The 72,089-nt window shown below is 36.0% G+C and overlaps 1 pseudogene; it reads right to left on the bottom strand.

Moving 5' to 3' along the window:
* Positions 1 to 48,284: 48,284 nt before the first annotated feature.
* LOC102116207 (peroxisome assembly protein 12 pseudogene) lies at positions 48,285 to 50,591 on the bottom strand (annotated as a pseudogene).
* Positions 50,592 to 72,089: the final 21,498 nt, after the last annotated feature.

The raw sequence follows: 72,089 nt of genomic DNA, 5'->3' as shown, positions 1-72,089 counted from the left end.
CAGTGAAGAAGGTAGGAGGGAGAGCCATGATATACCTACACCACTCCTGCCCCAACTCCAGGCAGCATAGCAGAGAGAAAGAAACTATGCTTGGGAGAGGGAGAGCAAAATGAATATGGGAATTTCCGTTGAAATTAAGTGCTTCTCTGTCACTGTCATAACACCAGGAAAAATTTTGCTGGTGCCCACAGAGGGAGCAGTTAAACCACCACTGGTCCAGAAGAGAATCCTTTACCCCAGCTGCAGGAACCTGAATCTCAGCTGTCTTCATCACTGACCAACTAAAGAGGCCTAGGGCCACAAATAAATTTGAGTGGCAGGCCACGGAGATTGTAGTCCCTGGGCAAGCCTTTGCACTGTGCTAGTCTCATAGGCTGTGGGCTTCGGATGCAACCTAGTTTGACACCAACCTTGGCAGTGTCTACACTGCCAACACCAGTGCTATGAGAGTGCGGGGATTGCCCTTCCCCAAATCCAGGCAGTGTGATGTGAGGAAAGACTTGTTCTGCCTAGAGGAAGCCAAAGGAAGAGGACTTTGTCTTTCCACTTGGGTACAAGCTCAGTCACAGTAAAACAAAGCACCAGGCAGATCTCTTAAGCCTCCGATTCCAGGCTTTTGCTCCCAGATGGTGTTTTTAGACCCAACTTGGGCCAGAAGATAATCTGCTGCGTTGGTGAGATGGAAACAGTCACGGCGGTATTTACCACCTACTGACTAAAATAGCTTTATGCCTGTAATAAACATCAGTGACAGCCAGGCAGCAGAAGACTGAGGCCTTGGGTGAGCCCAAGTACTGTGCTGGTGAAAGACTGTGAGCTTCAAATGCAACCCAGCATGGTGCCAGCTGTGATGGCCATGGTAATGCCCAAATTACCCCTCCCCTAACTCCAGGTGGCACAGTGTAGGGAGACACTTGTTCTGCTTGAGGGAAAATGAGGGAAGGAAGTAAGAAAATTTACTTGGAAACCCAAATAAGTCCCCTTTATAATTCCCCAGTCCATCAGGGCTGTGTATCTGGAAGTCTAAAAGAGTGGCATCATTCCTGGGCTTAGGCTAGTTGATAGTTGTTCAACTAGGGTTCCCACTACTAAAATTGGTGGCAGTGATAACAAGTTTAAGTATCAAAACTCAAATCCCTTTGAATTATAGGGAAGTCCTCTCAAAAGGGATGAGTACAAATAAGCCCAGAGTGCAAAGACTGAACAAATACCTTATCCATTAATGGCCAGACACTGGAAAACATCCACAACCATTAAGAACATTCCAGAAGACATGACCTCACCAAAAAGACTAAACAAGACATCAGTAACTAATTGTGGGGTGATGAAGATATGTGATCTGTTCAACAAATAATTCAAAATAGTTGTCTTGAGGAAGCTTAACCAATTTTAAAATAGCACAGAGAAAAAAATTGGAATTCTGTCAGAGAAGTTTAACACAGATTGAAATAATGGAAAAAAAGCAGATTCTGAAGTTGAAAAATTCAGTTGTCACACTAAAAAATGTGTCAGAGTCAATCGGAAGAAAATAGTAGTAAGCTCTGCAACACCTATGTAAATATTCCTAGTTAGAGAGGGGGAAAAAGAAAAAAAAATTAATAAAGCATGCTCACAAGATCTAGAAAATAGTTTCCAAAAAGCAAATCTAAGAGTTATTGGCCTCAAACTGGATATAGAGAAAGAGATCAGGATAGGATACAAATTTGTTCAAGAAATAACAGGAAACTTATCAAACCTATAGAAAGATACAAGTATTTAGGTACAAGAAGGTCAATGAACACCAGAACATTCAACCCAAATATAACTACATCAAGGCATATAATAATCCAGCTCTCAAATGTCATGGACAAAAAAAGCATCATAGAAGAAGAAAAATAAAATTACATATAAAGGAGCTCTTACATGTCTGGCCTCAAACTTATCAATATAAACCTTACTGGCTACAAGGGAATGGGATGGCATATTCAAAGTGTTGAAGAAAAAATAAAGTTTTCTTTATTATATCCACTAGATCCTTCAAACATAAAGGAGAAATAAAGATATTACCAAACAAACAAAAGCTGAGGGATTTAATCAACACCAGACCTGATTTACAAGAAATACTAAAGTGAGTTCTTCAGTGTGAAAGAAAAGATAGCTAATGAGCAGCAATAAATATTTAAATGTAAATAACTCATTGATAAAGAAGGTACACAAAAAAATACAGAACACTCAAACACTATAGTTAGGATATTACATCACTGATATTGTTAGTATGAAGACTAAAAGGAAAATCTATTGTTTATTTACTTAGGGGGTTATTAGGTCATAGATTTTTGTATATTCATCTTTAATATATAATGCCACATAGTTTCCCAAAGTGGTTCTAATAATATTCAGTCTTTCCAGTACTGTATGAGAGTTTCAGTTGCTCCTTGTCATAACTTGATATTTTACAATTTTATATTTTGCATTAGTAATGAATAAATTAGTAGAATCTCATTACCCTACTAGTTAATGATGTTGAGCTCCTTTATACACTTTTTAGTCACTCAAAATTATTTTATTAAAACCCCCTATTTTTATGCATATTTAACAAAAACTTAGATTATTTTTATCATTGATTTCTAAGATTATTTTATATATTACATCAGGAATAGATTTTGTTTATCGTGTGATGTAGGATTTTAGATCATAATATGGTTATATATCCTTGGATCAACAAGCCAGCACCTTTCTCAGTTGATTGCTGGCCAAGAAATATGGATAAACCTCCTTCCATGATTCTAGAGAAGATGTGAAAACAAGAGCAGACTAGCTTCTTCAGCTAGCATCTCTCCTCCTTTTTCACATTCTAAAAAAAGAATTGCTGTTTTCTCTTTCATAATGTGTCATATACCCTGGAGTGCTGCTTTTCGTATCATTTATCTATGCTCTGCAACCCTTCTAGTCATTTGTGAGAGAAATCTGATACATCATACAACTCCCCGCCTCTTTCCCAGTTGACAACATCTTCCCTTATATAGTCATTCAGCCTCAAGAATTTCCCATTAAATTAAATATAAATATCAGTTTTATGTTGTGCATCCTCCATAATATACTCGTATATTTTCTAAGAGGAGAGAAAAGAAACAATTATCTTTACTAAAACTATTGAAAACATAAAATTTCAAAAATTACAATGACTTCTCAATAAAGGTGAAGTTTTTATAACAGGTTTATTACTGTATATTTCAGTGAGTTTCCCAATGCCTTATAATTAATACATTAGTTCATTCTTATACTGATATAAAGAACTACCTGACACTGGGTAATTTATGAAGAAGACAGATTTAATTGACTCAGAGTTCTGCAAGCTTAACAGGAAGCATGAGTGAAAGGGCTCAGGAAACTTGCAATCATGGCGGAAGTGAAAGCAGGCACCTTCTTCACATGGGGGCAGGAGAGACAGAGAGTGAAGGGGGAAGTGCCACACACTTTTAACTATCAGATCTCATGACAACTCACTCACTCTCACCAGAACAGAAAGAGGAAAGTCTTCCATGATCCAGTCACCTCCCACCAGGTCCCTCTCCTGACATACGAGAATTACAAGTCCAGTGAGATTTGGGCAAGGCCATACAGCCAAACCATATCAATTACTAACTAATATGCACTTAATAATGTAACAAATATTTATCACTTTTCATGTACAATAGTGTTATTATGTTTGTGTTTCTAAATACGTCATTGGAATTGCATTCTACATAAACGCTGCAGTGTTCAGGTATAAAGCCATCGTGATTTTTAAATCTCAAGGCCAGAATTTTCCTTTCTTCTGGTGAGAGAGGAATACTGGGCTCTGAATTAGTTTTAAGATATTTTATGCAAAGGATATCCCAGTACTTCTTTAATATGGTTAATGAACATCATTTTTTTGTGTGTGTTATACATTGATTCATTTAAATCTATGCCTTGAGCGTTAGCAAAACTTGGAGAAGCAACTTAATGACCTGGATACCGAAATTAATTAATAATGTAGCCACAGATTTTTAATGACTTGGAATATTGAAAAGTAATTCACTAAGTTTTTCATATATTAAAACTTTTAATAATTAAAAAAACCATAGCTAGGGTTAAATACATTCATACCTCATGTTAAAACATGATTTTCCTCATAATAAGATATCAATATTTTATTCCTATTGAATATGATAAGCATTTAAAAATATCTTTTTACAGCACTTTAGGCAATGATTTTTTTAACCGTAAACTTGGAGTAATCTGCTATATGCACATATAATTATGATTCCTTCTCAAAAATTCATAAAATATGAAATTCATTTATATTTTAGAATTTTGTATCACACACTAAACTGTTTAATTCCAATTGAGAGTTGCTTAATGTGTTTTTTATAAATCAAAATTAGTTATTCCTATGAGACAGTAATTATTGGCAGGAAATTCATTCCAAGATCCTGAGTTGATGCCTGAAACCACAAAAAGTAACCAACCCAATTGCTGTCAATCAGAAAATATTTCTGATCATGTCTTATACTCACAAATGTAGTGTCTTTTTCATCCTAACTAAACACATATTTTGTACTAGGGCCACAACTTTACCAGGTTAAGTTGCAAGAGCAAAACTGACACAAATTTCTTTTTCCATCTTTACAATTTCATGGATAAAAGATTGTCTTTACCATAGACATTAGCAACCTTTGAATATGGTGTTTTTCTCTTTTCTCATTAAGTCAATAACTTTCATTTTTTCCACTTAAAGAATGCATGTTACGGCTTCTGCTTAGGATATCAATATTACCAGCATCACTACTCTTGTGCTTTGGGGCCATTATTAAGTTAAATAAAGATTATCTAAACACAAGGACTGCAGTACCAGAAAGGTTAACCTGAGAACCAAGATGGCTACGAAGTGACTAAAGGGGTGGGCAGTGTCTACAGCATGGATCTGCTAAACAGAAGTGTGATTTATGTCCCAGGCAAGACTGAGTCAAATGGTGTGAGATTTCATCATGCTACTCAGAATGGGGCACAATTTAAAATGTATGAATATTTCTGAAATTTTTCATTTAATGTTTTTGCATCATGGTTGGTCTTGGATAACTGAAACCATGGAAAACCAAACAGCTGATATGGGGAGGACTACTGTAGATATGCAGGTGGTGGCGGTAATAAACCAGCTTAAGCCAAAACTTATGTCGGGATCTACATGGTTAAAACAGGAATAAGCCAATTTAGTATCCCTTTTAAAAGGGACCGATTTCTTTTTCCTAAAAGAAAAAGTATAAAGGAAACTTGACATAGTTAATAGAAACATTTTTGTTCTTAGGAAGATGATTAATTTTGACCACATCAACATTTACATCTCCAGTTTATCTCTAAGAACAGCTACTAATATAATCATATCCGTATCCAGTTAAGGGCAGGTTGAGATGAGGAGTGTATTGAAAACTAAATGCACTGAAGTTGTTAGGATATAAATGCTTTTTATTTGAAAAGATACAGCTCACTTTTCACACAATAGGATTTACAACCAAAACTTTCAGTTTACAGAAGTGTTTCTTTTTATCCAGAGATATTTGAAAAGAGGCACACGCAGACCAACACACATCATGAGCAACAAAAATAACATATGCTAGAATTGAGCAAGCAAACAAACAAATAAACAAAAACCCTAGAGTATATGGAGGTCAAGGAACATTTAAATCAAATTAAACCAGCTTTTTCCAATAACTTTCTGTGGTAGAAATACAAGGTTTCTTTGGAATTTAAGGGAAAAGCAATGTCATATTCTGCAACATTAAATGTCAAATCTGAATATGCTAATATATTTAATTCATTGTGTAGAATATCTAATTCTCAATATCTGACTCTGTTCTAGTAAAAGGTCATTCAGAATTGGGCTTTGAAGTTTAGGCATTGAAGATAAAACCTTATCAAAGGTAAATTATAATAAAGGTAGACTTTCCTGAAGATCGAAGGAAACAAAGGAATAAAGAAACACTGGAACCTGATCCCGTGAGTATGAAAGTGGTAAGCAAATGGGTTGGTATTATCTCAATATGTTTAAAATTTGAAGCATGCTCTTGACAAAAACAAGCTATTAATGTTTCTTAACTAAGCAATCCTTACACATTAGCAAAAGATAGAAGCTGTGAATGAAAATTCTAAATGCAGTTTTCTCCTTCCATTATTCCAGTGAACAATGCAAAATAAGACTGTACCACTTTACCTTTTGAAGCCTTCAAATAGTAATACTAGCAGGGATAATTCAGAAAAATGCTTTGTGCTAATGCTAGATTACTTTTCCATTATTCCTACTGGCTATGTTTAAGGAAATCAATAATTACAAATCTTTCAGGAAAAAACTAGAATTGTTTTAAACATACCTCACAAAGCATGATTTAAAAAATCAAACAAGGCCAGGTATAGTGGCTCATGTCTGTAATCCCAGCACTTCAGGAGGCTGAGGCAGGGGAATCACTTGAGCCTAGGAGTGCAAGAGCAGCCTGGGAAACACAGCAAGACCATGACTCTATACATAATAATAATAAAGTAATAATAATAGAAAGACTTCTGCTTTCTCAGCTCTCTTGCACTACCCAAGGCCAGGACTTGAGTGAGGCACTTGCCTCAGGTACAAAATTAAGGGAGATTGGATCAAGAAGCTCATAAAGCAAAATAATAATCAAACAAATCATAAACTTTTTACATTAAGATGATGATAAAGCAATTAAAATCTTGATTTTTCAAAAATAGAGGTAAAATTTAAAATATATACTACATTTTGTTTCACTTTAACTATGTGAAGAATGCTTGTATGAGATGCCTCTGGTTGATATAGATACAAAAAAAGCAGATTTCATTTTGTAAATACAGTGATTGAGTTTGAGAAGATTTTTCTTTAAGATTCAGGATTCATCTTGTTGCCTATCCAAGAAATAGTTGTTACATCAACTTTCTGGAAGTACACTAATGCAGATAATATTTCTGTCCTTACTGGCTAGTCAAATTTAATCAAGGAACATTATTAAAATGTTCTTGAATATATATCATTATATAAAATTGATAAAGAAATCTCAGATTATTCAAAGCACCTAAATAGGATGACTGTAGATACTAGTGACATTGGGGACTTTTATACAAAAATGAGAACATTTTCCCCCGATTAGAATGCATTTTCTTTTCAAGCACACATAAAACATTCAAAAAAGTAGACCATATTCAGAGACAAAATAAAAATCTGAACTAATTTTAAGCACTAGAAATCACAGAAACTGTATTATGGGGCCATAATATAATTAAAGCAGAAATTTTAAAAAAATATGGGGAAGTTCTCAAAACTTTGAAAATTAGTTTACCCACAAAATTGATGTGAAAAATGACTGGGCTTGATGGCTCATGCCTGTAATTCTAGCACTTTTGGAAGCCGAGGTGGGTGGATCACCTGAGCTCAGGAGTTTGAGACTAGCCTGGGCAACATGGCAAAACTCCATCTCTTCTAAAAGTACAAAAAATTAGCCAGGCATGGTGGCAGGTGCATGTAATCCCAGTTACTCGGGAGGCTGAGGCACCAGAATCCCTTGAACCCAGGAGGTGGAGGTTGCGGTGAGCTGAGATCGTGCCGCTGCATTCCAGCCTGGGAGACAGAGCGATACTCTGTCTCAAAAAAAAAAAAAGAAAAAAAAAAAAAGTAGAAAACGAATTCTCAAGAAAATTAAAATATATTTTGAGCTCATAAGACAGTATTTCAAAAATTGTATGATGCAGTTAAAATAGTAGCCCCAAGGAAATTTGCAGTCTATATTACAAATCTAAAGTTAATAATCTGGATTTCTACCTTAATAAAACAGAAACATAAAAATAAAAATAAACCCAAAGAAAGCAGAAGAAAAGAAATAATAAAGATCAGAGTAAAAATCAATGAAAAAAAAATTAAAAAGATGTAGAGAAAAATAAAGAAAATCTAAAGTTAATTCTGTTATTTGAAGAATTAGTAAAACTGATAAATCTCCAGCCAGTCTGGAAAAAACAAACAAACAAACAAACAAAAAAAAAAAAAAAAACAAGAGATAGGAAGTACTCTTTGGTACTCTTTGCCAATATCAAGAAGAAAAGAAGTGATAGCACTCTAGTATTACAGACATTAAAAGAATGATAAGGAAATAATAAAACAACTATGTGCCTATGAATCCAAAAACTTAGATTACATTGACAAATTTCTTGTAAGACATAATCTCACAAAATTGAAAAATTGAATAGCACTACATCTATTAAATAAATTAAATGTTTAGTTTAAAAATTTTGTTTAAAATTCAGTTCAGGAATCAGATGAGTTTACTAGTGAATATGAGAAAATAATACCTATTCCACACAGTTTATCTGATAAAACAGACATGAAAATACTTCCCAAAGTATTTACTGTAATCTCAAAAGCAGACAAAGGCATTACAAGCAATGAAAACCATAAATATTACTGGTGAACTTAGATTTAAAAATTCCCAAAAGTATATTAACAAATTGAACATAACAATATATACAAAGCATAATCAATCAAGACCAAGTGGAATTTGACCTCAGGAATGCTAGATTGTTAACATTAGGAAATAGATTAATGTATTCCACCATAATTGACTGAATACGAAAAATACTGTTGACTATTGCGGTAGTGGAGAAAACTTATTTAAGAAAATTTAATGTTCTTTTATTATAAAAATTCTCAGTAAATTAGAAAGAGAAATGAACTTTTTTTACCTGATAAATGGCCTCTACAAGAAACCACAGGGCTCATATTATATTTAATGGTCAAAGACTGAATGTATTGCCCTGATTGGAATAAAAGCAAAAACATCCCGTTACCACTCCATGATACTTGAACTCCTAGCCAGTACATAGCAAATAGATGGAATGCAGACTAGATACAACTAAATACAATTGTCTCTATTTTTGGATGACACACTTCTATATATAAAAGTACTAAAAAGAAGTTCCACTGAAATGCCATAAGAACGAATAAAAGAGTTTAGCAATGTCATTGGAGACAAAATCAACATACAAATATCAATTGTGCTTTTTTTATAGTGGTAAAAATCACATAACGTTAGCTCCACCCTCTTAGTAAATATTTAATTGTCTAGTACAGTACAATATTGCTAAATGTAAGCATACTGTTGTATAGTAAATCTCCAGAACTTCTTAATCTTTCATTACTAAAACTTTCTAATTATTGTCAAAGAATCTTTAGGGTATCACCTTGCCAGCCAGAAACCTCTGTGGCTGGTGGCGCCCCTGCTTGAGTTTTACTGATGCCCACTGGGCTCATTCCACCCACTCAGCCTGGCAGGCTGGGCTCGGCTCAGGCGACTGGCCCCCATCCCATGACCACCAAGGGCGAGCCAGGAGCCGAGTGGCGCCTGAAAACTCGGTGCAGAGCGGTGAGGGGAGTGTGAATGAGACTGCCAAGGGTCCAGCCACTGCACACAGCCAGGTGCACTGGCTGTTGCCATGGGGCGGGCAGCTCCAGGCACCGCACAGGTGCTGGTTCCCTGCAAAGCTGCACTTGGGACAGGCCTACTGCAAGCAGCTTCTGCCATGAGCACCATTGTCTGGAGGAGAGGAAAGCAGTGGTGCCTGAAAACTTGGGGACACCAGCAAGCGTGGAGCGCCAAGAGGTCGGTGGCAGGGTGTGTTACAACTCTCTTGTTCCTGCCACCCACAGTGTGGTGAATTGGGGCAGGGGTGTATTTCAGCCCGTTCGTGTTAGAGCTTGTTCAGTCCCGCTGCCCTGCTTTGTCCTGTGGCTCCTGGGCTGGTCTGACCACTGCTTTCCATCATGTGGGGTGGCCACCCAACCCTGGTGGAGGGTGGGAGGACTGTAGTGAGTCAGCTTTGGCTCAGGGAATCCTAAGGTCTGGGACCTCAGAAGGTTTGCCACTCTTCACTCCTGCAGTCCAATGAATGAGAGTGTATCACTGCCCACAGATCAGTGAGCCAGCCAGGAAACTGTTACAGCCCTTTTTGCACCTGCTGTTTGGTGAGGCCCGAGCTCTTGTCCGGTGTCTAGGAAGATTGAGGTTACCCAAACAACTGGAGGGTGAGCAAGGTGGAGAAGAGTTTCATTCAGCAGCAAAACAACTCTCAGGGGAGAGGAGATCGGAAGTGGGTAGCTCTACCTGCAGGGGAGTAGTCTCAACATGTGTCTAGGTTTGTCTGAATCTGGGGTTTTTAAGGGCTCAGAATGGAGGAAGTGCATTGGTCCATGGGTTGGCCTCAGAAAAAAGCACCATCTGACTGTCCAAAATATATCAAGGAAGTTCCCACTCTGGGTCATGGACTCCCCCCAGAACTGGCAACCCAGACCCCAGGCTTCAGGCTGTCCCTGAATTGAAGGTCGGGCTTCACCAGGAACCCATCCCCTCCTGCCTGGGAACCTGTCTGCCTCCCGCCACCATCACTATTAAACATCAACTTCTCACTTACTTTTCCCCCAGCACCTAGAAACTAACATTCTACCTGCTGCTTTTATGAGTTTCAGTATTTGTGTACCTCATATAACCGGAATCATGCAGTGTTTGTCCTAATGTGACTGGCCTGTTTCACAAAACACAATGTTTAAAGGTTCATTCGTGTGGTAACATATTACAGGATTTTGTACTTTTTTATGACTGAATAGTATTCCAGTGTTTGCATATAATTTTTTTTATCCATTCTCCTCTCAGTGGGCATTTACATTGTTTCTACTTCTCTAGTATCATGACTAATGCTGCAAAGAATATGAGAGTGCAAATGTCTCTTCAAGATTCTGCTTTCAATTATTTTGGTTGATTACCCAGACATGGAATTGCTTGATCATATCGGAGTTATATTGTTAATTTTTCTACAAATCTCCATAATATTTTCCATATTGGATGCACCATTTTACAGTCTTACTAACAGTACAGAAGTTTTCCAGTATCTTCACAACCTTAATAACACTGGCTATTTTTGTTTTGTTTTAAATATGGACTGCCATGATAGATGTTAGGTAATATCGGTTTGATTTGCAATTTTATGATAATTAGTGATGTTGAACTTATTTCATGTATCTCTTGATCATATATATTTGTCTTTTTTGAAAAAAAGTGTCTAATCAATTCTTTTGCTCATTTTTCAGTTATTTGATGGGGCTATTTTTTTTTCTACTGAGTTGTAGTAAGTCTTTATGTATTTTGGATATTAATCTCTTAACAGATACAAAATTTGCAATTATTTTCTCCAAGTACATAGATGAGTTTTTCAGTTTGTTTATTGTTTCCTTTACTATACAGAAGCTTTTTAGTATAATGCGGTCTCACTTACCTATTTTAGCTTTTGTGATGTGCGCTTTTAGTGTCAAATCTAATAAATCATTGACATGACTAATGTCACAAAGCTTTCCATGTATGTTTCCTTTCAGGAGTTTTACCATTTAAAGTCTGTTGTCTAAGTCTTCAGTCTAGTCTGAGTTGATTTTTGAGCATGAGATAAAGTTTCAATTTTATTATTTTTTGTGTGAGTATCAAGTTTTCGCAATAGTATTTGTTGGAGGTACTCTCCTTTCCTCATTGTGTATTCTTGGAAATTTTGTTGAAATCAGTTGACCATATATATGTGTGAATTTACTTCTGGGCTCTCTATTCTGTTCTGTTAATCTATGTGTCTGTCATTAATGCCAGTAACATACTAGTTTAATTACTGTAGCTTTGTAATACGTTCTCAAACTAGGAAACATAAATCCTCTGGCTTTGTTCTTTTTCAAGATTATTTTGGCTATTCTATGTGTTGTAGTTTCATATAAATGTTGAGATTCTTATCTGTTTCTGTAAAAATTGCCTTTGCATTTTGATGGGAATTGTATTAAATGTGTAGATCACTTTGGGTAGTATGAACATTTAATAATATTAAATCCTCCAATTCATGAACATGAGATATCTTTTTATTTATTTTTATCTTTTTCCATTTCTTTCATTCATGTATAATAATGTTTACTGTCCATGTCTTTTGCCTTCATAAGTTTATTTCTAAATATTTTATTCTTTTGATGCTATTGTAAATGAAATTATCATAATAGTTTTTTTAGCTTTTCTGTTAATATATAGAAATACAAACACAACTGACTTTTGTATGCTGATTTTATATCCTGCAGCTTTATTGAATGAATCTATTTATAGTGTAGCTTTATAATCTTATTGAGTCACTTGTGTACTTCAACTTTTCTTTTTTTTCTTTCTTTCTTTCTTTTTTTTTTGAGACGGAGTCTTGCTCTGTGCCCCAGGCTGGAGTGCAGTGGCACGATCTCGGCTCACTGCAAGCTCCGCCTCCCGGATTCACGCCATTCTCCTGCCTCAGCCTCCCGAGTAGCTGGGACTACAGGCGCCCGCCACCTCGCCCGGCTAATTTTCTTGTATTTTTAGTAGAGACGGGGTTTCACCATGTTAGCCAGGATGGTCTCGATCTCCTGACCTCGTGATCCGCCCGTCTCGGCCTCCCAAAGTGCTGGGATTACAGGCTTGAGCCACCGCGCCTGGCCTTTTCTTTCTTTCTTTCTTTTTTTTTTTTTTTTTTTTTGAGATAGAGTCTCACTCTGTCACCCAGACTGGAGTACAGTAGTGCAATCTTGGCTCAATGCAACATTTTGCCTCCTGGGTTCAAGCGATTCTTGTGCCTCAGCCTCCCAAGTAGCTGGGACTACAGGTGCATGCCACCACACCTGACTAATTTTTGCATTTTTAGTAGAGAGGGGGTTTTACTATGTTGACAAGGCTGGTCTTGAACTCCTGACTTCAAGTCATCCACCTGTGTTGGCCTCTCAAAGTGCTGGGAATATAGTCATGAGGAACCAAACACAGCCTCATTAATTTTCAAAGTTGTTTTGTCATTCTAATCCCATTGAATTTTTAAATAGATTTTAGAATCAATATATCAATCTCTATAAAAGTGCTTGCCTGATTATATTACAGTCATAGCTATTGCACTGAGTCTATAAATCAAATTTAGAAAAATTTTCATCACATCAGTATTAGTTTTTCAGACTGCGAACACAATATATTTCTCAATTTATTTAGTTATTTTTTCTTTTCTTTCTGTCAAGAGTGTTTCTTAGTTTTCAACACAAATATCCTGTAATATATGTTGAATTCATACCTAATTATTTTATTTTTGGTTCTATATTAGGTGATAATTTTTTAAAATTCCAATTCCTCATTGTTAGTATATGAAAACAAAATTGATGTTTGGGACATCAGCAAGATGGCCAAACGGGAAGGTCTAAACACTTCTTCCCATGAAGACACCAATTCCATTTATGAGAAAACAAACAAAAAAAAATTTTGTTTTTTTTGAGATGAAGTCTCATTCTGTTACCCAGGCTGAAGTGCAGTGGTACAATCTCAGCTCACTACAACCTCCACCTCCCAGGTTCAAGCAATTCTCCTGCTTCAGTCTCCCGAGTAGCTGAGATTACAGGTACCCACCATGATGCCCAGCTAAGTTTTGTATTTTTAGTAGAGACAGAGTTTCACCATGCTGGCCAAATAGGTCTCGAACTCTTGACTTCAGGCAATCTGCCCACCTCACCCTCCCAAAGTGGTGGGATTACAGGTGTGAGCCAGTGTGCCCAGCCCCAATAACTATTTAAAAGGCTCCTGCACCCAGGCCAGTGTGCAACAAGCTTCATCAAAGGTAGTAAAGAAACTTTTGCCATCCTCACACCATAGTCCCTTCCCCTAATGCAGCACCACATGTTCAAGAAGGAATTCAGACCTCCTAGTTTCTCCCAGGGAAGTGAAACCAAAGACTAGACTGTACATCCAACATTCTGATTTTAATTGGAAGGGATCCAAGGAACTGGGCTTTGTCTCATCTGACACAGAGTACTGATCAGACCCTGCACACTCTGAGTGCCTGGGGACCACTGAGAATATGAAGAGCTAGATGTTGTGTGCATCCTCCAGTAGACACATAGAACAGAGAATGGAGAATTACACACCACAGATGCTCGCAGAAAGGAAAGAAAAGAGTGGAGCATGTGTTCAATGTTCTGGCTTTTGAGAAACTGCCCATGGGACTAATTTCTATCTAGCCCAACTCACAAAGCTGATGGGAATCAAGCACATTCTAAATGCCTGAGTGCCACTAAAAACAAACACAGAAAAAGTTTTGTGGCATGTGGTTTGTGTAATTTTGTTCTCACACTGCTGTAAATAACTGCCAGAGACTAGGTAATTCATGACGGAAAGGGGTTTAATGGACTCACAGTTCATGGCTGGGGAGGCCTAAGGAAACTTACAATCATGGTGGAAGGGGAAACAAACACATCCTTCTTCACATGATGGCAGGAAGGAGAAGTGCTGAGCAAAGAGGAAAAAGCCCCTTATAAAACCATCTGATCATGTGAGAACTCACTCACTTTCACAAGAATAGTAGCATGGGTGTAAATGCCCTCATGATTCAATTATCTCCCACTGGGTCCCTCCCACAACATGTGGTGATTATGGGAACTACAAGATGAGATTTGAGAGGGGACACAAAGTGAAACCATGTCATTCTGCCCCTGGCCCCTCCCAAATCCCATGTCCACACATTTCAAAACACAATTCTGCTTTCCCAGCAGTCCCCCAAAGTCTTAATTCATTCCAGCATTAACCCAAAAGTCCAAGTCTAAAGTCTTATCTCACATAAGGCAAGTCTCTTCTGCCTATGATCATTTAAAATCAACAGCAAGTTTGTTACTTCCTAGACACAATGGGGTTATGGTCATGTGGTAAGTAAACCTATTCCAAATAGGATAAACTGGCCCAAACTTAGGGGCTACAGGCATTATACAGGTCCAAAATCTAGCGGGGCAGTCAAATCTTAAAGCTCCAAAATGATCTTCTTTGACTCCATGTCTCACATCCAAGTCACACCAATGCAAGAGATGGGCTCCTGTAGCCTTGGGCAGCTTCACCCCTGTAACTTTGCAGAGTACAGCCCCATCTTGGCTGCCTTCAGGGGCTGACATTGAATGTCTGTGGCTTTTCCAGGTGTAAGATGCAAGTGGTTGGTAGATCTACCATTCTGGGGTCTGGAGGATGATGGACCTTTTCTCATGGCTCCACAAGACAGTGCCACAGTAGGGACTCTGGACTCCAACCCCACATTTCCCTTCCACTCTACATTGCCCTAGCAGAGGTTCTCCATGAGGGCTCTGCCCCTGCAGCAAACTTCTGTCAGGACATCTAGGTATTTTCATATGTTTTCTAAAATCTAGGCAGAGGTTGCCAAACCTCAATTCTTGACTTCTGTGCACCCATAGGCTCAATACCACGTGGAAGCTGCCAAGGCTTGGGGTTTGCACCCTCTGAAGGCATGGCCTGACATGTATGTTGTCCCCTTTTAGCCATGGCTGGGATGCATGGTACCAAGTCTTGAGATGGCACAAAGCAGCAAGGCCTGAGCCTGACTCAGGAAACCATTTTTCCTCCTAGGCCTCTGGGTCAATAGTAAGAGTGGATGCCATGAAGGCTTCTGACATGCCTTGGAGAAATTTTCCCCATTGCCTTGATGATTAACATTTGGCTCCTTGTTCCTTATGCAAATTTCTGCAGCCAGTTTGAATTTCTTCACAGAAAATGGCTTTTTCTTTTCTGTCGCATTATCAGGCTACAAATTTTCTGAACTTTTTTGCTCTGCTTCCCTTTTAAACATAAGTTCTAATTCCAAAGAATGTCTTTGTGAATACGTAAAACTGAATGCTTTTAACGGCACCCAAGTCACATCTTGAATGCTTTGCTGCTTAGAAATTTCTTCCACCAGGCCGGGCGCGGTGGCTCAGGCCTGTAATCCCAGCACTTTGGGAGGCCGAGGCGGGCGGATCACAAGGTCAGTAGATCGAGACCACGGTGAAACCCCGTCTCTACTAAAAATACAAAAAAATTAGCCGGGCGCGGTTGTGGGCGCCTGTAGTCCCAGCTACTCGGGAGGCTGAGGCAGGAGAATGGCGTGAACCCAGGAGGCGGAGCTTGCAGTGAGCCGAGATCGCGCCACTGCACTCCAGCCTGGGCGACAGAGCCAGACTCCGTCTCAAAAAAAAAAAAAAAAAAAAAAAAAAAAATTTCTTCCACCATATACCCTAAATTATCTATGTCAAGTATAAAGTTCCACAGATCTCTAAGGCAGGGGCTAAATGGTGCTAATCTCTTTGCTAAAACATAGCAAGGGTACCTTTATTTCAATTCCCAACAAGTTCCTCATCTCCATCTGAGACCACCTCAACCCAGACTTCATTGTCTATATTCCTATTGGCATTTTGGTAAAAGCCATTCAAGAAGTCTCTAGAAAGTTCCAACCTTTCCCATATTTTCCTGTCTTCTTCTGAGCCCTCCAAACTGTTCAAACCTCTGCCTGTTACCCAGTTCCAAAGTCACTTTCAAATTTTTTAGTATCTTCAGAGCAGCTCCCCACTAACTGATACCAATTTATTGTATCAGTCAATTCTCTGCTGCTATAAAGAACTGCCTGTGTCTGGGTAATTTATAAAGGAAATGATTTAATTCACTCACAGTTCCACATGACTTGGGAGGCCTCAGGAAACTTACGCTCATGGCAGAAGGGGAAGCAAACATGTCCTTATTCATGTGAGGGCAGGAAAGAGAAGTGCCAAGCAAAGGGGGAAATGCCCATTATAAAACCGTCGGATCTTGTGAGAAGTAACTCACTATCATGAGAATAGCAGCATGGGGGTAACTGTCCCTATGATTCAATTACCTCCCACTGGATCCTTCCCATGACAAGTAGGAATTATGGGAACGACAATTCAGGCTACGATTTGGGTGGGGACAAAGCCAATCCATATCACTGCTGCTTCAGAGGATCCACATTATAGCAGACCGAAGCCCTCATGATCAAGAAAAGCTGAAATATACAAGCTACTCAATAGGATTATAGAGCTACCGTAATGAAGATAGTGTGGCATTGGCACTAAAGACTTGTTGATTTAAGCAGGAGTGTAAGGAACATAGTACTAAATCCAACCAATATAGACAAGTGGTGTTTGTCAATGGTACTAAAACAATTCAATGGAGGAAAAAAAGTCATTCAAATACATGGTGGTAGACAAATTAACTCCAACTGTTAAATAATTTTTATCCCTATTTAACAAGGGGATGGATGTATTTTTTTAAATTTTTATTTGAATTTATATTCAGGGGGTACATGTGCAGGTTTGTTACAAGAGTACATTGTATGATATTGAAACTAGGGATACCTGAACCCTAGTGCCAAGTAGTGAGCATAGTACTCAACAGGTAGGTTTTCAACACTTGCCCTATCCATTCCCTCTCCTCTCTGTTAGTCCCCAGTGTCTTCAGTTTCCATCTGTATGTCCATGTATACCCAATGTTTTATTGTATCTCATCCATATAGAAATAAAAAATAGATAAGTCTTAAGTGTAAAATAAAAAGAGCAAAACAGCACAACTTAGAAAAAAGTAAAATCTAGAATTATTAAAATTAAAAAAAAATTTTGGTACACACAGACACAAAGATGGGCAAAATAAACACTAAGAATTCCAGAGGGAGAGAGGGAAGACAGAGGCAAAATTTGAAAACTACCTGTCATGTACTGTTTTTACTACTTAGAAACGAGATCATTACAAGCTCAAATCTGCATCATTCAATATACACATGTAACAACCTGCACATGTAGTCGTTGAATCTAAAATATTATAAAATCCAAAATAAAAGAAAAAAATGTGTTTGCTTGGTAAAGATATTTTAAAAAAAAAAAAAAACTCCCAGACTAAGAAAAAATATTTGCAAATCAAAATTTTAAAAAACTCTGAAAATTGCAAAATAAGAAAAAAAAATGAAAAACATTGGTAAAAATTCTGAGCAGACACCTTACCAAAACAGAAATTCAGATGGAAATAAAACACTTGAAATATGCTCAGAAATGCAAACATAAAACCAAATGAGCTAAGGAGTTACCACTCCCTATATCTTAAAATGCATACCAAAAAAATCTAGCAATAGGAGGTATTGATGAGGATGATAAGTAATTGAACATTATTTTGAAGAGTTAGAAACTTTTAATAAAATTCACTTACTGTATGACCCAGAAACCTCACTCCCATGTGTCTACTCAAGGTAGATGAAAACTTATGGTGACACAGAAACCTCTAGGTGAATGTTTCTAGCAGCTTTATTCAGAATTACCAGAAATCATTAATAATATATACTTCAGTTGGTGAATCAATAAATTGTGGTCTCCATACAATGCAGTACTACTCAACAATAAAAAGGGATAAGCTTGATTCACGCAACAACATGAACGAAGCTGAGATTCATTTTGCTAAGTGAAAATGCAAGCCAAAAAGCTATTTATTATATATTTTATTCACACAACACTCTGTAAAAGGCAAAGTTTTAGTGTGGAAAATAGATCAATGTTTAGAAGAATTTAGAGTGGGAGAGCAGTTGTCTCTAAAGATGTAGTACCATGTAGCACGATACCTGTTTTCTATTGCTCCTATGACAAGTTGTCACAAAATTAGTGTCTTAAGAAAGAATAAATTTATTATCTTATTATCTTACTAATTTGTATGTTAGAAGTACAAGAAATTTGTATGTTAGAAGTAGAAGATAATATTATCTTATTATCTTACCATTTTGTATGTTAGAAGTCTGAAACGGATATCATTGTGCTACCTATCCACTGAGAGAAGCTGGATGGAGAGACACCCAGTATCTATAAGCACACCTAATGCCTAGCCACTGGTTTCTAAAATCTTTTTCACTGAAAGAACACAAGGATTCTTGGAAAACTTGTTGATTCCAGCATACTCTAAGATGAGTCTAAAGAATCTGATGTTGCCAGAAATAAGTGATAAATAAAATAATAAACTGTGGAAGCATATTTTAAAAAGTCACAGGCATCCAACTGAAAGAAATTCTAATGGCCAAAGTTGGAATAATTTGGTCACACCATAAGTAAGTGTAGTATTGTGTTATAACCCCCCAAAATAAAATAAGTATTCATAATTTTATAATGATATATGTGAATAGCCAACTAAGTAAGTGAAGGAATATCCCTTTCTAACAAAAGATTTTTAACTAACAAATACAGAGGGAATGAGGGAAATAGAAAATCACCATTAGAAAACTACAGTAATAATTGTTGCCTGCAAGAAAGACTGATGGATGCTAAAATTAGCAGGAAAAAGTTGAACAAAATCACAACATATGTATAGACTCTAGATTTATTTTGCAAATATTTAGCCAATACAAAGAGAAAAATACTGAGCCTACAGTGATGAATTCTGGCAAACATCACTTCAGTGAGTGATCAGTGTTAGTATCACCAGTTTTTATATTATGCACCCCATGATATGCTGTGATTGAAAAGAGCATATCACTTTTGGGGCATTCTTCTCAATAATGTCTAACTTCAATATAACCATAAGAAAATACCAGGCAAATTCAAATACAGCAACCATCTGTAAAATAACTGACTGCTTCTCTTCCAAAGTGTTAATGCAATTAAAAAAAAAAACTAGAAATGATAAAGAACTATCACAGTTACAGAATTCTACACAGAAGTGAAAACTAAATGTAATGTAGGATTCCAAAACAAAGAAAGCACAGTCACGAAAAATCTGGTGAAACCTCCTAAAATTCTGTACTTTCATCCATAGTATTGATCCGTGGTTAATCTAGTTTTGACAAATGTTCTATGATACCATAAGATGTTAGGAAAGATAGTTGTGTGAAGGACATATACAAATTCATTAAACTATTCTTGTGAAACTCGTTTATCTTTTAAAAAAGTAACTACTAAATTAAAGCTGCTAATATTGAGGAATAAAACAAATTCCAAACACTTTAGCTTTATGTTTAAACTTTACTTTTTGAAGAGAGATTAATACTACATTTTATAAAATATAATAGTAAAAATAAGAGTAAAAATATTTTAATTTTTTTAGTAATTATATTGTATTTTTACAGTGTTTTAGGAGGGTAGCTGATCTCTTCAGAAAGAGATAAAAACTGATGAGTTAATGAAACTTACTAATTCTTTTTTGTCTGATTGCTGTCCAGCTTTCTGAAATCTATAAATCTATATAAGCTGATACAATCCTACAGGAAACAGACAGACAGACACTAGTATTAATAACTAATGCTAAAAGGAAAAAGATAAGACCTATAGACAACTGTGAGTATTAGTGATTTTTCTGTCATATCATTTATATAAAATAATGAATTTCCTGACCAAGCTCATAATGTCTTTCAGCTCATCTTATAGAAGCATGACAGCCTTCATAAACACCAGCACTAGACAGCTCACATTAGATTCTCACAATTAACAAAGATTATTGGAAAAATAATATGTGGTGGACATTTTTCCTGTGGTGCTATTAGTTTTCAACTTAATCGTAGTGTTTCTATCTAATCTAAGCGCGACACCCATGAAATAACACAGGTAGCATTAGGATGACGGGGGCCATTAGGTCCTTTCAGTCAGAACAGTTTATTTCTTGCACTTCAGCTTCTTTTGTCACCCTGGCGTTTTCAATTGCAGAAGATTTGTCTGTGAGAGAGGAAAGTTTGAATCTGATCTGGCTCTGCCTTTCTTAATAATGTGCTTGAAAGTGACATAAAACTTTTCAAGTTCGAAGAAATACCCATTAAAAAAAAAACAGCAAAATAGCTTTTCTCTCACAATGAATGCTTTAAACCTCTTCCCTGTGGGGGGAAAAGGCAGCTTTAAAGAAAAAAAATAATAATCCCTGCATTATTGAAAATGCATCAGTCTCCCAGGGCTTCATTGTCAGTTTCCACCATTGTGTATTGAGAGACAGCTCTGTCAGATTTGAGTCTTGTGGTTATCTGGTGGAGTTGATATGGCAATTGAAAATGTCATCCTGATGGGGACTAGACAGATATAATCTCATTTTATTTGAGGGAAATCAAGCTCTGCCATAAAGGAGTTTATCAGCGAGGCTTAATTAAGGCTCAGATAAAGTAGTAGTGTTATAAATATAAAATTGTTGTATTTTTTTTCCAAAAAAATGTATATTTAATTGGTTCACTTTACAGCGAAATGCTTAACTGGAAATTAAATTTGTGGATTTTTTTTTCTTTCCTCTAGTGAAGAATATGTCAAAATAAATCATAAACGACAATGCACTGGAATGGTAGAGATGCATGGCAAACTACCGGAGAACTGTTCTCCATTTTCCTTAGCCTATCCTACCTTCATGTTGTTCCTTATCACATTGATACTGGGCTAGACCGTATAACCAGTTTTGGTCAATAGGATAATAGCGACCATGATGCAAGGTGAAAAGTAAATAATGTTTGTACAATGCAACTTTGCTTCTCTTACTGCTGTTGAAACCCCTTCAACCGCCACTACGTGAAGAAGACCAAACTGTACATATAATAAGAGAAACATATGGTTCATTTTTTATCATTCTGGCTAATGGTCAGCTAAACTCAAAGAGCAAAGGTGCCTAGATGAATAGAGTAATACCAGTGACCCTAGACAAAACCAACAGAAGGGCTGCTGCAACACAAGATGCCTAGGTGAGCTCTCTTAATTATGAGCTAAATAAATGCTTGTTATTTTAAGTCAATAAATATGGCATCATTATGATGTTGTTAAACCTATCACAGTACAAGATACTTTAGAATCACTTGCAAAGTCTTTCTTAGAGTAATGTAATATCCTGAAACATGCAGAAAGAAAAATATAGAGTGAATAGCACATTGCATTGGGACAAGAGTATATAATCAGGCAATTTGTGCCTGGCCAATTCAAAAGGAAAATTTTGAAAGCCCTGGGAATTATGTCCAAGAGAGCAAAGGGGCCATGTTTATTGCCCTGTGTGTTAGTAGATGATCCATGAATTTCATAGATTGTGATGCCGTCTCACATAATGACAGTTAGTTGTATAACTCTGCTAGACCATTTGTATTTTTAGTAGAGATGGGGTTTTGCCATTTTGATCAGGCCGGTCTTGAACTCCTGACCTCAGGTGATGAGGTGATCAGTCTCCAATATTTTTATATGTAACAAAATAAACCGTAATGTTAATATGCAAATCTCATTTGCATCTTGATTAAAACAAACTAGTTGCAAAGAAACTTTTTTTAGTCAATCAGAAAAATATTGAAACTGAGTAGGCAATGGTGATATTAAGTTAAATTTTCTTAAGTGTGATACCAGGATTGAGATATCATTAAAAATTCACTATCTATTAAAGATGTGTAGTACGGCTTTTTTTTAGTGAAATGATTTGTTGTCTTGGATTTCCTTTAAAATACTCTAGACTCCCACCTCCTTTAAAAAGGGGGAAAGAGATGAATAACAGAAGGGCTGTGGGTGATTATCAAGGCAGAATTAAGGATACTCATGGTCATTATGTTATTACCTACTTTTATACGTGCTTTTTAAATGTTTACATTTTAAAAGTTGAAAATTATGATTCTATCATTATTTTTCATAAGTCATGGCATTATCAGCCTGATGAAATTTCTTTTGTGTCCTCACTGGATATGAAAAAGAGACTCCAGCAGTTCTCTGAACAAAGAAGTCCTAGCCTTCTTCAGATACTTTGAAGACTCTAGCCCAAGAGGGAGATGTTACATTTCCTGTTAATGGGGTAAATAGAAGCTGAAGCAATTAATTGGGAAATAAATGATACTACAATATTTTCCTTAATATGCTGAGTAGTTCAGACTGGTTATATTTCTTGTCGTTTTTTTTCTTATCTCTCTGAAAGATTTCTTCTAAGAATGCTTGATGTCATTTTATAATATAAAATTAGGGTTGATATTCTGCCTTACTCCATTGCTCTACATCATACAATTCTACTAATATCTTTACATGACAAGAACACAACGGAGTGTAAAAGATAATCTAGTAAACTAAAAACAATTTTAAGGAGAAAATATGTAAATCACAAAATACTTAAATAAGGTAATGTCAAGTTAGTCATTTTTCAACTACTAGGACTAAGCACCTACTACATGGCAGGAATATTTTGGGTTCCAAATATTTGAGAATGTTTAAATCAGGCAAAGCCTCAACAATCGTGCTTGTTATGGTCTAGTATAGAAGACAGATATTAAACCATAAATATGGCATGAAAAAATGCAAAATAATAGAAGAGCTGGGAGTTCTTAATATAATGATATTTTATAAAAAGACTGAAATAGCAGGATTGTGAAAGTCCTTGTAAACTATGTTGTGCAAATTCAAAAACGAATAATGAAAATTAAAAGGGAAATGATGTGGCTGTTTTTACATTTTAAAATTATACTTTGGCTGCAGCTAATGTATTGAGACAATATGACATGACATATAATAGTAAGGTAATAGTTTCAGTGAAAGGATGTACTGTGGTCAAAAAATGTAAACTCGTAATTATACATTGTTTTTATATTGAAGGTATGTAATTAAATCAAATATGTAACAGAAACTTAAAACACCACAGTTATATGAATCCTAAAGTGATATAAAAGATACAAGTTTGATCCATTCAAATTAAAGAAAAATATCCTAATTATGTGTTAAAAATCTTAAACTTTTGCAATTATATCAAAAGGTTATATCTGATATAATTTGTTTTTTCAAATATACAGATATTTTGATGTTTCTTCAAAAGTATATAGTATCTTTAACAAATTTAAAATATAAACAAACATATATTTGAATCTCATAATTAGTAATTAGTGCATAGCAAAATTTCATAACTGATGGTACAGAGCATAGCAAATGTAAACAGCCTTTATCTGAAAAATGTATTGTTAGAAAGTGTGTGAGCAGTGTACTAACCTTGAAATACTCAGAGTTGAGAAGAATGTTTGAAAAATTTAAAATTCAGATCGAGGCTGGGTGTAGTGGCTCACACCTGTAATCTCAGCACTTTGGGAGGCTGAGGCGTGTCGGTCACCTGAGGTCAAGAGTTCGAGACCAGCCTGACCAATATGGCAAAACCCTGTCTCTACTGAAAATACAAAAATTAGCTGGGCATAGTGGTGTGTGTTGTAGTCCCAGCTACTCGGGAGGCTGAGACAGGAGAATTGCTTGAAACTGGGAGGCAGACATTGCAGTGAGCCGAGATCGCACCACTGCATTCCAGCCTGTCTCAAAAAAAAAAAAAAAAAAAAATCAGATAGATTCAATTTTGTAATTTTCCAAATCTTTTTTATAAATCTATTCAAAAAAGACATTTTAAAGGCCACTAAATTTCAAAGATATTAAATAATAACAAATATTAATAATGAAAAAATATTATTATAAGAAAATCTTATAGGAGGTTATTATGCAGTATTTTAAAATCACACAGACCAATAAATGTTTGCATGACCATCAGATTCATCAATGACTGTAGCTCAGAGACTTTAGGCTTTATCAATAAAATGGGTGGAGTATTTGCCAAATAACACACCAAGAGGAGTACTTGCAATATTTGAGTAACACAGTATTAGTAGTAGTAGACAGGAGCTATGAAAACTATTGTCATATCAGATGTCAAATTTAGCTGACCGCAGGACAAAGAAGAAATATGTTATTTAAAATTCATGGCAAGGGAAACATTTCCAGACTGGCAGAGTAGGGGCCTCCATAAATATGCTCTTTCATAAAAGCCATATAGAACACCGGCGACATTTGAAAAATAGCAACATTTTCATAATTTTGGAAATTAGCTAAAAACTTTCAACATCCAACAAGCATTTACTCAGGAAAAATGGCTGATCTATTTAAGAACAGCAAGCTTTGTGCCATTTTACCTTGCTCTATTCCTCTCGCCTCTCATCCCAACTCCAACATAGCCTGACCAACACGGTGAAACCCTGTCTCTACTAAAAATACAAAAATTAGCCAGGCGAGGTGGCACGTGACTGTAATCCCAGCTACTCAGGAGGCTGAGGCAGGAGAATCGCTTGAACCCAGGAGGCGGAGGTTGCAGTGAGCGGATATCATGCCATTGCACTCCAGTCTGGGCAACACAGAGCAAGGCTCTGTCTCAAAACAAGACAAAACAAAACAAAACAAAACAAAACACTCATTCCTGGCACATATATTCAGCACATCCCGAGCAAATTACTTTGATACAAGGTGCCATTGTTTTCTCCTGTCTCTGTTGATGATTCTGTGCATTTTCCAATGAAAATATAAGTGCCTATAAATTATTGAATGTGTTTTTAAATTTTCACCACAGACTGCCAAACTTTTTATTTAAAAAAGGAATCTATATCTCGCTTTAAAGTACTACAAACTTACTGAAATCAGTAGTAAAAATATCTTTTTCTGTATACTTATAAAATAAATGTGAATGATTATGAAAGTAATGAGATCTATTTATTAATTATAAGTATGAAATATTAAAATACAAATTAATGAGATAATTTTGTCATGGTTAATTGTATTTTTCCTAAGGTAACCTAATTTTATAATTAATGAAAACTAACAGACAATTTCAAGTAAACTTTATGTAATATCTGATAAAGTTCTTTGACCAGGGTAATTTAGATGAATAAGAAAGTTAGTATTTTTTTCTTTTTCAAAAATAAAAGACACAATTTCACTTACAAAAATAGTAAGTCATACTTAACATTTGTTTAAAGCTTTTTATTTTTCTTAAGTTGATTTTAAAAGCTATTAATTGGCTTGGAGTTTTATAAATAGCCAAATAATTGAAGTTTCTTTTGGTTATATCATTGAATCACTCTTCCTTACAAGCTCCCATTCAACACATGGTGAGGAAGGAAGTTGAATCTTCAGGTCTTCTTGTTTCCACTGAAACATCTTCCTTTTGCTTTGTTGCTGACTGCCCCATTCTCAGTACAGATGATCCTTACCTACTGTATTGACTGTTCTTCGCGAGTTCTCACTGATTCTGTGTATGTGCTCAGATGGTTCAATGGGTGAATGACCATTGTAGTCCTAGTGGCCCATGCTCAGAAGTACCCTACACTTGATCTAATGCTCTGGTATCACCATCTCGGAATTCTTTTAAAAATTTAACAAGAAGCTCTAATTCTTTGTTTTGCATTTAGCCCCATGACTATATTGCCAGTGTTGTGTATATGCCTGTGTCTGGCAGTGATTCTCATTGTCTCTCAGCCTGAGCAGGCTGCTATAGGGCCCCTAATGACAAAACAGATCAGATTTTCTCTCAGACTGCTTATCTTCCTAATATCTCAGCAGCACCTTAAGCAGCATCCTTTATCCTTTTATAAGGACATGATGATCTCTCTGGGTACTTTTCAGACCAGGAGATTAGAAGCTGGCACAGAATGATCTACTTAAGTAGTCTACCTTTAACCAATCTACCAAACCTCTTGCTTCAACACTTCTGCCCAGGGACAGGATGCCACACATTCTGGCAATCAGTTCCTTTACTTCTTCATCTTCTGCCCATAATTCTGCAATCTGAAAGAATAGGTTTTCTGTATCATTTCTATTTTTGTCTTTCTACTTCAGCATAAAATTTGCATTTTATGATCTAGTTGACTCTGCCTTCCTCTTAGTATATAGGAGTTAAGGGATGTCAAGTACAGCTTTTCTCTCAATAAAAGAAACTTTTCAGACTATGGCTTTTGTTCCATATTACTATGTTAGTAGTGAAAATTTGGACCCTGACTTTTTCAATTTCTATATATCCGTACTTTACCAATCCAAAAGCAATCGCTCATATCTATGTGTCTTTACTCATGACGATAATTGCTAGAATGGCAAAGAGAGGAAGCTGTTTTAACTGAAATGGAAAAGAGGAAAAAAAAAGGATTATTTATCTGTATTTTATAGTATGGACATTTCACTGCAATTGATGAAGTATGTTTTAAATTCTTAAACTAGTAAGAACAAAATCTTTCTAATATTTAACTTTTAAAACCAAAATATCTGGAATACGGGGAGCTCACTTTCCCAGTCTATCCAGAGAAATTCTGTAGCTTAGTGATATAACTTTATCTCACAAAAGATGCTATCATCAAATAAGTTCACACATTATCCAGTAAAAATCAAATTTTCTTCTCTTGTTCTTTGATAAGTGACTTTAAAACAAAATTATTTTAAATTATTTTTAAAACTTAAAAATTGTTTTTAAACTTCAAAATAAAATTATTTTAATTTGTTACTTTTAACTGTCATCGGTTACAAGTAGTCAATTTGTTATTCTGCTTTTAGGATCCTCACAACTAGGCAAATGTTCTAGTGAAATGTGTCAGGAGACATTTGAAAGATGGAACTTGAAATGAAGAAGCTTCTAGGTCTATCAGAATTGGAGCAATTCAAAGAGATTCACAAATTCATAAGAGAAGTGTCTATCCATACCATATTCAGGAGTATTCAAACCTTTAAAATTTTTCACATTCAAGTTACTTGGCAGAAAGAAGTTATCTTCTGATTTGCCAGAATTGATTTTTATAACCACAAATTCTGCAATTAGAAATAATAAGTTAATCATTTGCTAATCTTTATTTAAGGATGTATTATGCTCCTTTAAAGTAAATTTGTTGCATAATATAAATATTTTTCTCTTCAATAAAATAAAATAAAAATTTAAATTAAGCAAAGAAATTATTTGATCACAGAATTTATATCAAATAATGAAATAAAACAAAAGGTGCTTCATATACAAAAGAACACCAAGTGTTAAAAAATAAAAATTCAAAAAACAATGATTGAAAATAGTGAAGAAAGATCAAGGTCAAAAATATTCCTAGAACGAATATATAATCATCTGCTGCTTAAAAATATATTATATTGCTAACAGTCAAAGAAACAAAGTCACCAATGCTTGTTTACTGAGTTTAAATCTATAAACCAACTCTAATTATTTCTATTGTTATATGACATGGAGTTCTTTTATACACACCTTGGCATTACTAAGATACTCTGATTTTTCACAACCACCACCCCAACTCTACACTTACCTTCCCCAACAAACATTAAATCTTGTGAAAGTAAGTTACAAAGCTAGTGCTAGACTGCTAGGCTTTTATTATTATTATTATTATTATTATTATTAATTTTACAATAGCTCTTTGTATGCCTTCGATTCTAAGAAATTATAATTAAAAATACAAAACACATAATTGTATTCTCATGATAGTTTTAGATGTAACTGTACATGCTACAAAGATTTATTGCTAATCACTTTAATGTCCCTTTTGGTCTTGTCCTGAGATTTTGTTCTATTTAGTTTGAGTAATTTTATGTGATTTTGAAGGTTATATCATCTCTGCTCTTGGAATTCTTGTACATCTGACAACTTGTTCTCTTTCCCTTTCTCTAAAGATGGATATATTGGCTAGGAATATCATTCTTAGCTCACAGTCCATTTACTTTTAATTATCTATACATGGTAAATGATTTTCAAATGTCTTGTAGCTTCTAGTGTTGTACATGAAAAGACTAGTACTTAGTCTTTCCTAAGTAAGTAAGTTGTTGTTATGGCTGTTTCTATAAAACTGTATGTAGTTTTCTACTTCTTTTGATTCATATATATCACCATAATGCACCTAGACATATGTCTTTTTCATTTAAAATTCCAGGAACTTACAGATCTATTCTACTTTTAACACTTAAAATATTTATTTAGCTAAGAGGTATTTTCTTCTATTAATTATTATGAGTTGTTATTTCAGTGTCACTTCATTTCATGATTCTAAAATTGGACTTGCACAGCAAGTTTCTAATATCTTTTCTTCAAATGCATCTCTTATACTTCCAATTTTAGTTATCATTTATTTGTAGTCTTGTTTTGTTTGCACAGTATTCCATCCATTTTATACCCATAGCCTTAATTCATTTCTAAGAAATAACCATTTCTTTCTAATTCTTCTATTTAAAGTTTTGAATAAGAAATCATGTCTTCGTAGTTTCAGAAAGTTATTTTTGCTTGAAATATTGTTTTCTCATATTTTAACATAATTTTGTGGTTTCCTTTTGAACTATAATGAAGACTGTGATTATTGATGTCACAGTCTCAGAGAGGCATTATCCTGATCATCTTATCTGCAAAAGTACACCATCCCTACCCTAGTCACACCATAAGTTATTTTCATATGTTATTGTTATTAAGAGCATTTATAACCACCCCTACCTTATTACATATTTATTGGTTTACTTTTTTGTTCTTTCATCCAACAAAATATAAGCTATGTGTGGGTCAGTTTTTAGTCATGTTGAAAACTCTCATTGGTCATTTGAGTAAATGCATAAATAAATTCCTTGACACTTCTAATTATTTTTGTAATTAAAATTATTTTCCTTCTTATTTACTCTTCAAAAGAAGTACGGAAGAAGAAAATATTGCCCATAAGAAAGGACAAGATTTAATTTATCTAGAGGGAAGTCTTCTTCAGTCCAAAAGGTTCTCTTAAATTAGTTTCTAAAAGTGATTCCAATAGTCAATAGGCAGTGTAATCCTCCTAACCACCTTACCAAGGAATTCAACCACCTACCCGAATTCTCATGTCCTCTGCTAAGTCTTCGTCCTTCCACCGCCATCTTTGCTTCCCTGGCTTCAGAGTCAGTGAAAAACCCTCCTGTACTCACTTTTAGAAAACGAATTGACAAGCTTAAATTTTATCTTACCTAAGATAGAAGTCTTAGTTTATTTACTGAATCTTTTTATCAAGAAGTTGGATAAAAGAGGCAGTTCCTATATTTTTCAGCTTCTTTTGTTGCTGCTGTATAGATCACTATATTTTATTAGAAAATTATTCTTAAAAACATTTAAGAGTACTTTCTACACTCCCTATTCCATTTGTTTATTCAAAGAAATATCACCAACAAGCAATAGTTTACATTTTCTTTTGATAAAATTGTGAATATTGCTCCAGGAAAGTTTTAAAAAGACGTCCAATGCAATATTCCTATTATAATACATAGATGAAGAAACTAAGGTTGGAAGAGGTTAAGGGACTATTCTTAGTGCATGACAGATATGATATGATAGAACAGGATATCTTTTTCCCAGCCTTATACTCTATTCAATACCCTGAGATGAACCATAGCAAAACAATTTTAGTGTAGATGTATAGATAATTAATAATGTGGAGCTATTTCTTCTCTTAGAATTTATCTCAATATTTTAGAAGGTAAAATTTAATATTTGAATAATTACGTGAACATGTATTTTTGATATTTATATTTTTGAGGCTTGAATGTCTTTTATATTAAAATTTTACCAAAGGAAATATAGCCATTATTTCAGAAACACTTTGTGTGTGTGTGTGTGTGTGTGTGTGTGTGTAAAATGACACTGCAAGCTCTTTGGCAGTATAACTTCCATATTTTTCAAAACAGATAACTTAGCTCATCCTACTTTGTCATGGTTGAGCTAGAGTGTACATATTTCATTCTTTTAATCTCTCATTTTAACTTCTCAGCTCCTTAATCATTTTTCTGCATTTTCTTCAAAGGTCTTTCCATTTGTCAGCATCTTTATGACATTGAAGTGTTTCAAACTGGAAACAACATTACAGGTATTTGACCTTATCAGCTTTTCTTGTTTATCGCTTACTTTTCACCTGTCACAAAAAATAGAATGGAAACCTGAAATAACAAGGCACTTTCAGTGTATGATATAGCATTGCTTTATTTAAGTGGAGAACCTCTATTTTTCAATAAAATATGTAATTATAGCACACACTTTTTTTTAAGTTATCATCAAGTTTACCATTATATAAACCTATGATGTTTTATATATTATTTAGATGTTTTGTTTGAGTCCATAGAAGCTGAGTGCTTTCAGTTAACAGTTTGTGTCTAAATGTAAATTTCAGTGCTGTAAGGTTACTCGAAAGGTTTCCAAAAGTAAAATTTACGATTTACCCTTTGGGGTTTGAAAATAATTGATTCTAGGCCGGGCGCGGTGGCTCAAGCCTGTAATCCCAGCACTTTGGGAGGCCGAGACGGGTGGATCACGAGTTCAGGAGATCGAGACCATCCTGGCTAACACGGTGAAACCCCGTCTCTACTAAAAAAATACAAAAAACTAGCCAGGCGAGGTGGCGGGCGCCTGTAGTCCCAGCTACTCGGGAGGCTGAGGCAGGAGAATGGCGTGAACCCGGGAGGCGGAGCTTGCAGTGAGCTGAGATCCGGCCACTGCACTCCAGCCTGGGCGACAGAGCAAGACTCCGTCTCAAAAAAAAAAAAAAGGAAATAATTGATTCTTGAAAAGCTGGAACTTTTGTACAAATAATAACTATTAAGACCACAAAATAAGTCTTTAAATGATAACGAAATAAATTATTAGCTGCTATTAGAGACTTTCGTGTTTAATAAAAGTAAAAAGCAAAATAAAATGACTTTGGGTAAGTCTTCCCAGAGGATGAAATGTGAAAGTAAGGCGGTAGATAACTTCGGACATTTTGCTGAAAAAATAAAGGGAAAGAGAGAGAGAGAATGAATAAAGATGAGAATTAAGAAAAATTAAGAAAGCCAGTTTTCCTCTCTGATCTCCAAAGTGAAGGAAGAGGAGCTTCCCCCATGAGGTAGAAGGTCGCTGAAGATACCGGTATGTTTCAGGAAGCAGAGACTTATCAACTACTTTTTCTTTTCAACCAGTTATGAAACAAGCAGAGAGTGGCATCTTTTGTTAAAAAGAATGTTCTAGGAAACTCCTGCTAAGCACAGAAGAGGACTAAAGGTATGCAAACGATGACAAATGCAGGAATACAAAGAGTGTTGACAAGCCATCCTAGAAACACCCTAGGTGTGGTGGGAGATTTGCACACAAAAAGGAGAGGGATGTCTATGATTGGAGGGGAGCTAGGGGTCCTCTGGAGGACAGTCTATCACTTAGTAGTAGATTAGAATCCTAGGTTCTTGTCATGTACTACTGCTCCAAACAGGCTACTGGGCTTCCTCCCCTCAATCTATGCTCCTCTCCCATTTCCCCAACAGCTGCTTCAGTGGGGTCTCAATGGAATCACAGGCCAGCTTTCAGTGGCAGGCTTTTCCTTCCTAGCCGGCCTGTCTACCTCAAGGGTAGTCACACTAGTCAGCACCGTGTTTAGCATGGTAGCCTGGCAAATGTGCCTAACTTCCTAGGGCAACTCAAGATCAGAGGCACTTTACAGGGAAATTTACAAACATTTGGCATCAGCAAGAAATAAAGACTTATTTTAAAGCCACAGAAACTTGAACGATGTCTACAGAATCTGTCCTTGATTATCCAAAATGATATTAAAATTTTTGTTTGTTTGTTTTTGTTTGTTTGCTTTAGTTTCCAACTTGAAAGCCATTACAATTTATTAATGTCTTGCCTCATGAGCTTTTGGTCAGTATTGTATTGTTTCTACTGGTGTCAGATGTCTATATGGTCCAATAAAATACTTTTTACAAATGTTCTATCTTCACTTTAAGATAAAACATGTATCATCTGATTTTCAGAATATCTTTTTCTCTCACCCTTTCCCTCTTTCACTTTTCTCTTGCTTTTTTATCTACTTATCTATCAATTTATATATCTAATCTACCTATATATTAATAGTGATCATAGCATATAAATCTTATTTATTTGCATCCACTTGATTCATCTAGGTTTAAGAGCTGTGTTAAAATCTACTTTGCATGTGTCATTTTCTATGGAACTCTCTGTTTTTCTTTTAAATTTCTGCTTAACGGAAGTTGTTGCTTTATTATATATTTTGTAGGTATAAATAAATGTTACATCTTCACTCTGAATTACAGTTACAGCTCACAAATTTTCTCTCTTTAACTTTTTAGCAACTATTTTGGGGGCTAATTACTACTTTAGTGTCAAAATCAGGTCCCTTTATTTTTTATTTTAGTCTTCCTATAATATTTTGGCTCTTTTTTCAATGTTTAGCTTTCAGGAATCATTATGTTTTAGGTGTGTTTCTTGCATACAACATAAAGACAAATACACGTTTCTGGTCATATTGGAACTGTTTTAATAAATGAGTTAAACTCACCTAGATTTGTTTAAATGTAAATTTGTTTGGTCTTAATTCTGGGATACTTTTGTGATGCCTTCCTTCGTTGCATCCTTTGTTCGTTTGTTTTATTGTTTCCTTCTCTTTTTTAGTTTGCTTTTTTGCTTTCATTTGATACCCAGTAGCACCCATATTATTAAATGCATTTGTCCATCTGGTAAATTAAAATCTAGTATTAATAATCACATAACAAGAGGTTTCAAGAACAGGAGAAAATTTGCTTAGAGTACTGAAATTTTATAATATGTCACAGAAGATGTTATATAAATCCCACATCATGTTAATTATCTATCCATTTTCTAGTCACAGTTTAAAAATACATTTCTAATATACTTCCCGTGCTTTTAAGAAGTGTAATTAATATTTCAGATAATTTAACCTTAAAATCAAATGTGATTTGACCTCTATGTCTTTATTTTCTACCTCCAATATGTATGTGAAGGTAAGTCCAGCAGCATTAGGTCAGGTGTGCAGACAAGGATCTCATTATGTTTCCTAGTAAGTAGCATCATGGCCTCCAAGGAACGTAATGCTTCAGTACAGTTTCTATCACATAGAAAAAGCAAATCTTGGATCTAATTTTTCCCATTATGTTACGTCTAGAAGAATAGCTTAAATTATCAATGAGATACAAAAGCCAGTATAATTTTATATAAATGAGGAAAATGTTTATTGTTTTAATTCCTCACCCCAGTACCTCCAATGCCACAGCCATGTAATTATTCTTCCAACTGCCAGAGATGGAACATTATTTACAATTTGACAACTATATCTCCCATATTTGGATTAGAAAGAATAGTTTTGAACTGGAATTTTTAAAATTTGTGTTCATTTTATACCAAGAAAAATTTTGTCTAGTATAACCATAAGATATAAAGTATTTTGTTTTATCATCTTTAATGCAGTGATGTATTTATCAAAATTATATGCAATCCCTATACCATAAGGAAATTTGGTTGGGAATTGTAGCAGACATGGCAATTGTAAAGACTTGGTAGATCTCAGGGACTTTTCACTTAGCAAAAGAGATGGAATCATTGCAATTCAGGCATCCCAATATGAGGTGATGTATTCCCAAAAGTTATTAACAAACATAGGATTAATACTTTTAAAAAAGTCCTATGTTGAAATGAGACTCAACAACTTTAAATGAGTTAACTGCATTATGAACAGTCATAATAAATATAGAACTAATCCAGATAGTGGTGAAACTTTTCATTGTGGTCATTAAGAGGGAAAAAATTATGAAAGAAAAAAGAAAAAGTTATTGTTAATTGATTCTTTCGGTTTCAAGCCATAATAGCAATTCTGGTCACTTAAGGAATATATAAAGTTTCTTGGAAGCTATAAGGAGTCAGCTTCAATAGTAAGGGAAGAAACAGGAAATAACCCATTTTATGATGAGGGCACAGCACTAATATGAGTAAATCCTAAGATACTCACCTTGGAAAAATTCCTCTTCCACCCATATATTTTAAAGGCATAAGCAACATGAAAATTACTAGTAAAGGCTTATAAACTGAAGCTACAGTCTGCAATTTTGGAATTCACTTAAAAATCAATACTTCAGTGAGTTGATGTTAGTGATTTCTCTTGTATACCGCCCATTCCAGATCTCAGATTGGTCAAGGAACCTACTTCTTCTAGCGATCCAAATTTCCCCCTAGAGACAGGAGCCCTTCGTTAATGAGCCTCCATGAGACCCCATGCAATAGTCTTCCGCTTACCTTTACTATTGGGAATGTATGACCAGGACATACTTCACTATTATTTATAATTTTTTTTTTTTTTTTTTTTTTTTTTGAGGCAGAGTCTTGCTCTCTCACCCAGGCTGGAGTGCAGTGGTGCATTCACGGCTCACTGCAACCTCTGCCTCCCGGGTTCAAGTGATTCTCCTGGATCAGCCTCCCGAGAAGCTGGGATTGCAGGTGCATGCCATCACATCTGGCTAATGTTTGTATTTTTAGTAGAGATTGGCTTTCACCATGTTAGTCAGACTGGTCTTGAACTCGTTACCTCAGGTGTTCCACCCACCTCTGCCTTCTAAAGTGCTGGGATTACAGGCATGAGCAAATGCATCTGACCTATTTGTAAAATTTTAAGAAGTTCTGCCCAACTTAAATGATAAGAAACAGTGGAAATAAGGAATGAAAAATATAGGAAAGGAGAAAACCAACTTGTAATTATTTTCTAATAATCTGTTTGCAGTTTATGCTGCTATGTAATATTAGTGATTTCACTTTTTTTTTAAAGAAGACTTACTGTTTTAGGACAACCTATTCCAACAGCTATGATATAAAATCTTAATTATTCTGTTATAATGAACAGTTTGTAGTGTTTATAGGCTTTTTTTTTTACATAGTCCACTAATTTATCTCTGTTTTGTGGAAATCAACATTATATTGCTTAAGTTACTGTAACTCCATAGGTCCTCACACTATTTATTGGTGGGTTCAATCATTATTCTTTTTATTTCTAAAAATTGTGTTTAGTTTTTACATATATAGTACTTTACTTGAAATTTTAAATCTTTTCATAAAATTTAAAATAAACATCCACAAACCTATCATTTAGATTTTGATCTGAGTTCAGTTTCATCAAACTTCATATATATATCAGTTCTATTTTTTTAAGTACATTGGCATATTGACAAAATTTGGAACTCTCATTCACAAGCATATACAAACGAACATTTATTTGTTATATATTCCTTGAATTGGTCTTTATAAACTTCAAAATTTTCTTCAAAAAGTCGATTTTGTCAAAGCTAATTTCATATTTTTTGTTTCATTGTTTTCTATCATATTGCCTACCCTGATCATTCAGAAATGAATGAAATAGATAAGTATTCCTTATATCAATATTTATTACATGTTGTCACCATATGGAACATTTTATTAATTAGTAGGATACTTCAGTATTATAAGAAAGATTGTTAGTAATCTCTTTTATAGGTTAAAAAACAACCTAACTTTTCATTTTTTAAGGGACACATTTCTGAACCCTAATGGATTAACTAGCTGACCTCTCAAGTTGCCTTTCAATGTTAATAATTAATTGTAGCTTGGAAAATGCTCATGTGTAATAAGAAATACAGTCTACAAGGCCGGGCGCGGTGGCTCAAGCCTGTAATCCCAGCACTTTGGGAGGCCGAGATGGGCGGATCACGAGGTCAGGAGATCGAGACCATCCTGGCTAAAACTGTGAAACCCCGTCTCTACTAAAAATACAAAAACTAGCCAGGCGAGGTGGCGGGCGCCTGTAGTCCCAGCTACTCGGGAGGCTGAGGCAGGAGAATGGCCTAAACCCGGGAGGCGGAGCTTGCAGTGAGCTGAGATCCGGCCACTGCACTCCAGCCTGGGCTACAGAGCAAGACTCCGTCTCAAAAAAAAAAAAAAGAAAAAAAAAAAGAAATACAGTCTACAAAATTAATTATTGGATAATGTGTATAAGTTGCATAAAAGCAACAGAATATAAAGTTTATACACAAGAGAGTTACACAGATGCACACACAAGCATGTGTGCTTCTGTGCATACCACACACGATTCTGCAAAGGAAGGATAAGAAGAAAATGAAAAGAAATATGAAAAGTATTTTAACTTACATGTCAAAATAATTTTTTTTTCTAATAACATCTATTCTCAAAATATCCTTATTGTGTGGACCTCGAAAATTTGAGACAGGTTTTGGTTACTTTAGAAAGTTTATTTTGTCAAGGTTGAGGATGTGTACCTGTGACACAGTCTCAGGAGGTCCTGGTGACATGTGTCCAAGGTGGTCAGAGCGCAGTTTGATTTTATACATTATAGGGAGACATGAGACATCAATCAATATGTAAAATGAACATTTGTTTGGCCTTGAAAGGCAGGAAAACTCGAAGCAAAAGCCAGACAAATGCAAGTAACTCAGAAGTGGGGAGGTCCCAGATAGGTGAGAGACAAATGGCTGTACTCTTTTGAGTTTCTGATTAGCCTTTCCAAAGAAGGTAATCAGATGTAAATTCATCTCAATGAACAGAGGGCTGACTTTAAATAAAATGGGACACAGGTTTGTCCTAAATAATTTCCAGGTTGAATTTTCCCTTTAATTTAATGATTTTGAGGGCCCAAGATTTTTCTTTTCACAAATGTGTATCTCTTTATTTGTCGATACCACCAAATAAACTCCATGCCATTGTAGCTTGCTTTGGTGAATAAGCACAAACAGACTTATTTGGATTCAGGAGTCAGATGCAACTGGATTCCAGCCTTTGCTGTACAACTTATTAGCTGTATGTCCTTAGCTTCTCTGGCACATATGTGTAGTGCCTGGCTCCCGAGATTACCAAGAGCAGAAAGAGAAATTATGAGAGCTAATTGCTTAGCACAGAACCTGCCCAAGGTAGTTAATGGATTTTGCGTCCATAATGCCTGGCAGCTTAATGTGTCTAGGGTATTGATTGGTTGTCTTCAGTTTCACTCTTGGTTTCATTTCCTCAAGCCCCAAAAGGGTGGCACAAAAGAGACACATTCTGAACTCAGAGTGCTGAAGAAGAAATGAATTGAAAGCACAGGAAAACATGGAAAAACACATTGTTCTTGTAAACCAGAAATATAATTCTAAACTCCCAACTGACTGAACATGAAACCTCCTTTGCAAAAATTATAACTGAGGGAATTTTGACAGAGATATCTGACATGGCTGACTCCATCTTGTCGCTCGATTCACAGGCTGGCTGTCTTTGCTCATTCCTGAGCATGAGCTAAACTAGCTTTGTGGGGGAAAAAAAAAAAAAGTTTGTAGTTTAAATAGTAGCCCTTCCTCAAACCTAAACTGTTCTTGTAAAACCCATAAAAGACCACCAGGTTAGGATGAGAGGGCCTGGAATTTTAGATAATTATCTAAATTATTCTTGAGGTCATTAAGATTGTTAACTTCCCCAATTACTCTTGAAGATAACATCTATTATTGTATAGATAATACTATTGTAAAACCTAAGATTAGCCTTTTGAGATGTCTTTTCATGTTTTTGCGTTTCTGACAACCAGATGGCTCCATGTGGTCTGCTGTGGTCCACACCCAGGAAGTGACTCAGCACAAGAGAACAGCTTCCACATCCTATGATGGTCATTTCAAAACCAACTAATTAGTACTCCCAACTCACTGGCCCCCTGCCCACCAAATTATCCTTAAAAACTCCAGGCCCCAAATTCTCGAGGAGACTGATTTGAATAATAATAAAACTTGTGTCTCCTGTGTAGGCAGCTCTGAATGAATTAAACTTTATCTCTTGCAAACCAAAAAGTATCTGAGACAAGTCTCAATCAATTTAGAAAGTTTATTTTTGCAAGTTTAAGGATGCACTGTGACACAGCCCCAGAAGCTGCTGATGACATATGCCCAAGGTCATCAAGGTACAGCTTGCTTTTATACATTTTAAGGACACATAATACATCAATCAGTATGTGTAATATTTACAATGACAGAACAACTTGAAGTGCTGGCTTCCAAGTCACAGGTAAATTTAAACATATTTTGATTGGCAATTGGTTGAAACAGTTATTATGTATAGAAAGAAATGTCTGGGTTATAATAAAAGGTTGTGGAGACCTAGGTTTTATTATGCAAACAAGTCTCTAAGTAGCAGGCTTTTTAGAGAGAATAGACTGTGTTTCTCATCAGATTTGAGGTCTGTGTTGATTTTAATGCTGGAGGGTTATAATAAGGCATATCCAAACCCTACTTCCTGTCATGGTCTGAACTAGTTTTTCAGGTTAAATGTTAGGGTGACCTGGCTGAGGAGGGAATCCATCCAGATGGTTGTGGGCTGCCTTTAGAATTTTATTTTTGGTGTACACTCTATTGCAATTCTACTGTCTCGAGAAATTGGCTCTGTCTAGGCAGCAGGCAAGGAGAACCCACCGGGGAGTTACAAACAGACCCCTACCCTGTGGCAAGGGAAACCTGAAAAATTGAATTCCCAACCAAGACAGGAAGAGAGGTCAGGCATGTTTCATTATACCACCTTCCTTTTGGAATGTAGGCACAACTGACCAACATTAACATTAAAATAGAGATCATAAGACTGAAAAAACAGATACTTTCTAACAATAAGACACCAAAATCAAACCTGATTCTTGTGTAGCATTATAAGATAGATAGCAGATCTTGAAGGAAATCAAAATATATTTTGAAATGGCCCTTCAAAGACATATTTTGTGGAAGAAATTTGCATCTGTAGAGAATTTCCTTACTTTTCTAGGTCTTTCCCAGATGTAAGAGAGATTAAATGAAAGTCTGATACCTTTAAGATTAGAAAAGAGACATTTACCATATTATCTAAGGCTGCTACATGGAGGCTTCATCTACTTAGCAAGAACCTTGGCTTTCACAACCTTCCTTATCTTCTACTATTATTCACTTATTCACTTCACGTCTTTAGACAGAGCTTAACTCTTTCAACAAATTACCAATCACAAAATCTTCGAATTCACCTATGACCTGTAAACCCTGCATCGAGATGTCCTGCCTTTCCAGATTGAACTAACGTATACCTCTATTTAATGTGAATGCTGGTTCATTGTGCCTAACTCCAAAAGGGATGTATTGATTTATGTCTTTGCCTGTAACGTTTGACTCCCTAAAATGTCTGAAAAAAAAACTATAACCCAACGACCTTGGGCACACATTCTCAGGACTTCCTGCGACTAGTTCTTGGGACATGGTAACTCATATTGGCTTATAATAAACCTCTTTAAATATTTCACACAGTCTGACTTTTTCATCAACATTCCTCCAAGTCTCCCTAAATACACTGATGTCTCTGTCCTTGGTAGCCCTCCCACCTGCTAATTCCCACATTGGTCATCACAGTAATGCTTAGGTTTATTAAAAGGTGTCAACTCAGTGGAATATTTCTGACCAATGTCTACCTTTCTACTCTATATTAAATGTGCTTTTTTAGAGTTATCGTGGATTCTTAGGCAGAGCATGGGTGAGGTACACATGCAGGTATACAAAAAGATTACCTACAATAGTCCTGCTGGACTTCCACTCTGACTAATGTTTCACCATTAAATTCAGCCTTTTGAAGCAACCCATATCTTCCTAAAATAGTTTCTGTACTGTGTTCTAGCCAATCGCATGCCAGCACTGAAACCATCCCCACAGGGTTGACAAGAATTGCATGCTGGGTTCTGGCCAGAGGTATAGTTATAATTAAGCATTAGTCAGGCTGAACTTTGGCGGATTTCCTTGTTGCTAAAAGTCACATAGCAATAGATAACTGACCATTGCCATCCTAATTGTTCCTATAAATAAAATTTCTGACACTAAGGTCATAAGACTGTTAAAGAATTGATTTTCCTCTTCATTGTTCCTAAAGACAGGATGTCTGACATTAGAATCAAAACAAAGGCTTTTGTGTGAGGATTGCTTAAGATGTTTCTCAGACCCTGAATTGCAGCAATCACTTTGAAGACCTCTCTAGAGGGATGGGATTAGCATGAGAACACAGCTTCTGCATCTCTCTATCCTGTGAACTCACCCTGCACTCTTCCTTCTACTAATCAATGATCTCTACACTTCAGCCTACTCCCAAACCCTTAGAAATCCTAACTCTAAATTCCTTGGGGAGATGGATTTGAGGTTTCCTCCCATCTCCTAGTTTGGTGATCCTACAATTACACCTCTTTCTCTTCTGTAACCCAGTGTCTCAGCTTATTGACTTGCTGTGTGCAACATGAAATGAACCTATTATGGTTAAAATATTATCAGTTAATTATGGACCCACTCTAAAGCTCATACCTACGAATGAGGTCTGGGGAAACGGATTTAAAAACAGGTAAATTCAAAACCAGGGTCGCTGGTTGATAGTGAGAAGTCTAGTATAGTCAATAGTAGGAAGGTGAAGAACTCAAACAACCCACTGAGATCCCTGATAATTATGAACAGCTGCCCTGCCTTTTATTGCTTCCACTTTAAAGCAGCTCTGAGAATCAACTCTTCTTTACCTGGTCACACCATCCTTTTTGTTTTAGAGGCAACAGGGAAAAAATGGTTCACTGCATGGTGTCTGGGATTGTCTTAGACAACAGTTCCAAGGTAGAATATTCATATTAATTGAACAGTGGGATCTGAAAGAAATTACCTGATGTGATGCTGTCTTCTCCTCCTACAATCATGTGATGTGGTGATTAAGGGAGTTGCTGAAGTAGTGTAGAGCAAAAAAGGCTAGCCCATAAAAAGCCTTCAGCAAGTGGGACACATGTTTACCCTTTAATTGTAGTCCCATTTTCAAGAATTTCCTCAATTTGTTAGCCTTCTTCCAAAATCCTTTATTGGAAAAATTAAGGCATTCTCACTTTATGTATTTTCATGAAAAGATCACATGCAACATTCTCATTCATTCCTTCATTCATTTATACTTGAAGATTTTGAATAGCAAGTGGGGAACTATTCCCCTAATTATCACAAAGTTTTCTTTAGTTCTTTCTCTGTAGTATCTACTTACCACTTGAGAGTATTTATCATTCAATGCCCCTTTTGTAAAGTTACTTTCCCAATCCTTGATGTCCTGTCTCTTGGGCAGAAACCTCCGATTGCTATTTAAGATTCTCTCAGGGAATTAGGATGGCAACATGAATTAGCACTAAGTACTCCCTGATCTTTGCAGATTGATAACTCAGAAAACCTCCAGGGACAGCAAGTCCCATCTCACTGTACCCTGAATTTATTTGGCCCTGGTCCCTTAATTGATAACGCTCCTCCATATTGAGTGAGGCTAATGGAATACACCATATAATCAGCCAACTTCTCTCAACATCTTGAGGTGTGTAGGCAGTAGACATGAGCATTGCAAGTTACAGATGAATCATAACAAATACCCAACACCAGATTCACGACACAAGCTTGAGAAGGGTGTTTTGTAGCCACCAGCAGATAAGCTTGCATTAGATGGATTCAGCTTAAAAGCAAAACCCTAAATGTAACCGGATCTTGCTACCATCTGCCTCATTCCCTCACACACTCACCACCACCCTGAATAGCATTTCTGAGAATTCCTAGCAGGAGTGGCACTCATTATGGGGACACCTTTGTTTGTGGGCACAAGTAAGCAAGCTGGTAGAAATAGCTCGTAGCCGAATGGGAGACATTCTCAAAGGGGACAAGAAAGAATAATAAATGAGTTATAAATGAAGTTTTATATGCTATTAACAGGAGAAGTGATGTGGACACTTTGTGCTGAGAAGCCCCTCAGGCAAGAAGTGCTGCCTCATATGGCCCAAGAAATTTATGAAATCCTGGGGAAAGAACTATGCCCAACCAGACAGCATTGCATATCTAAAGGCAGGACAGATGGCAACATACATTTTTTCCATTTTAAAGTTGAGATATAATTCACATACCATAAAATTAAGTATTTTTAATCATACGTTTCAGTGAATGTAGTATGTTCACAAGATTACATAGCTATTACCAAACGCCAGAACATTTTTATCAACCCTAAAAGAAACTCCACACCCTTAGGTACTCACTGGCAAATACTAATGTGTTTTCTACTGCTAAGGATTTGCTTATTCTGGACATTAATATAGTTGAATTCACATAATTTGTGACTTTTTGTTTCTGGCTGTTTTATTTAGCACAATATTTTTAAAGTTCATCCATATTATGTATTTCCATCTCTGTTATGGCTCAATAATATTTTGCCTCATGGATATAGAATTTTGTTTATCCATTCATTAGTTGACAGATATCTGGGTTATTTCCACTTTTTGACTATTATCAATAATGCTGCTATAAATATTTGTGCACAAGTTTTTGTGTTAGCATATAATTTTTTAGTGTTGCTTCACCCTCCTTTTCTGGTGCCACAGTCTTTACATATACTGAAGGCATTTAATTTAGTTTAGTTGCTTCTGATTACTATTCCTCACATTTTCTGATTATATAGTATTAAGAGACACATGACCCATGCCATGTCAATCTGAGTCTTCACTGGAATTTTCTGAAGGACTACTCATAAAGACTGGGCTTACCAAACTTGTGGAATATGAATCTGAAACTACGTAGTAACCACGTTTTCAACTGAATGGAGAAATCTGATCCAACAAATCAAAATCAAAGTTATTTCAAATTTTATGATTGTTCAATTTGATTGCCTAAATTCAGTCACATCTGACTAGACTTCCTAATTACGTGTGTCAGTAATTTTCGTCTTGGTTGGTATTACAAGGAGAAGAAGAAGGTCCATGAAACATTGCTATTGTATAAACCTAAAAATGCCAGAATGTCTTGAATGAGCATGGTATGTCAAAGACCACAAGGAGATCTTTCGTGGGACATTTTTCTGTATTACACCTGTTACACATAACTGTACTGGGCAAACACAGGTAAGCTGGTAGGAATAATCGTAAGGTGGTTCATATTCAAATAAGGAACACACAATTAAGTTTAGTCAGTCCAAGTATCAATGTAAAGTAGGGCCAGGCACAGTGGCTCATGCCTGTAATCCCAACATTTTGGGAGGCCTAAGCAGGTAGATTGCTTGAGCTCAGGAGAATGAGACCAGCTGGGGCAACACAGCAAACCCCTGTCTCTACTAAAAATACAAAACGTAGCCGGGTGTGGTGGTGTGAGCCTGTGGTACCACCTACTCAGTAGGCTGAGATGAGAGGATTGCTTAAGTCTCAGAGGTAGAGGGTGCAATGAGCCGTGATTGTGCCACTGCACTCCAGCTTGAGTGACAGGGTGAGACCCAGTCTCAAAAAAAAGAAAAACAAAAACAAAGTAATAATGAAATGCAGAACTAAAACTTCATCATATGACTGTCTTTTTTTAACATAGATGTCTTCATTCTCATAAGCTCTTAGATGTGCTGTTTAAAAAGAAAATCTGTATTAAACTCTTATTATACAGAAAAATTAGACATAGATCTAAAATATCTCAGATATTTGTCTTTTTAATACTTAATAATTGAGGAATACAGACTATATTCTTAGTGAATGCATTAAAAAGAAAAAAGAATCCATCATGATAACACTTATGATAGTTCAAAAGAGAAGAAAGAATGAGAAAAATCACAGTAAAAGCAGACCATGGAACAGAGACCACAAGGTCAAACTTTCACACAATACCAACGTATATCTTCAGAAATATTCAAGAGATTGAACTTTAAGGGATTGGATTGGAATTTTATAATTAGTTATGAAAAAGACATCTAGAATATTGAGAAAGGTACTCTAAGAGGTGACAAAGAACTAGTTTTATGATTGAAAGTGCTTATAAAGCATCAGGCAAAAACAGTGAAGATCAACTTACTGGGGAATTAACCCAGTAGAATTTGCAAATTTCAAGAATGAAAGAAAAATATGTCCAAGTGAAGTGATAAGGTTATTGGGAGGTTGGCAAGTAGCCTAGAATGTGTGTTACAAATGAGTTTATCAGGATAAGAAGAATAAGTGTGGAAGAAGGAGAAAAATATAGCACAGATGTCAGAACTTGAGCAGATTAAGCATATCCCCATTAAGGGAGAGTCAGGATACTCTAATACCTCATTAAGCAAGGATTCACTGTGCTCTACAGACTAAGTATATTATTTGTACAGGAAAGAGGGTAAGGGTGAACCAGTGCATAGGTCCGAAAAAGTTAATGTGGCTGCCTCCTCCTAACTGGCGTGAACTCAAGAAGTAAAAATAGATGTAAATTCTTGTGAGTAACTATGAATGAACATTTATTGTGTTATATTTTCCAACTCTAGCCACTGAGAAAATCTGTTAAGAGTAATATTCCCCAAACAATGAAACGGCTAGCTTCTAGATTTTGGTTTTCCAGCATTAACTTCCACTAAAATGAACCTCAACTCCTTGGAAAATTTTTAAATTCCAGATTTGGAGCAGGAGAAGCACAATATAATCCTGAATTTTAGAATGAAGAAATATAATTTGGTACCAAACATAAGAAATAAGTTCAAAGAATGATTTGAGACTTGTCAAAAAGACACAAAATCCGATTAAAGGAGGTTTTCACTGGCAAAATCTGGAATAATTTGAGCAGGAAAATAAATAACAATAATGAACAATAATGATAGATTATAACACACAGAAAAATAAGAAACTATGAGTCTATACTGATAAGAATAAATCAATACACTGTGATTTTCATGTGGAAGATATTTACGCAGTTTCACAATGCCTTAACATTACATTCTAATTACTTACAAAAGAAAAGAGAATGGTTTTATGGTGGAGATGTCTGGTAGGTACTAATAAATCAAATAACTGACACTAACATAGGGCAAAAATATTTGGTGCTACCTGAGGGTAGGCAATGAGAGCACAGTGGCGCGTCTCTAATGTTCCTGCCAAGTATTCCAAACCCAATTAAACCACGAGGAAACATCATACAAAGCCAACATAATGGGCACTGCATAATAAAATTGGTCTGTAGTTTTCAAAATTGGTAAGTCCACAAAAGTAAAGTCTGGGAAACTTTCAGATTGAAGAACACTACAAACATGACAACTAAATGCACCAGTTTTTTTCTAAACTGGGTAATTATGCTATAGCAGGTATTATTGTACAGTTTTTGTTTGTTTACTTGTGACAGGGTCACCCTGTCAACCCAGGCTTGATCAAGGTTCACCATAGCTTTGACCTCCTGGGCTCAAGGGATCCTCCAGTCTCAGTCTACCAAGTAGCTGAGCATACAGGTGTACCATCACATCTAGTTAATTTATTTTTATTTTTTGTAGAGATGGGGTCTTGCTATGTTGCCCAGGCTGGTCCCACACTCTTGGACTCAAGCAATCCTCCTGCCTCAGCCTCCCAAACTGATGGGATTCCAGGTGTGAGCCACCATGCCCAGCCTGAATCCTGAAAGTGTTCTGAAGGTTAGATGAGACTAATGTATCAATGTCAGTTTCCTGAGTTTGATGGCTTAGTTGTGTTATTTAAGAGAATATCCCTGTTTTTGGAAAAGATATCTAAGTGTTTGGGAGTGATTTTGCATCAGTCAGAGTTCTCCAGAGAAACAGAATCACTAGAATTAACTGGGAGATACATAGTAGAATTTGTTTCTCAGGGAAATCTGATTTTGCTCTAAGGCCTTCCGATTAGATGAAGTCCAAGAAGATTAAAGAGAATAATTGCCTTTATGTAAAGGCAAGTGACTGCAGGTATGAGCCACATCTAAAAACTACCTTCGTCACAATACCCCTGCTAATTTGCATGCTTTCCCTACATTGTGAACTCTCTCATGAGTCAAATTGACAAATGTGCTCCTTTCATCCTTTTGTAATATCCCTGTATTATTGAATATTTTATATTATGGGATGACTGGCATTTATCTCTAATACATTCTGTGCTTCTTATGGGAGCTAATGCTTAATCTTTCAAGTATGTACCCCAAGCACAGCATCAGACACAAAGGAACTGTTTTGAATAATTATGAAATAAATGGATGTTTATAGATATGTGCAAAATAGTCTGTAAATGCCTGTACATGTCTTGGTCAGTAATTAAATTTTCATAATTTCTTTTTTTTTTTTTTTTTTTTTGAGACGGAGTCTAGCTCTGTTGCCCAGGCTGGAGTGCAGTGGCCGGATCTCAGCTCACTGCAAGCCCCGCCTCCCGGGTTCACGCCATTCTCCTGCCTCAGCCTCCCAAGTAGCTGGGAGTACAGGCGCCCGCCACCTCGCCCGGCTAATTTTTTTTGTATTTTAGTAGAGACGGGGTTTCACCGTGTTAGCCAGGATGGTCTTGATCTCCTGAACTCGTGATCCACCCGTCTCGGCCTCCCAAAGTGCTGGGATTACAGGCTTGAGCCACCGCGCCTGGCCCATAATTTCATTTTAAATGTGCATAAAAGTATTAAATATTATCAAGACATGGTTGATGAACTAAGAAATCATAATTTCAGGACACTGAGTTGCATAGTCATTTTGGGTTAGTAAGTTTTGCTTAAGTCAGGGATATGTAATTAAATGATTAATAACATAATATTGAACTAAGTTGTTAAACATCAGTTTGGAGATATAAATCAGCAGTAACTGGGTTACTTCAAATCATCATATAAAAACTCATATGAACAGTACACATTGTCATCATTTTACAATATTTCTATGAGACAAGGTGATTAGAAATGCTGTTCTAGACATTTTTGTGTGTTATGGATATTACACATTAATAATTTTATCAATATTATGGCTATAAGGGTTAAATAGTTTAGTTGTAATATTGTTTTGTTGCCTTACAACTTGCATATCCTTCGGGTTAAATCAACATAATCTTAACATCATTGCTTAATCACTCTTGCAGTTTTTTTCATTACACTTTTGTTATGTTTCAATAATGATTTCAATCTTTTATATCTAATTTTATAATACACTTGCAAGGTAGTTATTTCTGTTAATTATTTTTAGATGAACTGATTGATTGTCACAGAAGTTAATTAGTTGCCTTAACTTCTAATTATTGCTATTGCTGCAGCCAGGAATAGAATGCATGCCTGTAAAACTGCAATCCAGTCTATTTCCTGGACACCACACTTTGATTTTGTCTTTGTTTTACCCATAAAATGGATTTACCTACATTAAAAAATTGTATAAAGTAGTTTACTGATAAAGACGTGAGAATTATAGAAATAAAACACAAAAGATTATGACAGATTCTTATTTTAAAGAAATCGAGGCTTAATGCCAAATATGTTAGCCCATAACCCACACTATTTTGTAATCGTTATATATGATGTTGAATTGATTATTTACCTATTGCCTCTCAGCAACAGTTCCACCCTGAATTCTCTGCTCTCTCAGGCTAGGAATGGAGTTCGAGTACTCTCTTCTCAGACTATTTTGCTAGTTAGTGTGCTGAGGTTCTGTCCTCACAAAGTATTGTTCAGACATTTGAAGGCAAGGAGAGGGTAGAAAAGGTCTTATTTCTTCTTGGTTTTAGGTCCGTCAGCATTTCCCTAGCTTCCGGGTTTGTTTGGTGTTTTTTCACTCTGTGTTTTGCACTTCAATGTTCAGATATGTTGAACAGAGAGACCCTGGTGTGAGCAGTGTGAGCCAGCTCTGTCTCTTCAGTCGCTGAATCCAGGACATAGGTCAATGGGACCCTTTCTCCAACCACTAATACTTGGTGACCTCATTTTTTCGATTTGTTGCTACTCAGTGAATAGTGGCTGCTTACTGTTTCAATCATCTATCTTGATTTCTGCTTTCAAACAAAAGTCTAACCAATTCCCTGTATTCCAGTCACTAAAAGGCAAACAAATGAGATTATCTTGTACTAATACAATAATTTGACCAGAAATATTTCATTTGAAATCTGAAATCCAGTAATTATTTTGTTTCTTCATAAAGTATTGTATGCAATTTTGTTTTTCTGTTCTCAGGGGAGTAGAATTTAATCAGATGTTGTACTTCTGTTGGATAACCTGTAATGGGACAAGCTTAGTGACTCCTCACATAATGAAACACACAGCCGTAACAAAACACATAGCTAGAAGCAGCAATAACAGTATCGTTCACCTGGGTTTTACGATACAGGGGGCATACAGTCTGCATTTTGGGTAAGAGGCGACAATCAGAGTTATAGTCTAGGTGGACAGGTGGTGGTGGAGTAGGCGAGGCAGACAATGATTGATGGTTTATTGGTTTTCAGATGAGTACCACCAGTCAAGGAACTGTAAGAAGAATACACTGACAGAAAGGCCAGTAGACAGGGATAAGGCAACACTCCTCACAGCTTTCTTCAGAGCTGACTTTATCTTCTCACTAACACTCCTGGCTGGTTGCTATATCATGCTGGCTTCAGCTGGTCTATGCTCCAGAGCTTGTATATCCTGAACTGTCAGTCGACCTAGCTGAACTCCAGCCAGTCTCAGCAGTGGTGAGTGATGCTGAGATTTTCCTAGGATGTACCGAAGTTGTACAAGAAACCCTCCTGCCCAGGCCATGTTAACAAATGGGTAGGTTGCCAGGAAGGGTCTGTAAAGTGGTTTCCAGTTGGAAGAAGGGGGATGAATAGAATATTCATCCTCTTCTCTCGGCTAGAAGCCAGCTTCTCCAGCTTCATTTTCAGATAGAAAAGAAGAACCAGGAGCATAATTGATTTCCAAAGCTGCTTCCTTAGGAGACCAGTGCTAGCCAATCTCTGAGACTTGTGAGTGTCCCCCATTATGATTCTCTTTAAGCCACAAAAGTTTTCAGAAAATGAGGCACTGGTTCTAGACAGTTATACTGTTGGAGCCGGAGATGTAGCAGAGTAAAGATTTCATCAAACCACCTCCACAAGAAGCTATAGTGGGTGGGATGTGATTCTGCAAGAACCTTGACCACATGCTGAAGAGCAGATCTCACTGCTGTCGTTAAACTGTCCTGTGCTACCACCACAAAGATGGATGGCTGCTCAACAGCCACAGAAACAGTCGTGATGTGAGCCTGTGTTCAGCCATAGCTTCCTGTGTGTACTGGCTTTCACTTTACCCACAAACTCGTGAGCATGAACGTTTTTGGGAGGAAGGGCATCAAAAGAATGCTCAATCTTAAAAGTAAACTTCCTGCATGGTATCCAAAACTCCAAACTCAATGAACTGGGAGAAAAAGACCTGTTGCGGAGGCACAGGGGAGTCTCAAGGAGGTTAAGAACAAAGTTGACTCGGACGTGGGTGGAAGTGGTATGTGGTAAGGGGGTAAGTTGTCAAATGCCGCATCTCAGGGCAGAACGTGGCTGTGTGGTACAGGTATCTGGGAAGGAGCGCGATCCTCTGGATCTGCGAACCAGGAATGCCATCCCCGCCACCCAACCATGAGAGCTCAAAAGTCAGCGGATTCTGAGGATTCAGAGGTGCCAGTGTGAGTTTCGGACACAAGGACTGGCTCCAGCTGTCTGCTTTGAGTATCCCCTCCAGCGCCCACTTTTGCTCACTGACCCCAGACAAGGCGCAGAGAATGTTATATATATATATATCATGTTTTATATATAAATATATATAACATGTCATATATTTTATTTATATATAACATGCTATATATAGAAATAATATACAACATATATATAACATGCTATGTATATAAATAATATATATGACATGTTATATATATACACACATATATATTTAAAAATTTTTGAGACAGGGTCTTGCTCTGTCACTCAGGCTGCAGCTCAGTGGTGCAAACTTGGCTCACTGCAACCTCTGTCTCCTGGACTCAAGCAATTCTCATGCCTCAGCCTCCCAAGTAGCTAGGACTACAGGTATCCACAACTACACCTGGCTAATTTTTGTATTTTTAGTAGACACAGGGTTTGGCCATGTTGGCCAGGCTGGTCTTGAACTCCTGACCCAAGTGATCCGCCCACCTCAACCTCCCAAAGTGCTGGGATTACAGGTGTGAGTCATCACACATGGACAGTATTTTATATTATATGGAGTGGGTTTTCTTTTTTCTCAAGCAAAAAGAGATATTTTGACTTTTCGTCATTGAAATGAGGCAAATAATAAAGTATCATAAAGTCACAGTAATATAAATCTCACCAAGCAATTAGTTATGATATTTTAAACATTTCTGGTCATGTATGTTCATCAGTGCTTACATCACAGACTCTAGCTTATCCTGACTGTTTCTTGTGTTGCTGCTGCTGTTCATGCTTTCCCCTCCCAGTTGGACTGCCCTTTGTTTTCATCCTCTTGTACACTTTGACCCTTCTCAAACTCAAAGGAAGTTAGCCTGAGGCCTGAACATGAAGCTTTACCTTTCATATTATACTTTTCAGAAATGTAAAGATATTTTATTACATTTTCCTGAAGAGTGACTGTTTCTCCTTTAATTGTATATATTTTGGCATTTATCACAATTTTTATAAAGATGGGGTACAAATTATAACTACAAGACCCATTTAGTCATATATTTTAATTCCTGAAATCACTTCGCTTCACCTTTCATGTATTATTTTGAATAACACAAATATTGCTAAATATGGTAAAAAGCAATGTGGCCTTTTATATCATCAACAATGCTTGCATTCAAAATACAACAGTGTCTTCTACTAAATGTAAGCATGAAACCAATCAACCAATTAAAACCAATTTATAACTGAATAATAATTTAAGGTGTTTAACTCAATCATAGTTCAACTTATTTACCTCTTCCATAAATACAACAAAAAGTTGAGTTTATCACAAAATACATTGCTAAATTAAAATTTGGGGATTTCCTTTTCAACATCGAAAAGTTTTAGTAAATTAGAAAACTAATCTAAACCACTTGAAGGTGTTCTATGTCTGTAAACACTAAAGAAAGCCTTATGCAAACTATCACAAGAAAATAGTATTCAAATTTTAAGCAAAATAATACACGATTTTTATTTTTTTACCAACTAACATTGATTTTAATTTTCTGTTTATAATGTTTATACTTTCAGCAAAACCCACAGCATATCTTTTTTGGACTACTGTATTTTCTTTTCATCCAGATAAGTTGCATTTAGCTCTAACTATTTCTAATGTGCTGCCAAGATATTTTAATATTTATTAATTTTGTAATATTTAGAAAATGTTTTTCTCCCGAACGAAGACTAAATTTCCCCATTAAGAATATGAACTTCAAAAATATATTTAACTTGTTACTTTTTCTCTTTTTCTCTATATGTAGTTTTTCCCATTTTTCACCCACAGGAAATGTTTATTAAACTTCTAGTATTATTACCTTTGTACATGCAACAGATATTGCTTGTTACTCATCACTTACAGCCTAGGCACTGATATTACAGTGATAAATGAAAGATACTACCCCCATGTTTGGCTTACAAAATTTGGGGAGCTACATAGAAAACATGAATATACAGTTGATCATGTAATTTTAATTGTGATTACTTCAGAGAACACATGCAGAAATTCCTGATGTGGCCAGACGCGGTAGCTCACGCCTGTAAGCCCAGCACTTTGGGAGGCTGAGGTAGGTGGATCACCTGAGTTCAGGAGTTCGAGACCAGCCTGACCAATATGGTGAAATCCCATCTCTACTAAAAATACAAAAATCAGGGCTGGTCGCGGTGGCTCACGCCTGTAATCTCAGCACTTTGGGAGGCCGAGGCAGGCGGATGACGAGGTCAGGAGATCGACACCATCCCGGCAAACATGGTGAAACCCCTTCTGTACTAAAAATACAAAAAAACTAGCCGGCGAGGTGGCGGGCGCCTGTAGTCCCAGCTACTCCGGAGGCTGAGGCAGGAGAATGGCGTGAACCCGGGGGGCGGAGCTCGCAGTGAGCCGAGATCGCGCCACTGCACTTCAGCCTGGGCAAACAGAGCGAAATCACGTCTCAAAATTCCGTTTCCCAAAAACAAAACAAAACAAAAACAAAAATTAGCCAGGCATGGAGGTGTGCACCTGTAATCCCAGCTACTCAGGAGGCCGAGACAGGAGAAACGTTTGAACTTGGGAGGTGGAGGTTGCGGTGAGCCGAGATTGCGCCACTGCACTCCAGAGCGACAGAGTAAGAATCTGTCTGGAAAAAAATAAAAAAGAAAAGAAAAAAACTCCCTTCCCTTGTGTTACATTTCAGGTACCCAAAACATAGTCCATCAATATTTTAAGACAAATGATTTTAAAAGGCAAAGTGCTGTTTGATTCCAAAGAATACAGAACTGAATCTTTTCTATTCAGAAAGAAAAGAAAACATCATCCCCCTATAGAAACAAGACAAATATACAAAATTAAAGAACAGTCTGGGAGATAAATTATATCAAAACAATAGCAAAATGTGAACAAAAGACATTTCCCAAGAATCGGTTCCACATGAATTAGTCTGAAAGTAATTTATCTGGCATTTATAAGATGAAGAGCTCTATTCAAGTTCAAGGGCTGAGGAACTGCTTGTTCCAAAAATTGACATATCTGAGTTGTAATTTGATGGCAGAGAAGAATTTATATGGGTGGAAAGGACATTTCTGGGCGTATTTCAGGCCGGTGAAATGCAAGAAGGGGAAATCAAAGATAAATTGACAAAATAAACTTAAACAATATTACTGCGAGGTAGCAAAGGGATGATTTTTCAGTTTGTTGCTCCTGCTGAAAGTGGCATTTCCTAAGAAGTAAGAATTACCTGTAGAATACAATAAAAATAAGCAGTTTTACATAGCAGTCAATATGTTTCTTACAAAAGCATGGGAAGCAAATTTCTTCCATCAGAGAAGCTCTGAAATAAGCAGCAAATGTGAAGATAATTCAGTAAAGAAGAATCAGACCTCTTCCATTTGTATATATGAGGTAATAGAAATAACAGAATATATAGCTAAACTTACAAAAATAACATTTGTAAAGGCCCTGTACTATAAAATCTCAATGGAGATAAAAGGAAAGCTGAAACATTGAAAACAATTGACTCTGATGCAAGACTAGCAGAGAAGACTAGTGGAGAGATACAAAACAGAGTAAACAAATAATGGGCAGCAAGGAATGTAGCAGAAATTTTCCAAACTACACTTAATTTATAAAACACGTGAAAACTGTTTTTAAGTGTGGATCACATAGGAATTACGCTGTTATTATATCTGATTATGTAAGCTGTTAGTGTCAAACTATTTAATTATATCTGTTGTATTTCAAATTTGTCATAATCCTCAATGAAAAATAGTGGTTTTATAAAGTCTCAGGTTTTAAAAACACTGACTTTTTAAAGGAGCTATGTACTGAAGCATGTAGATTAAGTAACCGATGCTAAAATATTTCTAGTTAAATAATGTACACAGTAGCGTTTTGAAGAAGAAAATTATACATAACAGAAAGCAGATATATTTTGGGGTAGAAACACACATGTTTATCCTAGATGTTCCATTTTGGAAACTTCTTTGTTTTTGAGCCTTAATATCTTCAAAGAAGAAATATTTAAAATTGGTAATGCATACTTAAAAGTCTGAGGATCATATATAATATTTTTATCTTGAAACATAGAATATGCTGATATTGAAATACGATATTGAGTATATAGAAAATTCAAAAATTAATAATAGCAAATGGTATTAAGAAGCAACAGAACTCACAGGTTTCTGACTTTTGAACTGACTTACATGAAAGTTAATACTGCTCAAAACAGTATAAAAGAGAATGTGAATTTTATTATTTTAAGCCACTGCTTCTTAAGGACAAATTTGTCTTTTGATACAGTCTCTCAAACAAATGTAGAAATATGATAAATATATAAATAAACAAAACAAACAAATAAATAAAAGCAACAACAAGTTTAGGCTCATTTCTAAGCCTAAAGACAAACTTAAAAATTATTTTCATACAATTTTTGCTAAGCCTTCTAACCTAGTCCTGCTCTTTCATGTGACCTAGGTTATGAACTCAGCAAATATCCAAATTTTTAACTTTTCTCTATTTTTGGAGTATAGTTTTGCTAATGAAACTCGGGGGAAAGAGCTTATATTTAAGATATTTATTTGAGATATTTAGATTTTCAAAAATTTTTACAAGACAATTATCATTAAAGGTTATTTTTAAAATATAGCATCTAGCTATTGTCAAAGTAGTCTCTCCAGGATTACCTATTGAACTATAAACCGAAAGAAGAAAAAACTTTCAGTCTCCAACACTTAATTTTTATTCCCACAATTTTGCTGTTCCAAAATTTTGCTTGTGTTTATATACTTCTATATTTAAGTCATGTATTATTCACATAGGCCTTAAGGGAAAACTGCTCTATTATCATAAAGGCAAAGTCCATAAAAACTAATTAGAAAATAATTACCAAGAAGACAAAGACATAAGAAATGTTTCAAGCTTTGAAAAATACCCCTTCCATATTAGTCTTCCATTTAGTCTTAGTAAGCTCAGGCTATTATAATAACATACTAGAAGTTGGGTGGCTTAAACAACATACTTTTTTTTCTCATATTTCTGGACATTGGAAGTTAGAGTGTCAGCAGTGTCAAAGTTCTTGCTGAGGACCCAGTTCTGGTTTAAAAAAACTTCTTCTTGTGTCCTCAAATGGCAGAAAGAGTCAGCTTACTCTATGGGTTCCTTTCATAAGGGCATTAATTCCACTCACGAAGACTCCATTCTCATGACCTGATCACTTCCTAAGAACCTCACCTCCAAATACTATCATACTGGGATTAGGGTTTAAACATATGAATTTGGGAAGACGAGGGTACATTCAGTCCACTGCAATTTGGTTATGAGTATGTCCTGGGAAATTCAATATTTAATGTTGATTTACTACAAGATTAAAATTTTAGAGTCATTTCCTCCTTTATATGAAGTGCACTCTAATTTTATTAACTTAGGAATTTGTCTTCCGTAATATTCCATTGAAGAAACAGGTAAGCCCATCAGAAAAATAATCTTCCATTGTACTTTGTAAAGGCACATCCATTTTGATAATAAATTGAACAAGTGTTTTAATTTTAGAATGCTACATTTGTCTCTATTGCCAAAGACAAGTTATAGTTTAAACATAAGATGATAACATTATCAAAAAAGATTTGATAAACATTTGGACAAAGAGCATACATATAAAATTAAAAATATCATTTCTTAATTTATGTAACATCCGAAGTAATTATATTTGTTTTGGCACATCAGCAAATTCAGAACTATGGTAGTGCCAAATGTCTGAACATTTTATAAAAAATATAGTCTATATAATTAATATTAATAATACTATTAGTGATACCATATTATTATATATCTTATATAGATACTAAATATAAAATGTCTAAACATTTTATAAAGAATATCCTATACTCAACCTTAAGCCAAAAAGTGAAAAATAATTTTGGCAAGTTTCAGAGCTTTTTTGTGTCTACTTTTTGTTTGTTTCTGTGTTTTATAAATAACCAATTTTTACATTTATTTCTGGTTATCTTAGTTATTTATTCTGATTTACTATTGAGACTATATATCCCTATTTGGTGTAATAATATTTTAATTATTTTAGTTGGAACTGGTAAAAACCTTTTTTTTCCAAATATATTTTTTGATTACTATTTTTCACATGGTATGTATGAGTTTAATATGCATGAGTTTAAGCTTCAAAAGCTACAACAGGGATTTAGCTTAAAATTTCTAACTACAGCTGAGGATGGTGGTTCATGCCTGTAGTCCTAGCACTTTGGGAGGTCAAGGCGGGCGGATCACAAGCTCAGGAGATTGAGACCATCTTGACCAACATGGTGAAACCCCGTCCCTACTAAAATACAAAAAAAACTAGCCAGGCGTGGTGGCCCATGCCTATAATCCCAACTACTTGGGAAGCTGAGGCGGGGAAATCCCTTGAACCCGGAAGGCGGAGGTTGCCGTGGGCTGAGATGTTGCCGTGGGCTGAGATGGTGCCACTGCACTCCAGTCTGGCGACGGAGCAAGACTCCGTCTCAAAAAAAAAAAAAAAAAAGAAAGAAAGAAATTCTAATCATGACATAATATGTAGACATATTGTTTCTACCATTCTCAGAATTTCCTCCCAGGAATAATGTCTCTTTCCCATTATTAAATTCATAAATTATAATCCCTGGTAAATTTTGGTATTATCAGTTCCCTCTATCAAATACATTTTTCTTTGGCTGTTTCAGAAGTATTTTACTTTTGTTATTTAGTGATAGAAATATTTTTAAAAGAGTTCTCTTTATGTCATAAAGCTCTGTATTTTGGCTCATTTTTGTCAAATCATGCTATTGGAAATGCATTACTTCTATGGGCATTCGAATGGGTTTCCACATCATGTATATTTTATGATCATTATGTATTTTATGACCATTCTCTTTCGTTTCATGTTTTAACATAATCACCTTAGCATTTCATATTTTAATTGAATTAACATTGATATATTTTAATGTTTATTTTTTCAACTTCCAAGGATTTTAAAAAAGGTATGTTGTATTTTATCAAATGCTTTTAATCCCATTTTTAAATTGTCTAATTTTTGTATTTTATGATAGACCAAATTTATGTAATCCTTAAATATAATTATTACTTGTATTTCTATGAAAAAAGTTATATGAAAAATTTATCAGCTTTGTAAAGCTTCTGCCCATACACTACTAAGCTATTTTAAACATTTTATTATTTTTTATCTATATGGATAATAAAAACTATCATTTTTTAAAGTGACTACTATATAGCAAGTACTTTCTCAAAAATCAGACAAGGAGTTACACAAATAATTATTAACAGGGCAAGCACTGGTTTGCATTATGAATTAGAGTTGGACAGGTGTGGTGGCTCACATCTGTAATTCCAGCACCTTTCCAGCATGGCTGTAATTCCTAGGCAGGTGGATTGGGGCAACATGGTGAAACCCCATCTTTAAAAAAAGAAAAAATTTACCAGGGCATAGTGGCATGTGCCTGTAGTCGCTGCCACCCTGGGAGGCTGAGGTGAAAGGATCAGTTGAGCCCAGGAGGTCAAGGCTGTAGTGGGCTGTGATTGCACCATCGCACTCCAGCCTAGACAACAGAGCAAGACTCTGTCCAAAAAAAAAAAAAAAAAAAAAAGAAGGAAAGAAAGAAAATAAGAAAAGCAATTTAGAGTCTAGAAGAATGGTGTTAACCAGACTTCAGATGATTGAGGAAGAAACATATGTGGCAATTGTTCCATATTCTAAACTGAGCCACTAGGTTTTCTTCAGAGCATTAGGAAAGAAAAGGTAATTCTTTTTGTATTTATTTTTAAGGTAAAGAATAGAGAAGAAAATATATTTGGAAGGAAACGTGAGACATTTCCTATCATTTTTCTTCCCATTTTTTAGTGGAAGGAGTAGATAAAAATACCTCGTCACACTGACATATCCTTTTTGAATTTGGGTACAGTGGACACTGTCTATTTCACACAAGATTAGCTTGAGGTTTTGCTATCTACCTGAGATGGCAAAACAGGAGAGAGAAAATACTTCATTGGGAGCTAGCTACACGTACATAAATTTGGATTGTACCAGATATGTGCTATGCAAAAAGGGAGCCAAGCTGATACCATTTAAAATGCTCCTTAGAAATACTATCTGAAGGAATTACATAATGCCAACAACAGAGTAGACATCTGGAAGTCCAGGCACTCAGTCCGGCAAACTAAATTTAGACATCCTTTGAGCTGGCATGTCTTAAAGTTAAGAAACTTAAAATGTACCTTACTATAGAGTAATATTTGGCCAGATTCCAAGCTCCAAGAGATAGAAATCAAATCATTATGCAACCAAGCAAGTGAAAATGGTTTTGCCCTTTAAACATATTTTCTAATCTCCTCCTGGCTGTTTCCCTGGGAGGTCATACGCCATGATTAATAAGCAACGGAGAAAATCAGGAGAGCAATGTGGGGGATGAAAAAGTCTACCAAATGTCCATTTTCAGATTGGATCTCCAGCCTCATATAAGGCCAAGTCAGTGAAATGAGGAATCTTTAAATAAAACTTGGAGTTTCACTATTATACAGGATAATTCAATTTTTGATTAGATAGATCTTTTGTGAGACTGAAAGTAACTGGAAAAATGGTTATGTTGTCATTTTGTTGATTAACTACTGAAGTCACAGGAAATTCCTTTAATATCATAAAACAGAAGGGAATAATTAGCCTCTCAGAATGGGTTTAATCAAGAAGAGAAGAAAAAATGTTTCCTTGTTTATTTTGCATCATATGGAGTCCCACTCTAACTCTTGACTTAGAATACAGTGGAAAATATGACATAGTATTTCTAATACACCAAGATCGATATATTGCAAAATTATAATATGCTTCAGCAATAAAAAGAGGTGTCTGGGACTCAGATAGCTTATAATTTGAGTAAAAAGTGTGTCTTCAATTTATAATGCCATCCATCTTCTCCTGACTGCTCGACATGATTACTGAACTTACTGTGGATTTCACAAAAGCCTAGAAACTTTTAAAAAGTTCACATGCATTAACTAGTCTAATCTTCACAAGGATGCTTTTAGATATAAGGAAACTGAGATAAGGGAAATTAAATGGCTTTACAAAGATTACATAAGTGGTAAATGTTAGAGCCACCATTTGAGCAATGTAAGGGTGGACCCATACCATTTCTTAAACTCTGTGCTTTACTGTTTCATCTTGTGATATCAGATAGCCACAAATTGGTTCAAAAAATGATTCTTAACCAAGTTGGAATGTCTCTTTATGAAAATTTATTCTTTCGGCTTCTTTTCACAATATATTCTTGCAATTTGAATTCAAATAAACCATGGAGCCCCCCCTTCTCCAAAATAGCCTTTTCAGCACCATTGCCTGATATATTTCAACTAGATCAAGGGTGTCTAATCTTTTGGCTTCCCTGGGCCATGTTGGAATAAGAATTTTCTTGGGCCACACATACAATACACTAACACTTTTGATAGTTGATAAGCTTTAAAAAATAACAAAAATCTCATAGAGTTTTAAGAAAGTTTATGAATTTGTGTTGGGCCTCATTCGAAGCCATTATAGGCTGCATGCAGACTGTGGGTGGTGGGTTGGACAAGCTTGAACCAGACCTTCTTTAGACATATACTATATTTGTAAAACTCTCAGTGTCCTCAGGTGTTTGTTTGTTTTTTGCTTGTTTTATCTGATAGGCTAAAATATTTTTAAAATTATCTAACAAAATTTTTATTTTTGGTCAAATTTCCTTGTAGTTTGAAAAAAATATGTGATTATTGAGATGATAAGGTATTAATTGCTTAAAACTTCAAAACCCTATTGTGACTTTTTTTTTAACTTATGTATAAACTACCCTCTTATTCTACTAAATGCATTTTTACTTTAAGTATTGTTTAGTGGATATAATTAACCCCTTTGATTTATGTTTGTTTTTACCTGACACACTTTTAGTATCTTTAAAAGAAATTACTTATTAAATGTTCCTTACACATCTGTGACAGGTTAATGTCCCACTAAAGATGTGTATATCCTAATCCCTGTGAATATTTTAACTTCTTTTTTTTTTTTTTTCAGACTGAGTCTTGCTCTGCTCCCAGGCTGGAGTGCAGTGACATGATCTCATCTCACCACAACCTCTGCTTCCCAGGTTCAAGCTATTCTCCTGGCTCAGCCTTCTGAATAGATGGGATTACAGGTGTGTGCCACCATGCCTTGTTAATTTTTGTATTTTTAGTCAAGACGGGGTTTCACACTGTTGGCCAAGCTGGTCCCGAGTTCCTGGCCTAGTGATCTGCCACCTCGCCTCCCAAAGTGCTGGGATTACAGGCGTGAGCCACCGCGCCCGGCTGTTTTAACATCTTATGTAAAATAGGGAATTAAATTTCTCCATGAAATTACATTTGTTAATCAGTTAATCTTTAGGAAGATTACAGGGGATTATCAGGGAGGTCCCAATGTAATCCTGTGTTCCCTTAAGTGTAGAAGACAAAGGCAGAAAATGGCAACAGAGAGATTTAACAGAAGCACAACAGAGGAGAGATTAAAAGTGTGAGAGGGACTCATCTCATCCTTACTGGTTCGGAAGATAAAATACTGGAGATGGGAGCCAAAGAACGCAGGGAGGCTCCAAAGGCTGGGAATGACCTCAGATTACACCTTATAGGAAACTGACTTCTACAACCAGAAGAGTGTGAAATGAAACTAATGTTGGCCTGAGGCTGTCTCATTACTTTGAGTTTCTACGGAGGAACTGCAACCTCAGTTTGTAAACAAACCGCAACCTAACTTGAGTACCTCTTGTAGCAAGAATCTCAGCCAATCACAGGAGCCAAGCTTCAGCCAATCACAAACTGCCAACTGCTCACACCCTGCCCACTAAGGGAAATGTCAAGTTGTAACCAATCAAGCTATAATTTTAGGTGACTTTTTAATCTTCTCTTTATACTCACTGTCCACCCACAGCGCTGAGTAGAGCTCTCTGTACCACTCCTAGTTCTGAGTGCTGACCAATTTATGAATCATTCTTGGCTAAAATAAACTCTGTGAATTTAATTTATTTACAGTTTTTATTTTAACAACAGGGAACTCAGCTTACATCCTATAACTCAATTCTGTAATTAGAGGGAATTGAATTCTTTCAACCACTTGAATGAGCAACGAAATACATTTTCTCCAATAGCTCCCAGGGAGGAATACAGCCTTGCTCTTGGTTTTAGCACTGTGAGACCCATGTGAGATTTCTAACCTATAAGAACTATGAAATAATAAACTTGCTATTTTTAAGTAATTTGATACAATAGGAACAAAAACTAATATAACATCAGCACACATGAAATGCAATAGAATTTTTAAATGGTACCCTTTTTGCTTCACTTTTGAATGCAGTATGAATATGATCGATATCAGATACCAAAGTAAGTATAACAATTATACTCATGTAGAATTTACAACTAACATTAATAAAAATTAATTTCATAATTCTTAGAATTCTCAGATAGATCAAGAGCATAAAAAGTAAGGCAGAGGGCAGAGAATAAAATTCAGAAAAGTTCAGGACTATTTCTTAGGAGAAACCTCTGCCATAATCCTAATTCCTCCTTCATGGCGGGAAAGTAGTGCTTACAGTGAGGCGGCCTTCAAACAATTGCAGAGAATACTTCATATATGATGCTTGTATTTGTAGAGAGCATGGGCTAGTTTTGCACGCAAAGCTGGAAAAACATTGGACAGAAAATAATTGGCCAGGTGCTTCAGCAGTAGAAAAGAGAAGGAGAGCTTAAAAGCACAGTCTCTTCAAGCTTGATCTAAGATAAGTAAATCCCCAAAACATGTATGGAACTTGTAGTGAAAATATTTACTTAGGGTCATTTAAAAAGGATCTTGTATCAAACAGGCTGTACTGGTGGTAAGGTGATTTCCAAAATGAAAGTTCTCATGGGGTAGACACTGCCGAAGCAGATCTTAGGGAATGTTATAAAGGAAAATATGATTTGCCTATGTTATGGTATAGTGTTGACAAGTCTCAAAGATATCAGTATTACCAAAAGTGAAAAAAAAAAAAAAAATTAAAAGACGAAAACAAAAACTATACACACACACACACACACACACACACACACACACACACACACACACACGGTTTCCCACTAAAGGAAACAAGAGTTTAAACTGTCTTTGAGACCTAGAAACAGTGAAGAGACTCACCCATTTAATAAGTGTCCAGTCCCCTAAAGCCTTTCTTTTCACTCTGTAGGGAAGAATTGTTTCAAGTAGGAAATTGAGATTGAGAGAAACTAGGAGAGAAAGCCAAACAAACCAAAAACCTTTTCCAGATAAAAGGTGGTCACCACTAATCAGCTTAGCAAAAGGAATAGACTTATCTGGAAGTAAAGATTGAAGCATGCAGCATGGAGGTTTTAATTTGTATACTGAGACTGTGCTACAACATAAAGATCTTTCAGCAATGTATATTGTCTAAGATTAATGGAAAATTAATGGAACTTGCCCTGGAAAAACTACTATGGGGTAGGGGAGGAGAAAGAGGGGAAATTTACTAAAATTAAATTTAAAGTATGACAAGAAAAGATTAATTTGCATTATGATTAAATCAAAAGATATGCTTCTTCATGCAAGATGTAATTAAGTAAAATATATTTTAATAAGTAAGAAAAAATGAAAACCTAAAAAAATGAAATTCCTTGTGGAGTATTGTTACCCAAGTGCCTATCCCTCTCATTCCACAGGGCTAACTATTACCATGGGTTTGCTTTTACTTTTTTTCTCCGTTTTTAATATTATGCATATGTGTGATATGGATTGGCTGTGTCCCTACCCTCTTGAATTGCAGTTCCCATAATCCCCACATGTCATGGAAAGGACACAGTGGGAGGTAATTTAATCATGAGGGTGCCTACCCCTATGCTGCTGTTCTTGTGATAGTGAATGAGTTTTCACAAGATCTGATGGTTTTATAAGCAGCTTTTTCCCCATTGCTAGGGATTTCTCCTGCTGTCATGTGAAGAAGGACATGTTTGCTTCCACTTCTGCCCTGATTGTAAGCTTCCTGAAGCATCCCCAGCTGTGTGGAACTGTAGCAGTTCAGTCAGGGTGGTGGGAAAAAGTTGTAAGAAGAAGATAGGGAAAGAAGCAAACCTTCTTGGAAGGCTGGAAGGTTTTGCAAAACCTTCAGAACGAGATTATGGTTGAAGGCAGTCAAATTTTCTTATCTGGAGCCTGAGAGCAAAGGGCAGATAAGAAGGTAATGTAAAGGAACTTATCTAGATAAATTTGTTTACTCCTGTCTCCAGAAACCAACCTTTGATCATTCGTGTGCAGGACTGCCCTCTATTCAGGGGTTTGATAATGTTAATTACCTACAAATTGTGTTTGCTCCAAGCCTTTGTCGTTAAATCTGTACTAAAATAAATATGAGTGTCTCTGGCATATGGGAGCTGCACTGTCTCAGTGGCTGCTGTACTGTCTCATTGGAGGTGCTGTGCCATGCGGTCCCCTAGCTGCACTGTTAGGCAAAATACCTGTGTCAGCATACTTCTTTCATCTGTCACTCAGCCCAGGGTCTGTGGGACAGACTCAGCATGGAACTGTGAGTTCACTAAACCTCTTTCCTTTTATAAATTACTCAGTTTTGGGTGTGTTCCTATAGCAGTGTGAGAATGAACTAATACAGTAAATTGATACCACAGAGAGTGGGGTACTGCTATAAAGAAACCCAAAAATGTGGAAGCATTTTTGAAACTGGGTAACAGGGAGAGGTTGAAACAGTTTAGAAGGCTCAGAAGAAGACAGGAAGATATGGGAAAGTTTGGAACTTCCTAGAGACTTGTCGAAAGGCTTTCACCAAAATGTTGATAGTTATATGGACAATGAAGTTAAAGCTGAGGTAGTCTCAGATGGAGACAAGGAACTTGTTAGGAACTGGAGGAAAGGTCACTCTTGCTATGCTTTAGCAAAGAGACTGGTGACATTTTGTCCCTGCCCTAGAGATCTGTGGAACTTTGAACTTGAGAGAGATAATTCACGGTATGTGGCAGAAGAAATTTCTAAGCAGCAAAGTGTTCAAGAAGTAAATTGGGTGCTCTTAAAAGCATTTAGTTCTATGCATTCACAAAGATATGGCTTGGAATTGTAATTTATGTTTAAAAGGAAAACAGACCAGAAACTTTGGAGTCTGGAAAATTTGCAGCCTGATGATGAGATAGAAAAAAAAAAAACCCAGCAGAAATTTCTGAGCAGACATTCAAGCTGGCTGCAGAAATTTGCATAAGTAATGAAGAGCCAAATGTTAATCACCAAGACAATGACAAAATGTCCCCATGGCATGTCAGAGGTCTTCATGGCAGTGTTTCCTATCACAGGTCAAGAGGACTGTGAGGGAAAAATGCTTTTGTGGGCTGGGCCCAGGGTCTTGGTGCTTTGTGCAGTCATGGGACTTGGTGCCCTGCTTTCCAGTTGTGGCTAAAAGGGACCAATATACAGCTCAGGCTGTTTCTTCAGAGGGTGCAAGCCCCAAGCCTTGGTAGCCTACACATGGTTTGGAGCCTGTGGGTGCACAGAAGCCTAGATTTCAGATGTATGAAAATGCCTGAATGCCCAGGCAGAAGTTTGCTGCAGGAGCAGAGCCCTCATAGAGAACCTCTGCTAGGGCAGTGTGGAAGGGAAATGTGAGATTGCAGCTCCCACACAGAGTCCCTACTGGGGCACTGCCTAGTGGAGCTATGAGAAGAGAGCCACTGACCTCCAGACCCCAGAATAGTAGATCTACTGACAGCTTACACCGTGCACCTGGAAAAGCTGCAGACAATGCCAGCCCATGAAAGCAGCTGAGAGGAGCCTGTACCCTGCAAAGCCACAGGGGCACAGCTGTCCAAGGCTGTGGGAGCTTACTTCTTACATAAGTGTGACCTGGGTGTAAGACATGAAGACTGCTCTACAGGAGTTTGGGTTTGTATGGGTCTTATAGCCCCTTTGTTTTGGCCAATTTCTCCCATTTGGAATGGGTATGTTTACCCAATGCCTGTACTCCCATTGTATCTATAAAGTAACTAAGTTGCTTTTGATTTTACAGTCTCATGGGCAGAAGGGACTTATCTTGTCTGTGAGGAGATTTTGGACTTGGACTTTTGGGTTAATGCTGGAATGAGCTAACACTTTGGGGGACTGTTGGAAAGGCATGATTGGGTTTTGAAATGTGAGTGCATGAGATTTGGCAGGGGCCAGGGGATGAACAATATGGTTTGGCTGTGTCCCTACCCAAATTCCATTTTTAGTTGTAGTTCCCATAATGCCTGTATGTTTTGGGAGGGATCTTGTGGGAGGTAATTGCATCATGGGGCATTTTCTTCCATGGTGACTTTCTTATGATAGTGAGTGAGTTCTCACAAGATCTGATGGTTTTATAGGGGCTTTTTCCCCTTTGCTTGGTACTTTTATCTCCTACCATTATGTGAAGAATGATGTGTTTGCTTCCCCATGCACCATCATTGTAAGTTTCCTGAGGCTTCCCCAGCCATGAGGAACTGTTAGTCAATTAAACCTCTTTCCTTTCTAAATTACCCAGTCTTGGGTATGTCCTTATAACACCATGAGAATGGAATATTCTATATATAATGTGTATTCTACTAAAAAGTCATTCTTATATTTTGCATATTCTTAAGATTTATGTAAGTTAACAAAACATAACTCATTTTATTATGATTTCTATATTTGTCTCTTCTTGACTACAAATTTATTTTTGACAATCATCAATCTTGGTCCCTGAACCTGTAATTCATTTACTTTATTTTATTTTATTTTTATTTATTTATTTATTTTTAGATGGTGTCTCGCTCTGTTGCCAGGCTGGAGTGCAGTGGCACGACCTTGGCTCACTGCAGCCTCTGCCTCCCAGGTTCAAACAGTTCTTCTGCCTCAGCCTCCTGAGTAGCTGGGTCTGTGGGCACCTGCCACCATGCTCAGCTAATTTTTTTTGTATTTTATTAGAGACGGGGTTTCACCATGTTGGCCAGGATGATCTCAATCTCCTGACCTCATGATGCACCTGCTTTGGCCTCCCAAAGGGCTGGGATTACAGGCATGAGCCACTGCGCCCGGCCCATCTACCTTTACTTTCAAAAATATATATATAGTATTTTCTTGCTTAATTGCACCATACTAAATATAGTCATTCTTTTTTTAGTAGAAGTTTGGATGACATCTTTTTTCTTTCTAATGTTACAAACAAGGCAGTCATGAATATTTATATACACATCTCTTGTTGAAAATGTTAAGTTTTATTTAGAATGCCTGACATATGTTCATTCATTTTCCTTATTAAAAATATTAACACATTTTGTTTTAAATTTAATTATTCTATAAAAAATGTAATTAGACCAGTTTTACACTATTATATATATATTTTAAATGTATCAGTTTCAGAACACATGATTTTTTGTTCTCATAGTGGTCTTTTCTTCTCTGTGTCATTTATTTCTAAAAATAAATTTCTTTTGTGTACTTTTTATTGTTTAGACTATATTGTTCTGCTTTTATTTACTTAGAAATTATCATTATACATAAAGTTTTTAATTTTATCATTGTTACATGTGTAAAACATACATTTAAGATTAACTGTTCTTGTCAAACAAGAGGAGTATCTTTTTATTTTCTCCTCAACAGTATAAGGATATCTTTAGGTTTTTGCAATTTCCAAATATCTTTCAATACAATTTGAAGTATTAGATAAATATCATGTTTACTAAATGTTAGACACTCTATATCTTCTTTCCTAAGACAAGTGATTTAAAGTGTACTTTGTCATTATGTTTTCACTTTATCATTTGTTTGGATGTATTTATCTATTGGTTGCAACTTACTTAACACTGTATGTGTGTGCAACAGGAAGAAGAAATGAAAGTGATCAAGAGCAGTACAATACCCGACTTTCTGTTTATTTGAAAATGCCTTGTGTTTGATTTTCTACGTGGGTGACTCTTCCCCTGAGCATAACATTCTTACTGTAGAATTCTTTAAGTATTAAAAAGATGCTATCACATTGCTGTCTGACATTTAATGTGAGTGAGTCTAGCCTGATTTTATTTCTTGGCAAATAAAGGAAATACAGGTCAATGCTAATAAAATACTGTAGTTAATTTAAATTTTTTTTCTGATATTTATTTAGATGTTATACATTATTTGTTAAACTAGATTAACTGGCTTTTCTTTCTTCCAAAAAATACATTAATATAATGCTCAAATATCATTACTTACTTTTTTCCTTTTTTATTGTTTGGTCTGAATACATATGCAAAGTTCAGTAAAATAGCATTTTACTGCCAAAGAAAAATAAAAAGCACTAGATGCAAACAACATTATTTTCCTCTTCATATATATAACCAAACTTCTATTAAGAAAAATTTTATTCAATTATATTTAGGTTATTTCTTCTACTCTGAGAATTAAGTTTTTACGGCATGTATTCTTCAAATCAATAAAAATTATAATATACAGATTGTTTGATTTTTTTACATATGTATTATTATATATATATTATTTTCTTTTATTATTTTTTCTGTTCTTCTTAAACTATCTTGTGAAGATTTGCCTTTTTTAAACACTATTTTACTCTTCTAAAATTTCACATTTATAGCTGGGCATGGTGGCTCACACCTGTAATCCCAGCACTTTGGGAGGCTGAGGCAGGTGGATCACTTGGTCGGGAGATCAAGACCATCCTGACTCACATGGTGAAACCCCTTGTCTACTAAAAATACAAAAAATTAGCTGAGTGCGGTGTCTACTAAAAATACAAAAAAAGTAGTCCCAGCTACTTGGGAGGCTGAGGCAGGAGAATAGCATGAACCCAGGAGGTGGAACTTTCAGTGAGCCAAGATTGCACCACTGCACTCCAGACTGGGCAAAAGAGCCGGACTCCATCTCAAAAAAAAAAAAAAAAATTTACATTTATTTTCAACTTCACTCAATGACTATTTTGACCTATTTAATTTTCAATTCTACTTCTATTGTTCCTTTGATTGGACAATATGTTATTGTTTTTACATTTATTATCATGCCTCTGTAAAATAAATATCAAAATACTTATTAATCAGCTGTTTGTTTGTAATTTACCTTCTTGTATTTTTAAAATAATTCTTGTAGATGTACTGATCCTATTACAATAAGACATTTGTCACCTCCCTATGAGTATACCAAGACATTTTTTCCTAATATTTTTATATAATTTTATAGTAAATTGTGTGATTATAGCATGATCTCATTTTCATTATTGTGACAGTCATCCTTTTCTGGAGACTTAGTTCATCTCCCTTTGTCTGTTTTATCTATTTTTTCTGTTTATTCATTGATACTATTATTTGTAATAATCAAAGGCAATATTGACCAAGAGATAAAATCTTTGAATTGTTCTTGATAATGCTCACATTAATTTTATTCTAGTAACTTTATTTGTCAGAAGGGGAGCAAGGGGAGGAGTTTGCTGTGAAAACTTGTGTTAACCTTCATCATTCAACCTCACAGTTTAAATATCTATACACTAATTTAGCGAATATTTTCAGAGGATTTCTCTTCTGATGACTTAGACACATGGAATACTAAATGCTGGACCACTTGGTAAAATAAACTTCTTATGTTACAGTGCTCAGTTAGTATCAAATGTATCTTGTTTCCAGTAATATTGATGCTAGGAAAGGTAATATTTTACATAGTTATTAAAAAAAAAAAGATGTTTTTGTGGATTGGTGACTATAGGAGTAGATCACTAACAACTTTTCAACTGCCCTCTAGCTAATTTAGAAGCTCCTTGAATTAAAAATTAGATAAATGCCTACTTATTTGTTGAGTAAAGATAACATGATTCATGGCTTATTCTGTTCAGGCTGCTGTAGCAAAATATTATAAAACAGGTGGATTACAAATAACAGAAATTTATTTCTTATAGCTGTGAAGGCTGGCAAGTCTATGATCAAGGTGCTGGCAGATTCAATGTTTGAGAGTATGATGAGCTTTCTGGCTCACTGACAGCCATCATCTCGCTGTTTCACCACTGGTAGTATCAACAAAAACAGGCGAACTCTGTAAAATATTTGAAGAGGTTTATTCTGAGCCAAACATGAGTGACTAATGGCTCACGAAACAGCCCTAGAAAATCCTGAGAACATGTGCCCAGGGTGGTAGGGTTACGGCATGGTTTTATACATTTTAGGGAGATACAAGACATCAAACAATACATTTAAGATGTACATTGGTTCTGTCAAGAAAGGTGGGATAACTGTAAGCAGGAGCTTCCAAGTCATAGGTAGATTCAAAGATTTTCTGATTGGCAATTGGCAATTGATTGAAAGAGATTTTATCTGAAGATCAAGAATCAAATAGAAGGGAGTGTCTGGAATTAAGACAAAGGCTCATGGAGACCAAGGTTCTTATTACGTAGATGAAGCTTCTAGGTAGCAGGCTTCAGAGAGAATAGATTGTAAATGTAAATGTTTCTTATCAGACTTAAAATGGTGCCAGACTCTTAGGTAATTCTCTCCTGGGTTTGAACAAAGACCTGAAAAGGGCAGGTCATTTTCTACATAATGTAGATTTTCCCAAGATACAGCTTTGCAGGGCCATTTCAAAGTATGTCAAAAATATGCATATATTGGGTTAAAATACTTAAGTTTCTTTCAGGGCCTGCTATTTGTCATGTTGGTATCTTATTGCTACAAATAATCTACTTTGTTAGTCTTAAGGTCTCTGTTTTCGTGTTAATACTAGTCAACTGTGCCTGAAATCTAAAGAGAGGGAAGTATAATGAGGTGTGTCCAAATACTCATTCCCATTATTATCTGAACTAGTGTTTCAAGTTTACTTTAGAATGTCCTTCAAGAAAAAGTGTCCATTCAGGTGACTGAGGAACTTAGAATTTTGTTTTTTTGTTTACAGTGGAAGGGTGAGGAAGCTCTCTCAATCCTCTTTTATAAGGGCTCCGCAATTATAATGTAATCCCCTCCCAAAGGCCCCACCTTCTAATACCATACCTTGAGGGTTACAACTTCAACATATGAATTTGGGGTTGGGTTTGTGGTTAAGGGGCACAAATCTTCAGACTATAGCAGCTCAGGACAAAACAAAGGAGATGTAAAAGTTTTCCAGGACTGTAACACAACAGTGCTACAGAGGACAAGTCATACACTGGTTAACAGTTTTGCTAATTGTTTCATTTTCATGTCCATTATGTGTCTTGCAGCCAGATTTCATTAATAGTTTGCAGTTTTGTCTTTTTTTTTTTTTTTTTTCTTGAGACGGAATCTTGCTCTGTCACCCAGGTTGGAGTGCAGTGGTGTAATCTGGACCCACCGCAACTTCTGTCTCCCGGTTACATGCAATTCTCCTGCCTCAGCCTCCAGAGTAGGTGCGACTACAGGCGTGTGCGACCATGCATGGCTATTTTTTTTTCTTTTTTGTATTTTTAGTAGAGATGGGATTTCACCATGTTAGCCAGGATGGTCTCGATCTCCGGACCTTGTGATTCGCCCACCTCGTCCTTCCAAAGTGCGGGGATTACGGGTGTGAGTCATCGCACCTGGCCTGGAGTTATTTTTTTAATATTGTGTATTGTATATTTTTTTCTGTTTTCATAGATTTATTTAGGAGAATGTATGACATGACGAAACAGTGAGATAGTAATTGGTAGAGCTTAGTAGAGGCAACCTTAAATAGCAATCTCATTCTTTCTAGTTTTTCAAAGAAGAAAAAGTACAAATGAAATATTTGATTGCACTAATCAAAACACATAGGAAAAATTCTGAGCAAAAGTGTCTCTGAAAAATTAGAGAACATTTAAATTTATTTCCCAGGTGAAAGAATAAGTTCGATAGTACAAGAATAGTAATTGGTATTTGTTTACACAGACACACACGTCAGAAGCGTGTGAACAAGAACAACTCCATCTTAAATAGGAGCTGCGTAAAATGAGGCTGAAACACTGGGCTGCATTCCCAGATGGCTAAGGCATTCTAAGTCATAGGATGAGACGGGAGGTCAACACAAAATACAGGTCACAAAAGCCTTGCTGATAAAACAGGTTGCAGGAAAGGAGCTTGCCAAAACCCACGAAAAACAAAATGGTGAGGAAAGTGACCTCTGGTCGTCCTCACTGCTACACTCCCTTCAGTACTGTGACAGTTTACAAATGTCATGGCAACATCAGGAAGTTACTCTATATGGTCTAAAAAGGGGAGGGGTAAATAATCCACCCCTTGTTTAGCATATCATCAAGAAATTACCACAAAAATGGGCAACCGACAGCCGACAGCCCTCGGGGCTGCTCTGACTATGGAGTAGCTATTCTTTGATTCCTTTACTTTCTTAAGAAACTAGTTATCACTTTGCACTGTGGACTAGCCCTGAATTCTTTCTTGAGCGAGATCCAAGAGCCCTCTCTTGGGGTCTGGATCAGGATCCTTTCCTGTAACACATAAAGCACCATCATCACCCACAAAGCATTGCTTCTTTATAAAGATACACTTCCAGGTGTATACCTTGGTGTGGATATTTTTATATTTGGGTGGTCTGCTGTAGTAAGGTAATAATAATTAAGAAGTTCCAAAACAAAGAGATGATAAGGACTCAAGGTGACAGATAGCGAAAATGCCTGACTTGGACATAACATGTTCTATGCATGTAGAGAGCTCTTACATGTACCCCAGAAATATGTAAAACATTATGCATCAATAACAGAAAAAAATGTAAAATAAAATAATTTTTGAAAAGCAGTTACATACAAAATAAGACCCTATTGATTTTTATTGTTGTTGTTTTACGAATTAGACAAGCAAAGACCATCATTGGCTTATAGTAACACAACTAACTAGCGATAAATTAGAAAAAAAAATCTATTTTTTTGTCACAGATATCAAGTTGTTTATTCAACAACTACAATGTAAGAGGACCATAATTACCAAACATTTCTGGATTTGTGACAACCGTATGGCCCTAATTTGACATGCAGACATTTTAGTAAACTCCTGTTTTTAAAATCTAGTAAATGTATTTAATATGACAGTGTTATTAAATGAATACTTACAATCAACTGGATCTTAGAATCACAGAAAATTTCATTTGCTCAATGAACTATCAATAGAAACTAAAGTTAGGTAAGTAATTATTCTTCATTATAAGAAAGTTTTGGTCTACTTGAAAATATATATGCATGTATTATATTTAGATTCTTTATAGATATGTTTGATATATGTGTATATATACATATATGTATTTTTATAT

Source organism: Macaca fascicularis, chromosome 17 (genome assembly GCF_037993035.2).
Source record: "Macaca fascicularis isolate 582-1 chromosome 17, T2T-MFA8v1.1".
NCBI classification, from domain to species: Eukaryota; Metazoa; Chordata; class Mammalia; order Primates; family Cercopithecidae; genus Macaca; species Macaca fascicularis.
This window is presented reverse-complemented; position numbering and strand designations above follow the sequence as displayed.